We start from the raw sequence: 70,018 nt of genomic DNA on the forward strand, positions 1-70,018 counted from the left end.
TGTTAAACAAAACTGAGGCTGCTGTCCATACTCTTTTTCTGTTTTGGCATTGTTTTTTGTTGCATTTTTTTTTCCCTTTCATCTATCTCATTGACACTTCCTTCACTGAAAGATTGCATGGTGAGTCACAGTTCAGATAAGGTAAAGGCTGGAAATAATCTGATCTGTATCATCTTGACGAGCAGAATGAGATGCTTCCCCCCTTAAGCTTTCTATTGATCTCTCTCAAAAAAACGAATGATCTTCACTGACCATAGTAAAAAAAGGAAATTAGCAGGGCAATAACCACAACTGGCTTTAAAACAGAGTTTAATGAGTTTACAGAAGGGATTGTGAAATCTGGTTGCCTGGAACAGAGGACCCTGTGTTTGACCTGAGACAGGGTTACTGAAGTGGCAATGTTGGCACAGGCCTTGATTAAATTCTGCCCAGGTTTTGCTTGTCCCAGGCATGTGATGTCTCCCACATTCCTCATCGCTCCTCTTGTCTTTTGGGGGATGTCCTTCAGTTGGTTGCAGTTCCTGCAGAGCCTGCGTAGTGCAGCAGAACAAGAGCTAGCACGCTGCTTCTCATGCAGCCATCTTCTGTGGAGTTACCCAGACAATCTCGATAAAAACAAATGGTGTAGCCCTGAGTTGGAAGATTCTTTCCAATCCTCTATCCCAGAGTTCCCTTGAATTTACTGTAAACCTAGACATGAGGATGAAAACGGTGATAAAACACTTACATGCATTTCCAAATCACTGTAAAACTCTGCCTGTCCTCCTCAGTCTAGCTGCTTTTTTCATCTTCTGGTTAGGTAATGTAAGTCTGTTTAGCTCCAAAGGAGGTAGCTGTTGTTTAGGCTTAAATACGATTGTGATTGTGTTAGCTGATTGTGTTTGTCACTGCTGGAACTGCTGGCAGGTAAGGTCAGATCAGATTGCTCTTGCGTCTCACTGGTGGATGGTTTCTCTGAGGGTTAAAAAATGCTGGTGCAGTTTAGTCTTCTGGAGGCTATTTTGTCTTGCTCAAATCCAGTGAAATGGTTTGTTTTATGTTTATGAACCACTTATTGAATTTACTGTTAAACATATAGGAGTAGTCAATCACATGGTTAAAAACGTATAAAATTGTGGTGATGTAAACTCAATGAGAACAGGTGAGCGTTTTTAAAGTCAAAAGCTTTCACTGCTGTGGAAAATAATTTATATTCCAGTCTAGTTCCTGATACATTAATGCTAAATCTCTGAGGAGAGACTGCAAGAAATAACCTGTATCTTGTAAATACAAACTTAGGAGGAAAGGAGAGTATTTACTGTTATATTACTGTAAGAGTTGTTGCTAGGAGTGCATCTGTGCACATTTGTTTTACTTTCCTTCACACCATGCGTGCAGCTTTGGGACCCACCCTTTAGCAGCCCTTCCTTTTAAAGAAATTCAGATAATGTGTGCATCAACAGTTTGAAAAACACAAGGCTCTAGGAATAGCTCTCCTAGGGCTAGAGGTGTGGTTGGAAAATAAAATTCATAAGCAGTGAAGAAAGGATTTTCCTGGGGTGGAGGGCAGAGAAAAAACAGGGAAGAGATCATCTTCAGAGCACCATGTCATCAGTATTCTTCCCCAGTGCCCTAAGGAGAGCCCAGTGCCTCTGAAGGAATCGTGTTTTAACTCTTTGATTGTCCGCTGTTTAACTTAGCTGGCAAAGGAGTTCTCTGGACCATTTATACTGATTTGCAAATAACTTTTCTAGCACTGGGGCCGTTCCAGCAGATAAAAGCAAATGTTGTGCCAGTATTTATATATTACTTTTTTTTTTTTTAAAGCACTTAATTCAGTGAAATGACTTGATATGCCAACACTTAACCCAAGGTACCTGGCCTTGGAAACTCAGCTCCAGAATTAGGGGGCTCTGCTTTCCCATCAATGCATGGAGTTTGTCAGATATCTCAAAATAGGGTCTACGTACCCTAGTACTGTGTAGAGAGAAAAACTGTCTGAAACTTTTCTACCAGTATTTTCATTCATTCAGGATTCACGGCTATAATCTTTCCAAGGTATGTCTTACAGTTGTTTGTTGGAAAGAATGGGCAAAATTATCCTAAAAACCATGGCAGTGCCTACATCTACTGCTACCCACTTTGCCTGCTGGTATGGGTCTACAGCACTTTCCCACAAAGTGAAATATTTGGTGTTTATGTTAGAGGAATCAGGCCAGATCCGTCAGCCCAAGAGAGGTGAGATGGATGCAGCTCCACGCTCCCAGGTCCAACTGAAGCGAGGTTGAGCATGTACTTCCAGTCTAACATGCCAGCTCCTCCTGGGGTTTTGCCATTAGCATTGCACCATCTGCTCCTACCTCCCTGGCTCTCAGGGAACATCACCTTGCCAGCTAGTCCAGCTTGATCGCGACTAATGCTGACACGCTCACTCGCATGCTCGCTCCTGCCGGTACCACTGACGTAAAGGCTTCTGAGCCCTGGTCTGCTCTAGTGGATGGCACTTCTTGGCACTGACTCGGGTCTCTCCAGCCACTGGCACCCAGGCACACGGTACCTGCCGTACCAGCCCAGCTTCTGGCACCCAGACCCTCACTCGCTCCAGCCGCTGGTCCCGTAGACATGTAGGGGCCCCTATGACCTGCAGGTCCCGTTCCAGTTGCTGGCACTTCAGTCAACTCACACCCATCTCTCCAGGCACACAGGCTCTCCAACCCATGGCTTGACTAGAAGTTGGCCCTCAGACCCCCATACACCACATACGCCCAAAATAGAGAGTTCTTCACTCAGGAAAAGAGTTACAAAGGAATTTAATAAGAAGATAGGAATGGGCTGTGCTGAGCAGGTGCAGGGTGTGGCAGACAAGCACATCACCCAGCAAACTGCTCACACACACCTGGCCCTTTCTAACCCCTTATCCCTCTATTTTCCCACATTTGTTCCTTCCCAAATCACCTAGATCTCTCCCTTCCTTTGCCTTTGATTCCTCCCCTAAGCATCCCATAAGAAGTCTTGTGCAATCCTGAAATGCTCTTCCCTTGCATCCCATAATGTGTCCTATATCTGCAGGCTGCAACCCCCCTCAGTCCTGAAGTTGCTATGGTGTTGACTCATCTTGATGGGCTTCATGCCTGCACCCTGGGGCTGAGGCTTTCCTGGAACAGCCCTGGGAGGGGCCTGGACAGGTCTTCCCTTCCTCTGAGTCCTTCCTTGGGGTTCCCATCTGCCATTGTGTCCCTGTGCTCCTCTGAACTTGTGGAGATGGGCCTTTGATGGGCTGAGGGCCTGAGAGGAGCCAGGGCAGGGGTATTACTTGGGCTACACCCATGCTGTTGTCTCGCAGCACTCCTTTGTGGCGTGTAGGCAAGCTTTTATCACATCTCACAGTTCATGTCTTTCTCAGCCTGGTTATCAAGGTTTTAAACCTACAATTTCCCTGGAGAGTGATACAAAGTGGGAGCTTTGCCTTTCCAGTCCAGTAATTATTATTGTTTCGTATGTAATGTATAAACATTTCAGGGATCAGAACCTGCAGGCTTCCCCTTCCCTAGGTGAATGACTTAACTAGTAAGCTCCAGCCATCAGCCTTCTCTTGGTCTCACTCCTTTTGACCTAATGAATCTGGGGTTTCTTTTTGAACAGTGCCATACCTGCAGAAGGAGTGGAGGGTGCCTTGCTTCTCAGCTGTGTGATTAAGGATGTAACTTTGAACACCTAAGAGTCAGGAGGCCTTTTTACAAAAGGTAAGCCATATCCCCTCGCCTTGTCCCCTTGCCTGTCTTTGCAGGGTTTTGCTGAGTGTCAGACCTATTGTGAATGTTCTGGATCAGGCCTCACAGGTGGTATCAGCATCTTTCTTCCAGGTTTGGGGGGGAACTCAAGTGAGAGCTGCTATGCTTGTGACTGTACTTCAGAAATAGTAGTTTGTGCTGGGAGTTGCAGTGTGTGTGGCTTTTGTTTCATCTATCAAAAGCAGAGCAGAGTGGCGCAGCGGAAGCGTGCTGGGCCCATAACCCAGAGGTCGATGGATCGAAACCATCCTCTGCTAATGTGGCATTATTTTCTTTTGAAAATTTGTGGGTTAGGACAAAGACAGTTTAATAGGTAAAACAAAAGCCGCACGCACAAGCAAAGCAAAAGAAGGAATTCACTCACTGCTTCCCGTTGGCAGGCAGGTGCTCAGCCATCCTCACGAGAGCAGGGCTCCATCACACGTAACGGTGACTTGGGAAGACAAATGCCATCGCTCTGAACGTCCCCATATTCATCTTTTTTCCCCCAGCTTTATATGCTGCGCGTGACGTCATATGGTATGGAATATCCCTTTGGTCAGTTGGGGTCAGCTGTCCCAGCTGTGTCCCCTCCCAGCTTCTTGTGCACCCCCAGCCCACTCGCTGGTGGGGCAGGGTGAGAGGCAGAAAAGGCCTTGACTCTGTGCAAGCACTGCTCAGCAATAACTAAAACATCTCTGTATTACCAACACTGTTTCCAGCAAAATCCAAAACACAGCCCCATGCTAGCTACTATGAAGAAAATTAACTCTACCCCAGCCAAAACCAGCACAACCTGTTACAAGATATGTGGCAACCAGCTGTGTGGTACAGCTGTATCCCCTCTATACCATAAATTGCAAGTATCTTTAATACCATGGGTCCAGTGAAACCACCACATTGTTCCAGTATCCTGGACAAATACCGGGACATCCTTAATAGCTGGTAAGACTACATTTTCAGGTGGAAAATGGGGACCTGGCTGCGACAACCCAGACGTATGTAAGCCTTAGCTTGGGTGCTTGTTAGACATCTGTTAGAACTCTCTGGGCATGCAGAGAAGGAAAACTGTGTGTAGTCAACTTTGACAGTACATGCGTGCTTTCAGTCTCAAGTTGCTGCTGAATGGGGGGTTTTTAGATTGCAGTTCTAAATGTTAGGTACCAAAAATTTTCCAAAGTGTTTCGGATCTGGCTCTAAGTAGGATGACCTGGGTAATTACAGACCTGTCAGACTGACAGGGATCCCAGGCAAAAGAATAGAATCACTGATACAGGAGTTGCTTCAATAATAAATTAAAGTTATGTAATTAATGCCAGTCAGCATGGGTTTGCAGAAAATAGATTCTGTCACATTGGTTTGTAATTGCATCCAAAAGATATTAAGTGTGGTTACTAAAGGTAATTCATTCAGACACGTGAGGCGTGTGACTTGACCACACAACACTAAATCAAGGAAATGCAATGATACAGAGACCATCCAGTCCCCAGGTAAAACATTAAGTTAGGATGTCTCAAAATTTAATTTTAAATGAGGAATTGTAATTGCACGTTTTCAGTAAGATCTTAGGTCATTACTTGGCTGCATGCTATTAAATATTTTTGGTACCTTTGAAGGAAACATACAGTCATCACAGATACTTGTAAATGATAAAAACACTGAGGGAATAGTTAATAATGTAGGTGATAGAGTGGGATATCCACCAAAGAGGAGGTCCCCATGTGATGCTGTGTCAAAAGGACTAACAGTGTGATCCCTGGAAGGATAAACAAAGAAATATTAAGCAGGAGTGATGATGCTGTAGTACTTCTGCTTTCATGCTTTTAGCAACTCTGCCTGGGATGCGCTCTGCAGATCTGGTGTTAGCCCAAGAATATAGCAAAATAACAGTCTGTTGAACTTCCAGAGGGAATGTTAAGGGTGCTTTGATCATAGTCTGTCCTTACTTCTATTCAGAAATGCCTTAAGAAGGCCCTTCCATCTAGCTTGGCAGCACTAGAAGGTGAAGTTAGATGAAATTAGGGGCAGGGTGAGGTCCCTTCCAACCCAAAGTATACCGTGATTCTTTTTGTAACAGATATGCTGTAGTTCAAACAGGATGTAGTGTGGCAAAGTAATGTGGCCTATTTTATTAAGAAAGCTGGATTAGACAATCACGAAAGTCCAGTTTGTGAACTCCAGTTCCCTGAAGGTTTTTGTCCTGCCCACAGTTTCTCTACAGCCAAAACTGTAGGGGGTTTAACAACTCATTATCTCCTTGGTTATCTGTAGATACACAAGCAGAGTTTGTCTTATTCCTAGTCAGTGTATTTTTGCATATAGTGACACACAAAAGATTGTGAGCTGGGGTGATTCACTTATGATCCTGTACCTATATAATAACTTCACAAAACCTTACTGCTGATATGCACTTAGTGTTTTACTTAAATGAAAATCTCAGGTTCCCTCTGAAAGTGTAGCAAAGGGCTATGATTTTTGGTGTCTAAAAAAGAACCAGGAGCAGCACAGGAAAGTTATACAGAGGAGCCAATACTATAGAAAGAAGCTGTTCTCTTGGTTTTTTTTCTGATGCTGAATTTATATTACAGAACTCAAGGTTCATTGGAATGAGAAAGTCACATTTCTCCATTAAATATTCTGAACGTTTGTTGATAAAAACATCATGGTTAAGAACAAAAGCAGTTTATATATCCATATCACTCCTGATGTTAATGGGAAGTAAAAGCTCTGTATTATTGTGCTATCAAACGCAGCCAGGCGCTCAGAAAAAACAACATGTAACGAGAGTGCATATATTTCAGCAATGTCTCGGTGTGAAGCTATCAACGATTAATAAGAGATTCCAGTGTAACAAAGCTAACAACAAAAGGTTTTAGTCAGTAGTTATTCTGAAGAGACTCACTAAACACAGGGATTTGATAATGTGTCACCTAATAGCTTCTGTAGTGTGCTGGTCTCGGTGCTAAATCAAGAGAGCAGTGTCTAATGGCTGAATCTAGTATGACATCCCAGAAAGCTGTTGAAATAACTGTTTCTATGGAAATTTCTACAAGGGAAATCCAGGGGGCTGAATAGATGTGCAAAAGTATTCATGAAGTATTTTGATGCAGCATAGAGAGTTTACAGGGATGTGGCTGAGATGGGTCACTCTGAGTGAGGTGCTGGTGTAAATCATTCCACATGCTGGGAACTTAAAAAGCTGACTCAGCTTATCAACAGAGGAAATGACCACAAAAGACTGGTACTGGAGGATGAAAGGAGGGAGGGAGGAATAAAGTAGTTGGCAAGAAGAGAAAAGAGCCAGCAGCTGCTACAGCATGAGTAAAAAGTGAGTTTGTTTCCCAGGTGTTCAGCTGACTTTGTTCACAATCCCATTGCTTAGAGGAGAACTGCCTCAGACAGAGTCACGGTATCACTTATATAGTGATACTATGGGAGTATTGTTGCATGGTATTCTGCCGATTCAGTCTGGGGCTAAATTATGCAGGACAGGCATGCTGAGTTTGGTCATCCGGTAGCGAGGTTGTCAAGTGACTGTGGGAGATGAAGGTTGAAGTCCACCAGTATGTTTTTCAGGGGACAGAGAACCCCTGCTGGGCTGTGGCTTGAAGCGATTGCATAGGAATTTACCCACCGTTTGAAGGTGAATTTGTGCTAACTGCAGTCTTGTGGCTTTCTGCCTCGCAGAACTGGCTAAAAGGAAAGACAACATCCCATCATTAACTATTAAGCCAGCTCAGATGTTGCAATACTCAGATCAAAGGGCTACAGAGATCTGGAACGTCTATTCAGGGCTCGGGCATCCATCATACGTGCATATATACAAAGGACAGCTCACATTAAGTGAAAAAGAACCGTACAGTGAGTTTGATTTCAAAGCAGCTGTAAATCCAAAGTTATGTGCAAAACAATGGTGCTTCCTTGTATTGAAAATCTTTCCTTCCTTTGTTGTGAGTCAAAAGTTTAGCAAGACCAATGTATGCCAAATTTATTTGCAAAAGCTGGAATAGATTAAAAAAATAAAAGCTAGGAGTAGCTAACAATAGTGACGCATAAGGGATTGTACTGCTCCCAGTGTTAAACATATGAGATAATATCAACATCAACATTGTCTCAGGAAACTCTGGATCAGGCTCCTGGCCAATTAAGTTACAGAAAGGCAAGGCACCAGGATTTCTCTTGAAATTTTGAGGGTTATCAGGAAAAATGGTTAAGGGAGAGAGAGAAAAATAGCTTTGTGTTCACCTTTTAGGAGTCTTAATTCAGCTCATTCAACCCTTTGTGGATTATATCCTATAGATACACAACAATGGTGAGGCAGGCCCTGAGCTGATGCAAAGTATTACAGCTCCACCTGAGTTTTCTGGAACTACATGTATTTCTGGAGGCTGAAGTTGTGGCCCTAATGAGAGTTTCTACTCTGCCTTCCACCTGCAAGTAGGCACAAAGGCAGGGAGGGAGGGCTCAGATCGCTGTGTGCTGAAGGAGGACAGCACTGTGTGCTGTTGTGTATGTACGTTATTCAGCGTAACAGGGTCTTAGTTCTGAATAGTGGCTTTCACCTAGTACTGCAAAACAGTTAAATTCATAACGTGCCAGGTCAGAGGAAATCAGGACACTGATTGGGCTGGATGTGTGGGGTTTTTTAAAAGCAGTGTTGAATAAATATAAACTTCTGTATGAAAAGTATTTTTAAATAACATTGAATAGCTCCGAATAAAACACTTAAAACCAGACTGGCTGCCTCGGGATTGCCTCCTTGCTTAATTCCACTTTAACTATATAAACAGAGGGACTACAACTGTTCAAAAACAAGCAAAATGTTTCAACACATCTTTTATCATAGCAAACATGCTGTTTTGCTTTTTCACTCCGAAATTATTGATCTATTTTTATTCACGCTTTTGAAAAAAGCTTCTTTTGCCTGTAGAGGGGTCCAGTCTGAAAGGCAAAAGCGTGAGGAATCTACAGGCAACTGGCAAAAATCTGCCAGAATGCAAAGGGCTCGTACAGTTTTACCGCAGGCACCCCTGTGCACCCCACCTTCAGCAGCGGGACACACCTCGCGCTGCTCCCTCCCAGAGCCCTACTTGGCGTTAGAAAATCAGAACTGTTTATGTTCTTTGGCAGGTTCCAGATGAGAAGAAGTTGAAGACTACTCCCATCTCTCATGTGGATCACTGACATCTGCAGAATCCAAACTTTGGTTACAAAGACCAGCAACGCCCCTGAAAGGAAAACGCCCGAAGATGAATGGCCCGCACAGGGAAGCTGTGCCGTACGCTGTGAATGGTGAGTACCATGTTAGAAGGTGCTTCTCTCTGGTGCGGAGCCACCAAAGCAAACATGCTGCTATTTAGCCAGCTCTAGGCCTGGGAACAATTCCACTGATTTACTTCGATTTCACAGAAAGTTTAGAAGTTTTAAGTATGGTGCGTGTGTATACATGTGGGTCCACTGTGGACCGTTTAATTTCAGAGCAACATCCATCTTTTAAAAAGTGATCTTCTTTAGCTGTATTTCTAGTCAGCTGTCCCCTTCCTCCCCGAAAACTTCTGTCCCCTTCCAATATCACGTTGGCATGAAAACACCCCACACCTCAGCTGTCCATTGCTAACAGCCAGAACGCCTCCTCCTCATCTAAAATTATATCCCCGCTTAATCTAAAATGACAGTAATTAGTCGCAGTGCCCATGCTGGAAGTGGAAGCCCCAGGGAAATTTGGAATGGGGACAGCGTACGTTCATTTCCCCGGGTGTACGCTGGGTTAATTTGGGGGGGATAGGTGATGGGAGCCGACATTCCCGAGCGCCTGCCAGGGCAGTGCCGGGCCGGGGCTGCGCCTCGCTCCGGCCTCGGCGCCTCAACTAGTTGCCGAGAAACGTGCCGGGGTGCCCGTCGGCTGCGAAGAGCTCCGGCAACCCCCCAGCGGCACCTGGCAACCGAAACGCGCCTTTGCCGGAGGGAGGGAGGGAGGGAGGGAAGGAAGCAGTTTCGGGAAACCGCGTGTGTCCCGTTCCACCCCCCACCCCCCGCTCCCGGCGGCGGCGCCCCCCGCCCGAGCCCCGCCCGCCCGGACAGCCGCGGGGGCGGCCTGGCGAGGCGGCCCCCCCAGCCGCCGCGGGAGCCGGCAGCGGGGGAGGAGCGGAGAAGAAGCGGAGAAGAAGCCACACGGCGCGGCCGCTCGCCGCACGCCCGGCCGGCTCTGCGGGGAGGCGGCTGCCGGGGCGGGCTGCGGGCGCGCCGGGCGGGGCCGCCCCCCAGGCCTCTCCCGCCGCCCCCCGGGCCTCTCCCGCCGCCCCCCCGGCATGGTCGCGCCCGCCCGCCCGGGCCAGCGGGAAGATGGATGGGCACGTCCTGGGCTGGATCGTCCTCCTGTGGCTGGCAGGTAGGGCCGCGGCCGGGGGCGCGGGCGGCCCCGACGTGCCCGTGCCGTGCCCGGCGGGCTCTACGTCTTTAGGGCGAAAACGGGAGGTTTGGGGAAATGCCCTGGCAGGCTGCGGGAGGGCAGCTGCGGAAGGAGCCGGCGTGCGGCGGAGTGGGCTGGGATGGGGGGTCTTTTCGGGGGCGTCCCGCGGTGTAGTTTGCGGAGACTTCGCGGCAAGGGCTGGTGCTGTTGGGGACGGGGGGAGGCGGCCGGCGCCTCCCGCCTGCCCAGGGGGGCCGTGGGGGAAGGTTCGAGGGGCCCCCGGCGCTTCTCTCGGCGGGGGGCGGGGGGGGCGCTTGAGCCACCGTTTGCCGCGGGGCGGGGAGAGGAGGTGGTGGCGGGGAAGGTGGGAGCCGGACCGGGGAGGCAGCAGGAGCGCGGGAGGCGGGCCGGGGTGGCCTTGGCCGCGGTGCAGGGGGGGATGGCGACAACCCTCGGCTCCCCCCACCCGCCCACGCCGGACCGGGAACAATTGGAGGAACTTCTTTCCCGGTGCACTGGCCGCACACGCCGTCTAACAGAGGTGTGAGAGGAGGGGGCTGCTCTGCCTCTGCCCCGGCTTCCAGGGGGGCAGGGTCCGGCCTTCCCGGAGGTGGTGCAGCTGTGCCCAGGCCTTTGTGAGCAATGCAGGACGGGGACTGCCTCCCCCAGCGCGGCTCGCCGCCCGGCCGGCTCGCAAAGAGGTCGGGCAAGCCCTCCCTAAGCAAGGGGGAGGGGAGCCGGAGAGGACAGCGGAGAGAGCTCAGCGATGGGGAAAGGGCAGGGGGAACAAGCTGAAAAGGGGCTGGCTCTGAGAGCTGGACAGCGAGGAAAGGAGAGGCTAGGGATTCCAGCGAAATGAGAGCGGCAGGGCAGCCGGGAATCAGGGAGAAAGAGGGAGCCCTGTCAGGTCAGCGGCAGGATCTGCCTCCTCGGAGCCGGTGCAGCACCCAGGCACAGGCAGGAGCAGGAGGCTTTAAGAAAAGCGGCGGCGGGCTGACTTAGCCAGGCAGGCTGGTTACAGGCTGAAAGAAGAAACCGACACACTTGGGTTAAGTGGCATATATTTCCCATCGCCACCAATGTATCCCACAAAAAAGACCTCAGGCTCTTCTCTCTTCCTATTCAGATTTAGGATTCACAAGCAGTAAATTTGGCTTTTAGTCATAACACCTCTCTCCCACCATCCACCCACCCACCCTCCCCTTTCCTTGCTTTTTCACTCTGAGTCATCTTCAACACCGGTGCCTGCCTACTGCTCCCTTCCAGGGTTTCACGGCCTCATCTGGGGCTTCGGCAGCTTCCAGCTCATCCTCCCTCTTTGCTTCTCTCCCTCCTTCCCTCCCTGCCATTTGGCTGCTTCTGAACATATCCCGCTTCACTGAGTTGGTCTGGAGTGCCAGCGCACCCACAACTACCACTCCTTTCCTACTAGCCATAGTAGTATGCTGATAAATAGCATGCAGGGACTGCTAAAGGAGTACAGGGTGTAGATAAACATGACATTACATTCCTCCCTCTTTTTAAAGAGCTTCTTTATCTGGACATGTCTGGCTAGATCAGGACTTTTCCATCAAGCTGAAAAGCTGGGCTGTTGACACCTTTCTCCCTCCATTAAGGGTGGTTCATGATTACTGGCAGCGACCGCAGTTTGGAGCCTGCAAGGTCTGCAGAGAGAGAGGTACCGCCGCAGTAGGAAGACCTTCCAGTCTCCTTTAGTCCTGGCTTTCGAGACAGGACTGCCTGCCGCTGGTGCTGTCGACCGCTGGCAGGCAAAGGCTTCCGGCAGGCAACAGGTTAGCCGTAGCCGTGTGCTGAGAGATGGAGGCAGCCGCTGTCAGCTTGCTCCCCTCCAGCCTCCCGGCCGCTGCCGCCCAGCGATAGAGCAGGCGCTGCTGTCCTTTTCCATGGCTGAGAGAAAGCAAATAAGCAAAGGTGTGTGAGTGAGTGTGAGCGTGTACGTGTGTGCGTGTGCACAGAAAAGGGAGAGAGGCTAGCAAACATGGATTCAAGATTTTCCTCTCCCCAGTGACTGTGCAAAGGAATGAAAGGTCTGCATCAAGGTAAGGAGCCCTAATCCAGCCAGAGTGGTACACTCCACTCTGGGAAAGAGAAGTGGGGGTTGGGAGGTGGAGGGGCCAGGGTAAGAGACAGAGTGCAAGATGGGGAGGAAGCAGGGAGACAAAAGGGAGCAAGAAAGGGAGAGAGGCTCTCACCCCCTTCTCTCCCCTCCTCCCTCCTCGAGGTGGGCTGAGAAATTTCTAATCGGCACTTGCAGTTCCTTTCCTCCAAGCAATAATTCCTCTCTGTCCTTTGTTTGTTTTTAATTTTTGGCTCTTGCATTTATCGTTTGTTTGGTTTTGTGCATTGTGACTTCTTAGTGCAGTTTCAAAAAATCCTGTGTGAGGTACAGTGGATTTGGTTAGGCTTCTCCCTGTCCTGCTCTCCCACGTGCCTAAAGCTAGTGTTTTAATAACAACAGCAAAAGGATGAAGAGCAGGTCATCCTTTATTCCTTCCTGTGAAGTGACATGGGTTAGGTTATGTGTGGGACTCTGTTCTCATGCTAGAGAAAGAAGATACAGTTTGTCAAGTATCCTTAAGCCTCTGTGTAAAGCTGGTTCTTGTAAACTACCAAGAGGAGCTTGATTCTGGAATGAATCCTCTCCTCATGTTTACCATTATTCTTATAAATGATGTAATTCCTAATGCATTTAAAACTAGTGAGAAGGGTTGCACTGGAGACTGAACTCCAGTTTTACCTACAGAACAAGCAGAGCACATTTTTTTCCTGCCTCATGACTCAGGCGGAGCTTGGAAAGATTACAGTTAGAAGACTGTCCACATTGAAATGTGATCTTCTCCCCCTGCTAAGTAATTTCTCACCAGTAATTTAGCACTCAGTACCTGTTTACTCTCCCTGTGCAGAAGAACCACTGCAATGTTATGGTATATACAAAGGCAGGTAGATTTACTACCTCTGCTTTCCCAGCCACAGTTTAGGAGGGCAGGCAGAGGGGGTGTGCTGGAGCACAGTTGTGCTTTGCTGTTTCCTGGCCAACTGAGCAGACTTCTTGGGAAGGCAGGGAAATGTATGGACTGTTTTATCTGCCTTGATTTAAAGTATTCATCTGACTTCTTTTGATTGGCTGTACACAGCATAAGCTTAGTTTAACTGGGAAGAAATCTCACATTCTTCTTACTTTTTATTCCTGTGAGGTCACCTTGAGTGGGACTGGCACCAGTGGAAATCCCAATGCCATCCCAAGGACAGGTGTTATGGCTTCCTGTTACAAGACTTAGAGAGACTCTTCCCTTTTCCTTTGCTGAGAGCAGCCCTGAGGAGAAGGACTTGGGGATATTATTGGATGGAAAACTGACTATGAGCCAGCAATGTGCGCTCACAGCCCAGAAAGCCAACCACATCCTGGGCTGCATCAAGCGAAGTGTGGCCAGCAGGGTGAGGGAGGGGAATTTTCCCTCTCTACTCCTCTCTTATGAGACCCCACCTGCAGTGCTGTGTCCAGCTCTGGGGCCCCCAACACCAGAAGGACATGGACCTGCTCGTGTGAGTCCAGAGGAGGACACAAACATGCTCAGGGGGCTGGAGCACCACCCCTGTGAGGACAGGCTGAGAGAGTTGGGGTTGTTCAGCCTGGAGAAGAGAAGACTTGGGGAGACCTTATAGCGGCCTTTCCAGTACTTAAAGGGGGCTACAGGAAAGGTGGGGAGGGACTCTTGATCAGGGAGTGTAGGGATAGGATGAGGGGTAACAGTTTTAAACTGAAAGAGGGTCGATTTAGATTAGAGATAAGGAAGAAATTCTTTCCTGTGAGGGTGGTGAGACACTGGCACAGGTTGCCCAGAGAAGCTGTGGCTGCCCCTTCCCTGGCAGTGTTCAAGGCCAGGTTGGACGGGGCTTTGAGCAACCTGGTCTAGTGGAAGGTGTCCCTGCCCATGGCAGGGGGGCTGGAACTAGATGGGCTTTAAGGTCCCTTCCAACCCAAACCATTCTATGATTCTATGATGCGTTCTCAGGTTTCTGGTGGTGATCAGTTACTGAGTTCTGGGAATGATTTGTGGGATGCTGCACCAAGGCTATAAACCAGGAGCTATCTGAAAATTGTAACAGCTTTCAGACAGTAATAAGACAGGGTGGATTTGATGTGGTGGCCAAAGCTGAGATAATTCATGTGAAAACATCCAGGGTGACCTTTGTGAATGTGTGAAAGGGGTGGGTCATAAGAGAGTGAGATGAGCAAAGGGAAGCTGGTGAAGAGGGACCAATACCTAGAAAAGCCCATGAAATGTCCTGAGCTCTTGTGAAAGGCACTTATGTAGTCCTTGCTATTTCAGGGCTATGTACTTCCCTAAAGATGTCAGGAGTGTGGAGAGCCTAGGGGACAGCATCACAGAGAACAAGGAAGAGCGAGGAATAGTCCAGTGTCTACTGCAGTCAGTTTGCAGAGTCCGGGCTGTGTCCTACGTGGAGTGGTTTTGTATTGAGGTTCTGTGCTGTGAGTGCTGGGTGTGCAAGGCCATGCTTTTCTCCAACTGCTTTGGTTTTGCCTCTTTCCAGGTTAAGCAGTTAGGGAGCTGAAATTCTCAGTTTTGCTATGGAGCTGTAAAAAGCAGTACCGTCCTTTTTCACCTCAGCTGCAGCTGACTTATTTAGGCACTGGTTTCTTGCTGGCTAAAAAAGTTGACAGTGGCCATGGAGCTAAGAACATAAGTCTGATAGGAACCAGACCAAGACATCCAATTAATTTCCCATAAACCACTCAACACAATCTGATGGTGATGGCTTTTGCTGATAGATTGCATGGATTGGATTTAGTCCAGCATGAGTAAGCAAGAATCTGTACAACACAATCTCAGTGATCCCACTGGCTCTCCATTCACCTGTTTACACATCTGTTTATCATCTCTGGCTTTCCAGTCTTGAAGCCCAGATCTTGCACTTCCTGATTCAGGCTTGATCCGCATTTGAAAGTGTGGATGGTGTGCCTGTATTCAGCAGTAGGGGAAAGAACACTTTTAATTGATGCAGAGTAGCCAAGGCACAAAAAAGAAAGCTATAGCATCCTTTTGCCCAGCAGTTTATTTTGTTTGGGGAAGTGACATAAACTACCCTGGGAGCACCGTCTCTTACCAATGAACACGTGCTTTTCTGCCAAAGCCCCTAGGTATAGTCTGGGAGTAGTTTTCCCAGGGTGCCTGGTTCAAGGCCCCAAGGACTTCCCTTATCCTGTGTGCACAACTGCCACTCCTGTCAATAAAAGTGCATAAAATGGGGGGATATAATTTTTGTAGTTTCATAGCATCAGCTGTACTGCCTCAGGCAAGTGATAGTTTGGACCAAATAATTGCAAAGAAAGAGATGTGATGCATGCACGGCTAGGGAGACCCATGCTGACCTGAAGAATAATGTGTGCTGCCTTCTCTTGGACTCAAATCTTACGTGCTAGAAGGATGCAGTCTGAGACCTGTTACACTGAACTACAGTATTTGGCTTTGCCATTATTTAGAGGGATTAGTGCTTCAGATCAACTTTATTCTAACTAGATGATCTTTAAGCTCCCTTCCAACCCAAACCAAGCTATGATTCTATTCATAAAGGCTAACTTAAGGCTGTGTAGTGAAGCTAAATCTTCTTAGGATTCATCTAGCCTCAGGGAGGCATAGGCTCCTCCAGAGGGCAACTGAAAAGCAAGAGCCTAAGTTATCACCTCTCAATTGCCTTCCCTCCTTACTCATGGAAGGTGCTTATGAAGATCAGGCTCACAAGGCTCAAATGCGCCCTTACAAATATCCCCTCTATAATCACTTCCTGGAATTTTCTTTAATCACCACCAAAATGTATTAGTGATAGCTTGTGTGTAATGTTGATTGCATAGTTTGAATGCATAATTGGAGGATAGTTTAGGAAGAGAGTCAGAGAAAGGAGACAAATACATACTGCTAATGAGAAACAGACAAAGCCCGTACAATTATATTTCTGAAGTGTGATTATTTTTAAGCTATTTCTCTGGGAGCATATATATACACATGCACAGACACACAAAACCATGGATTCTTTTTATTTTCTGAGGGTAAGCGTATCTGGTTTTAAGATGCACTTGATTAATATTTGCGGACCTTTTTTTGCGGATTTAGGAGAACAAGAAAGAAGGAAAGCAAAATTGTCATGCAGTCATGAGACTCCCACGAGCTAGATTTTTCTTGTGAAAGTTCAAACATTGTGAAATTCACAATGAACAGGTTGCTTCTCTGGAGTACAGGAATTACATTTCCATGATGATTTTGAAATAAGGGCTAATCTTGCTCTGTCTGCATTAGTCAAAACACAGAGCACAATTGAGTTTCTTTTTAGTCCTACTTGTATGAAACTAGACAAAGAGCTATCACGGCACTGTCACTAAGCTTGTCATCTTTTTTCACATCTCTCTCTTTTTTTGCTCCTCTATACAATCAGCCCAGAGTTCTGTCCTGTGATATATCTGAGGTTTTTCTTATCTTGGCTAGTCTCTTGAAGATTTTTGAGGTCAGCAGTTTCATCTTGAGGTTGAGGAAGTCCTAAGCAGACGTCTATAATTCACGTGCATGGACATAACTGGTAGGTGTAAAGCCACTATCGGGCAGTTGAACATCCTGTTGGCCTTTTTGATGGATGTTGTTACAGCAGTGACGTACTACATGAATCGATTCCAATCATTTTTTTTGGCAGAGGAAATAACAGGTGTATAATTTCCCAGTTCAGCCATATATAATTATATATAATTTGACTTAAATAGATCTAGAGTTTCCACTGCTCCAGTCTCTCAATCTGAGGCACTGTGTTGCGCTTAAATGCTGTTTCTGGAAAGGATCCGAAAATAATACTTGAAAAGTTAATAAGGAGCTTGGGATAGGATGTAGAAGATGCCAGATAATTTACTGCACATCTCCCAAATGCTTTTGGGTAGAAAAAAAATTCCTGTGTTTTCCCAAAAGCTGCTTTTCTTTTCTTTTCTCGATACAGACATTCACATGGGGGTAGGGTGGGGAAGGTTAGTCAGACGAGAATTTGCTAAAGCTCAGCTAATCATTTATTAAAGCAGTGCCTGGCTTGCCAAACTCATTAATCTCATTAACAGGGAAGGAGGGCTATGGTGCACGGTTAGCTGAAAGCACTGTATTTACTAAGCGGTGTACTTCGTTCACAGGGGAAAGATTTAAATATTCACTGTGTCACTGTTTTATCCCTGAAGCTGAAGTAACGTGATGAGTCACTTGATCAGCTCATGTCACGTGCTGGCTTTGGCCACAGACTGCGTGGGGTCAGCCATAGAGTTCCCAGATACAGGTCTGACCCAGACCCATTCATTTTTCAAGGTGTTCATTATGTCTCTTGCATTCAGGTGCAGCCCAGGGAGCACGTGTCTCTGGAGAGGAGAGAATAAGACAACGTCACCACTTGATTCACCTTGAGAAGCAAGTGGTAACATTCTCTTAGTGCCGCATGGCCCCCACATTTCTGCCCCTCTAGTCCCCAGGAACAGGAGACCTGGCAGTAACGTCCCAGCTGCCACTTCTTGAGTTACCTCTCTGCCTACACCTCGGGAGAGTGGAGGAGCTGCCTTATGCCCCTGCCTCTCCTATGGGAGCATCTTGTTGGGACTTCAGCTGTGTTTTGTGGTACTCTGGAGAACATCCATGCTTCAGTGTCTGGATTTGGGTCCAGGCACTTCTGGCAAAGCTAATGACATCTCCTCTGCAACTTCCACATGGCACAGGTGTTGTATGCATAATATAGCATTGCTGTGCAAATGCCATAGCACCCTTGTGTGCTGCAAGCCTTCACATAGTAGTCCCCAGGGTCAAGTCCTGCCTAGATGTGAAACTCTTTGTTAGTATCAGTGACTGTCTTGCCTCTCTGAAATACGCCTTCCCCTAGGTTCTGTCCATACTGTGTTTTTATCCCCTGTGTGATTTATAGTTTGGACATTGATAACTTGTTGAAATGAATATTCAGCGTTGATCCAGGCTCTTCACTTTCCTTTGGTTCTGTCTCCTGATCATGAGATCTCTGCTTGCTCTTGCTTTGTAAGTCCGCAGCTGTCTCCAACTTGACCTTGTCCCTTCATGCCTGCTGCTGTCATACTGTTGATGCATTTGTTGCTCTCTGTCTGCTTTAAGCTCCAGTGCTTTAGTCTATGCCTTTTTTTTCCCCATCCTAAAGATATCTCCTGTCATTTCACTTTCTTTTGCCAACTTCTATCTCCTTTTCATCTCTAGTTTCTGGAGCGGGTGGTTTATTTTTGCTGACTCCATTTCTTCTCATCTCTATATCATTTCGTAATCTTCTGCAACCTGGTTCCAGCCCTTTGAAATTATTTTGACCTAGGCTGAGACACCTCTTCAGCTTCTTCCAGCTGAACGTGAGCTTTCTGCTTCCATGATTGTCGTCCTGCTTGTCCTTCTGCTTCTGATACTTATCCTGATACTTCATCCTTACTCTGTCTGTTTTCTTCTTTCTTGGCATTTGCCTTTCTGTCCTACTGCTTCCTGACATCAGGAAGCCTTTCTTTGTTCTCAGTCTTTCATTCCTCCCTAAGCTGTCCCTAAGTCCATCAGTCCCTCCTGATGTCGTGTAACCATCCTCTTCTTCTCTGGAATGTTTCCTTGTGTCTTGTTCTCTTCTTCACTGTGTGCTGCTCTGGACCTTGGAGTGTACGGTAACTGGGGTAGGGAACTGCCATCATCAGCACCTCCCATACTGAAACTGGTTCCCTTTTCTCATCCAAACCTCCACTGTCAGGCCCTGTTGCCCCTCAGCTTCAGAGAGTGCCCCTGGTTACAAACTTCCTCTTTCTTAGATGTCCCCCTCCTTGCTCCTGGGCTGTTTCTGTGCCTCCACAGACTGGCACATCCCTGCGTGGGAAAGTGTCAGTGTGTGTTTCCAGTGCTCTCAATCATTGCTGCCTGCAGCACAAGAGGGAGGGAAGCAATGAAGGCCATGCGGGCATGCGTGGGAGGTTTCGGCCATTCCCCTGCGGGTAGATGGAGTACCTCACTCTCCCGAGGGCTCTCTGCTGGCATTGCTCACTGACTCTCATCTTCTCCCTAAGTTACACAAGGATGTGGCAGCAGTCCCGTGCATCTTCTCTGAGGCCTTTATACATCAGCTCCGGGCTGCAGCTCTCCTGTCAGCTGGTAGATAAACATTACGTGTTGAGATCCATCTCCTCCCTGGGAATGTGAAAAACTTGAGTGTTTGGGCCATTTTTCTCTACACCTCCCACATGAAGCAATTTCTTTCAGTGCTACATGCCAGCCCTGGCAGGAGCTGTGTGATTTGGACCCACTCCTTCATGCATCTCTAGAGTTTGGCAGAGCAAGCAGCACTAACTGGGCACTGGTGCACAATGGGCTGGGCCGGGCACTGTGTGCTGCCTGACTTTCAAAGAGGAGGTGTGATGCCACCGAAAGTGGGAGTGGGGTGACTTACTCTGCATTGGGATTGTTATGAACTCAGGATCTGGCCCCTTGGCTGACCTATTGTAGAAGTGGAGTATGGCCATCCCTAAAATAACTCTTCCTTATCTGTGAACCTGCCACAGAAGCCGTGAATTGTCACGCCGCTGTGTTAGGGTCTTCACAGAGTGTAAGGACATTTGAGCCTTCAGCCCCCTCATGCTGTATTTTTCCTTGTGGCTGTAGGCTATGAAAAAAGCAAACTTACTTCTGCTGGCGTCACCCATGCTTACATACATTGAGGAGTATTGCACCCTAGCACCTGAAACAGATGGATGTTTTAATTTTATGTACGTGGGGAGAATGATGCTATGATAAAATGCAGTAGCACTTGAAGCAATGCCAAGGCATATGACACTCATGTTTTTGTCTTTTAGCTGAGGTGGAAGGGTTGCAGGTCACTGTGCCTGAGAAGAAGAAGGTGGCCATGTTGTTTCAGCCTGCTCTGCTTCGCTGCCATTTCTCTACTTCTTCCACCCAACCAGCTGTGGTACAGTGGAGGTTTAAATCTTACTGCCAGGACCGGATGGGAGAAGCTTTGGGTATGGCGACTTCTGGTTTACAAACGATGAGCAAGAGGAACCTGGACTGGGATCCCTACCTGGACTGCGTGGACAGCAGGAGGACAGTCCGTGTCGTGGCCTCCAAACAAGGATCTGCCGTCACTATAGGGGACTTCTATAAGGAAAGAGATGTCAGCATTGTCCACGGTAACTCTCCTACCCCAGTGATGGTTGGTGGGGGTTGGATTGGACCCTTAGCAGTTTGGGATACTGGAGGTTGGCAGTAACTGTTCAGTTAACTCCCTTAGAAAAGGCTGTTGCAAGGGAGCTGTTGTGCGTCAGACATTTACGATTCAACCAACCAACCCTAGACCCAAAGGTCGTTTCCTTTAGCACTTCCCTTCATCCGACTCCATGTAGGTCTCCAACCCTGATATAGAATTCTTTCCCTTTGATGAAGTGGAAGGTCGTTATTCTTGGCTTCTGCATATTATGCTGTATATGGATTTTCCTTAGCAAAGGGGTGCCAGCAAGGTATGAGTTCAGCCTCTGCAGGCTAGGTTTTTCTTCCTTGCAAACTCTGCTGATTTTTTCCCAGTTCCGAAATACCAAAATTATCCTACACTTCATGTTTGCTCAACTCTGGTCTTCACCAGCTTACCCTGTCATAAAGCTAAACCCACACAGCCTTGGGCTGTGTGAAGGGAAGAGATTTCCGTGGGGTGAAGTCAGGTTGGCTGGAGATGGGGGGTGGCAGGGTCCTTAAACTTTTGGTCTGGGAGGCTGCGTGAGAAACCTTGTCCCTCAAAAGTACAAGGCTTCTGCTTGACTTGGGAGACCACTTAGCCAGAAGTGGAGGCTCCTTGGTGTAGAGAGCATGTGATCAGCCTTAGCAAGGGGAGTGTTTTCCTTTGTCTCCGTGTAACCTCTTCAGTGGGTGACTGAAGTGTTGTAGAGGAGACGCTGTCTAAGCCCTTCTTGCATGGCAGAAATACTCTTGGGACCCCAGGCCTTAGGTGATAGGAAGGACAGAGAATGACCTTAGTTAGCCCTTCTGCTCTTGGCATTTGCAGAGTGAGCTGCCTCTACGGCATTACCTGTCTTTCCACTTACAGCCAGAGAGTCCCGAGCTTGTTGTTTTTTCCTGAATGCTGTGATATTCTGGATAAGGTTAACCCCTCCTCTTAGTAAAGAAATGAAATGGATTTGGGACACGGAGACAGACCCAGTGCTTTCAACACGTCACTCTTGCTATAGGTGTCGGAGAGAAAGCCTGACTCTTCTTTTTTGCCTTTCAGATGCGGACCTTCAGATTGGGAAGTTGATGTGGGGAGACAGTGGGCTCTATTACTGCCTTATTATCACACCGGATGATGTGGAGGGCAAGAATGAAGAATCAGTGGAGCTGCTTGTGCTTGGTAAGCCCTTTTGCCAGATTGCTTTTTCAGCAGATAGCTGATGTATCTTTCCTTCTGCTCTCTTGCTCTCTATACATATCTGTGCACCATATTACTATGGGTGTAAGATCTATGTGAAACAGTCTCCTCAGTACCTTCACCATTGCCTTGCACCTTGTGCAGTCATTCACACCTAGGCAAAGTGGGTGGCAAACACTACCAAACCAGAATAGTAATGTTTACACCCACACTGCTCACACGTTACACAGGCGTAAATGACTACAGAAAGTGCAAGGCTGTGGAAAGTCAGAACCCTTGTTTTTAAGGCATAAAACAATAAACTTGCAGCAAAGTGAACACTTGAGACAGAGTTGTAAAAATAGACACCCAGAGGACATGACTTCGCATGCTTTTTGCAGTCTTTTGACGTACCCTTCGCCCCACTCTTCTGACCCGTGAGGATGTCAAGCACTGTGCTTATCTGCTTAAGTGTGTCACTTTGGGAGGTATTTCTGTTGCCTAATTATACTTGTCCAGTTAGAGGTGCAGTTTCACAGTCACCCTCATCAGGTCTAAGCTGGTGCAGCCACTGAAAGGACCTGTCCTCTCTGCAGTATGTATGCTTGGCCCTGTTTCTGTTAAGCTCCCTTGAGCAGTGTGGTGAGCAATATCAGTTTCTTTCCTATTTGCAGGGTTAGCTTTCAGTGATGGCTTTGAAAATCCAGCTCACTGTAAAGGCACCCATCCCAGCTAGGGGAGAAAAGCAGAGTGGAATGAGCCTTTCAGGGACGTTTGTTGACACTGCCTTGAGCCAGCTGTAGTACTTCACCACTAGACTGCCCCAGGAGAGTAAGATGAGTTTTTCCCAACTTACCTTAAGACCTGCTGACACAGGTGTTTGTCTGGTCAGCATGCTTGAGTGGTTCTTGGGTGTACAAGTTCTGTACAGCCTGTGAAGGAAATGTTAAAAAGCTTGGGTCTATATGTATAGGTGATATGTAGAGGTGTACAATAGAACATGTCCCTCAAGTGCCCTTGCTCTCATGGCTAAGATCAGAGTTTAACTGGCATTTATATTTGGAGCTGTTAACCAGATTGAAAGGGTGAGTGACTGTAACAGTGCCATTACCTCCCCTCCCTCCTTCAGATGTCAGCCAAGCAATGGACAAGTGGCGAATGGGTCCCTCCTGAAAACGGTGTCATACCCCTGTCTAAATCCACAGTGTGACTGTGTGTCATACGCTAGGTAATAACAGGCCCACGACTGACCTGTGTTAGTTCAGGTGAGGTTATCTCTGCCCGGTGGCAGTTGTAGCTGTTATGTAGCCTCTCCAGAGGAGCTGTCTGTGGCTGCGTGGTGATGGGCTGCTGAATTTTGTCCCTTCTTCACCTTTCTGTCCAGGATTTGGTGTCTTCCTCTTATGTGTATCTACAACTCTGCTCAGACACCAGTGATGAAACAGCACCATGGTAACAGGAAGAATCTGTTTTGCAGTGTGTACAGAAGACTATTGGGGGGAAAACAAAGAAATTCCCTCCTGAAGCTGACTTGATGATGTCCCTGGCCCGTTCGTTGTGGTTATGTTGGGAGGAGACATGTGGCTTAGGCCGTGTTACCTTGACCGCATCTGCTTTTCTGTTCACTACAGCCTGTGGGTCTGACCTTGCACTTTATGCAGCACTCTGCTAAGTTTGGCAGCAGCATGAAAGCATACTTGTCGTGGGCATACTTTGTTCTGCCTCATGCTGTTTGGCACAGCTTGTGTGTATTTCTTTTCCTGGGTAGTGTGTACGGAGGCAACATTCCAGCTTTCGGAGCAATTCCAGGTTACCTACCCATTTTCCTTCCTTCCCCTTCCCACCTTAGTCTTTTCCTTCTGCCTTTGCTGGTATTTTTTCTTCCTTTTCCTTTACCTCTCCCCATTGATGGCTAAAGGAGGAAGCAGCCAGTGGTGAAAATACCATTTCTTAATATTCTGGTGTCTTCTGGGAAATTTTTTATTCCATCCCACTGCTTGGAGGGAGACAGTGAGTACCGATGTAGGTTGAAGCGATACCACAGTCCTAGGGGACATGTTGTAAAAGGGTTTTGTTTGCTGTTTTGCTGTTTGCTGCTCTTTGGGGGGAACCCAGATTCCCTGTTACACTGGTTGGAGCAGTGGAGGAATAGTGTCTGCGAGAGACACTAAGATTCCCAAAGCATGTTGCTGTTTGCTCCTTGCTGCCAGGGGTCTTTCAAATATAATTTACAATGCTTATTTTGGGGCTGCTGCATGATTTAAGCATAGATTAGAATTTTGAATAGAGCAGAGGTTCTACCCACTCATGTTATCAGTGGGGGAAGACAGAAAAATGAGAATGGAAAAGGAAATAGGAAAATATCCCTTCTAGTGGTTTCATATTAATGCAAAGATGAAAGGTGTGTTTAGGTTTGAGAAAGGTACTTCTGGACAGGGCAGTTTAATATCACATAGAAACCTTGAAAGGTCTGAGAGGCAAAAATGGTAGATACCTGATAGCATCAATAAATTAATGGAAATTTTCTTAGCTAAAAGTGGAGGATCTTGCTCTTCTACAGTGAATTGCACCATTAAAAGTTGGTCAAAAGCTGCTTTATGACAACTTGGAGCAAAATCCAAAACCTGAGCAAATTATCATAGAATCATAGAATGGTTTGGGTTGGAAGGGACTTTAAAGACCACCTAGTTCCAACCCCCCTGCCACGGGCAGGGACACCTTCCACTAGACCAGGTTGCTCAAAGCCCCGTCCAATCTGGCCTTGAACACTGCCAGGGAGGGGGCAGCCACAGCTTCTCTGGGCAACCTGTGCCAGGATTACAGTATTCCTTTTTCCTTAGGGAAACAATCCCAGAGACTTACAGTGAAGTCTAAGTAGCCAGTCAGCCTGGGTCATGATGGGATTGCATGTTGAGTTTTGTCACCTGGACGTGTCATGTTGACACACGAAGCGGCTGGACAACTTTAGGTAGCATCAGAGCATCCCATGTGCTGTCTTCATTTCAGGCCTATTTCAGAAAAGCATATAAGCATTTATTTATATCCATTTGTGCTCAGCAAAGCTGATAGGATTTATAAAGCATACCTGATGTTAAGCATGTGCTTAAGTGCTTTGCTGAAAAGACCATTCAGTAGGTTTTGCTTAGTCAGGGACTTTACCCTCTCTAACGGAATTGCTGCAGGCAAGGTAAGAGGGATAGTAACCTCTGTGCCTCAGAAACACAGGAGGAGATTGGCTGGTAGTGAACCTTCTGTAGAGTAAGGAGAGATTTGTAATCAAAAAGTACTATTACACTTCTATTAAATATTTGTATTTTGGTGGCATTTGGAATCTCCAAAGGGGTCTGGCATGCTGGAAACTGTATGAACTCTGCTTCTGCTGCAGCAGAAGCTTAGGAATTCCACAACAGGAGTCAAGTGATGCTCTCTGCACTCTAGTGTTTTATTAGAAATGTAGAACCCTTTGCTGACATTACAGGTGGGCTAACGAATCCATTTGCAACTTTATAAATTTTTATTTTTTAGAACTAATGTGATTGAATCAAAAAGGCTGAATCATGAATTTAAGAAAGTCTACATTTCTACCTTAGTAGCTAGCAGCTGAATGTCCTGCTTGAAACACAGACAGTGCTATTAATCAAATTGTTATTTGTAGCCCTTGTGCACTGCGTTTTATATGAGCATGTCAGTGGGCTTCAGTAAAGTCATTCATTGCAGCCTTTGTTGAAGGGAACTGCAAGTGTGCCAGTGCAGTGGATGCAGGGTGCCTGCAGTAACCTTGGAATCAGAAGTACTGGGCAGTGTCAGCGGATCCCCCATCCTAGCTTCATGTGACCCAGCTCCCATCAGGAAGCAGTCTAGCTTAATTGGAGGGGATTGCACGTAACCCAGTAAGCCTTTCCAAGAGCCAGAATTTACTAATTGGGGCAGGGTGCTGTGAAAGCAGCTATACTGCTCCCTTCCCAAGCTGGTACAGCTCTAGAGCAATGGCTGTAGGTATAGCTAGGCACAGCTGGCTACCCTGAAACATGTAGGTCTGTGCAAGCTCGGCAATGTTTGCATTACAAGATTTTACATAGCTTAGACATGCTTCACAGAACAGTGGCTTCAATTCCCAAGGATGTGTCAAGTTCCTGGAAAAAGCAGGAAAGTGATCCACTAATCCAAGTTGTTGGTTTGGTACTTTGGTTAGTGATCTGGGTGCTTTGCTAGACAGCTATCACCTGCTTTTTTTTCCCATCCAGTTCAGCAGCTAATACTACGTAAATTATATATTAAGGAAATATTATTTTATAATTAATCTTTTAGAAGCTTCAGCTTCAACCTTGTTATGCTTTAAATAACAACAATTAGCACTTGAGGTTTTTGTTAGTTTCTGAAGTCAGCTAGCACTTAATGTTGGTAAACTGACACCTTTGGTAGTTTGTATTACTAGCCAGTATCGATATAGGCTAAACCCAAAATTTATCAAGTCTAACACCCATAGGTAGGAAAGAACCTAGATACATATACACACAGCATATTGCACATTAATTAATGTACAGACATGCGTTGGGTTTCAGAGAAGATAAATCTCTACTTGGATCTGTGTATATGGCGTGCAATGCTAATAAGACAGTTCTTACTCAGCAAAGTGACTCAACAGCTGGTATAAATATAGCCAGGTTTGGAGTCTCTTGTGTGCCAGGAGAGACTGTATTATAAAAGTTGATATGGTTTCGGAGACGGAAAAGTTCTTGGCAGAATTTTCCCTTGCAAGATGATGGTTTTAGGACTTTGCTCTGTTTTGCTGAAAAACTGCCAGTAGCATCCGAGGCAGTACTTGGTCACAGCAGTTGGCAGAGATGTCAGTGCTATTGGCCATGTGTTGGGGATGAGAGGGCCAGATCTCAGCCGGGGAGGTGTCTGTAAGCAACTTCACGGTGAGGGCTCTCCGACCTTGAGCTGCGCCTTCGTGACCAAAGGCGGGTAGTGCCAGCAGGTGAAGGAAGTGACTGGCACTCGAGCCCTCCTCTTAAAAATCCAGGGAAGGCATTGATGCCAGGAAGGCTGCTGGCGTCCTTTCACCCCCAGAGTGCTTGTCCTGTCCTCGCTAGGCACTGCTGCTCTGCCCTGGACCACTGTGCTGCTGCCTTTGTAATCTGCGTCCAATCCCCCTCGTCCTAGCCCAGCCTACTCCTAGTTATTTATTTCACACCATTTAGAAGTGCTACTTGTTGCCAAGGTTTTTTACCCCTCTTTTCCTCCTTATTTGCCAGCGACAGCCACACGCTGCTCACAAAGGAGACTGGTGTGATTAAAAGACCTCCGTTACTAAGGTAGCCATGGCAACAGCCTCCTTGGAGGTCTTTGTTGCCTGCTAAAACTTTGATCTCCAAGAAGGGCTGCTGCTGTTTCTCCCTCCAGTTGAAGAGAAGGATGGGAAGAAAGAATAAAGTTTACTCCGAGCAGAGGGAGCATGGAGGAACTCACTGGAGAGCCATGCTCTCCCAATAAATCTCACAGCAGCTTCCTTGGAAAAGTATCTGATTTACAAGGGCCACACTTCCACTCCCGTGCTTTCCAGCCTCCCCTCAGGGCAGTGTCCCATGCCAGAGGCCTCTTGCTGTGGCACAGCTTGGCAAATTTTTCTGCCACTGAGGAAGAAATAGTTTCCTCTGTAGCTGCTGCCTCCCATGATCCCACTGCTGCGGGTAGTGCTGCGGAGGCAGCCCTCAACAGGGAAACCAATTCAACAGTTATCTCCATATTTACCCAATATTTATCACATTTATGCAATTGCCAGTATTTACCATGTTCCCGTATTTACCCAATTGCCATGTTCCTGACTGCACCTGCGCCTGCTTTATTCATGTCATCATTTCTTTTCAGCTGCACCACTTACCCTAATTATTTTTGTGTCTCTTCTCTGCAGACTGTCTGCTAATTGTCTGCTTGACTCCAGGTCCTCCCAGATCTGCTGCTTTTTGCTCTCTCGCTCTGTCACCCGCCTACCTCCTGTGTATTAACTCCTGTCCTCGCTCATCTCTTCTGTATCTCTGCACCTTCCGGAGCCGCTCTGCACCCCCTCAGCTTTTCCTCTCCCATTCCTCCTCCTGCACTCTGCCAGTGCAGACTGGGGGCTCGCAGGCTTCGAGGCTGGCTGGGGCCTGGGCCCTGTGGGGTGCCCGGCGAGAGGCCGCTGCGGGTGGGTAAAGCCCCGCAGCCACACGGTGGGAATAGAGACGGGAGTGTGTCCCAGATCCGTGCTGGAACGAGGACAAGTTCCTAGCTTCAACAGAGCCGCCTGGAACAACCCCGGTAAATGCGGCCATCGTCTCTTCCCTCTTTCCCCTGGGGTGTCTTGCTGGGTGAGAGCTTGCACAGAGGACAGGTAGCCCTGGCGGGTGGGGGCACAGAGCTGCGACTTGGCAGCCGTGCCCAGCAGCCGTGTCTTGGAGTGCCTGCCGTCCTCTTTCTCAGGCAGGCAGAGCCGCCATGCAGAGGTGATGTGGCCACATGGTCTCTTGGCAGGATGTTTTACAAAATTGTTTTCTCCCCACCGATTGCTATCTAGCCCCAGCCCTCCACCTTAAGGTTTCCTTAAAAACCGAGAGAAGTGAGGTGAGCTTAATGCCCATGGCAGGAGCAGCCTGGGCATAGAGAGCTGGGAGGGCACCAGCCGTGGGTGCTGTGGCTGCCTCCTGGCTGGCGTTTCAGCCGTGGGTCCAAAAGGCAGCCTGGCTCACTGAAACCCTGCCCTCTGCCACAGCTTCGGGCACTGCGTGACACCCCGGGCCCCCTCCGCCGGGTACCACCTGGCTTTGGGGTGTGCCCAGGCCCGGGCCAGGCTTGCACAGGCCAGGCAGGCGAGAGTCAGCGGCGGCCCTCGCTTCCCCTGAGCCGTCCTGTCCCTGCACCCCGCGGCTGGCGGGCGGGCTGGCGGGAGCTTGTGCTCCACTTGTTGCTGGCAGCCGGAGGAGAGTCGCCTTCAATGAGGGGCAGTGGCGGGAGCCTCCCGTTGCCGTGGCAACCGTGAGGCAGCCGTGGCGGCGGGCAGCCCCCTCCTGTTGGCTTCTCCCGCAGGGGGAAGAGCAGGGTGTGGAGAAGAGTTATCAGTGAATTAATTCGGCCCAGGACAGGGAGGGGGGAGAGCTGGGGTGCGCTGAAAGCTGCGGGGGGCACAGCAGTCCAGAGGCGGGCTTTGTGCTTGCTGGCTGTCAGCTGGGCTAGTCAAGGCGGCAGAGTTCAGGCTGAGCTGGGGTCGGGTTCGCTGCTGCCTCGGTCCTCCCGGGCTTTGTGCATTCCCCACTGGTGGCTCTGGGGCCCCCGGGGCTCGCTGGCAGGGCAGGGGAAGCAAATTCCCCAAGCAGATACTCAACAGAGCCGTGAGGCTGCACAAGCAGGGAAATACTTGACTGCTCGTAGGTAGCTCAGAGGAACTGTTTCAGCTGTCTTTGTAACAAGTTACCAAGTTCTCAAGCAGTTATTTCTGAGGGATGCTTCTTCCTCCTTGGACATGTGGTGCCTCCTGATGCCATAAGACCCAGCACTAGCAGGGATCAGGGCTCTGTGAGTAGGTTCAAAATAAAGCAGGTGCCTATTTGGACTCAAGAGATGGAGCTTCTGCTCTTTATAGGAGTCACTCCCTTACCTCTGGTACCACAAATCCCAGCCCTAGATTAGCTCTGTACCTCCAGCTGTTTGTCCATTGGTGTCTGCTCTCAGACTAGGGCTCCACGTGAGCTTGTGCAGAGATGATAACACGAGAGGCAAGCTGCATGCCTGTGTCTGCCCGTATATTCTGCGTGCATGTGGTTCAACGTGTACATTGTTCACATACACATGCAGAGACCTATGGAAGAATTGCATATTTTTTTGTGCATGCTGGGAAAATAAGGAATATATTTAATATGCACGTGGAATGTAATGTAAATCTAGCATACTGTGACAGAAAGCATACATTTGTTGCATGTATTTGGAGCCCACTTGTGGCACCGAAGACTTAAGCCACACATACGTTGTATCTCGTGTACCTGTATCTTGTGAGCAGAAAGCGTATGTGAGCACTTTCCCATAACAAGCTAGCTGTGAGCAGTTTGGACACTTGATCCTTTCAGAAAATGGACTGCTAAGAATGTCATGAAACTCTTTGTATATGTAGATAAAAATGTTGCAGTAGACTGATGGCAAGAGTCCCCCTTCAAAGTAGTAAATTATCTGAAGGATCAGCGTTGTATCTTTTGCTAAGGCTTCAGGAGCACCTCATCACGATGGCGTTACTGTGAGTACTAGACAGCTTTGATGAGTTGCAACTGGTTGCAAAGCACTGCCTGCATTCAGAGTATGTTTATTGTGGCTCCAGCAGGCATCCTTGTGGATTTTTGATCTCTACAGAACCTCTGCTGAAGCACTGAGAAAAAACGCACAGTGGGAGTTTCATTATAACACTCTTCAAGGACAGACTAGAGGCCAAGGAACTTGGGATCCAGTTCGTCATTGTGCCTGAGTGCTGCTTAGTGCAGGACCTCAAGGGCATGTGGGGAGGTTAAAGGTAGCTTTCTACCCCTTTTGCACTGGCTTACCCGTAGCTGCTTATGTTATATTCACAATGTATGTCTCTCTTCAGAGTGCAGCTCTCCTACCTTGTGCATGTCTTTAAAACACCTAGCATGATCCTGGTGCTACATGAAAGAGTATGCAGCACAGCTGCACATAGGGCAGTTCTGCAATGCACAGGTGTGTGTAAATTATAGCTGAACACTGTGCAGGATGTTTGCTGTGTGTTAGAAATATCCCAGACATTCAGTGCCAAAACAAATAGGTACCAAGCTGCCTTTGGGCTTGGATTTTGTTTGTATTCAGTTATAAATTAGAAGTTGACTTGCTTTTTTTTTTTTAATTTTGCAAAGTGATTCCACAGATTTCTACACGAATCCTTCCCTGGTTGGTTTGCTTCGCTTGAGAGATGGCCTTATATCACACAACCTCACCAAGTTGCTCGTGCATCTTGAAATAAGTAGCACGTACTCACAGTCATGCTTCAAGACTCCTTTCCTGGGGCTGTCTTTGCAATTGCAGAGCCCCACACGGAGAGCATCACCCACGGGTGTTGGATGCATGTGCCTGACTTGTCAAGGGCCTTGGGTTAAAGATGTTTTGCATCCATCCAAACTACATCAGTACATTTTTAAAGTAAACTAAATCCTTCTGTTTGAGGGCTGTTGTGCATTTCCAGGAGCTTTCTGCATGTGTAGAACATAACTCCAGAAAGATGTTACCGTGTAACCACGCTAAGGGGACCTCCCTCTTCTTGTCATTTTGTGCCTAGATCGGAGAAGCTCTGTTCCAGATTCTTTCCCCCCAGCTCTGCTGATAAAGATAAAATGCAAGGACACAGAAATGGCAGAAGTGCAGAGGCAGACACCAGACATCGAGCAGGATGACATCTATGGTTGATAGGAATTCACTTAACAGTGCAAGTGGGCTGATGAGGAAGGGGACTGGAGCCTAAAGCAGGGGCTGGGGAGTGTGTTTTTCTTGCAGTAACCTCTCTCCTTGTTCTCCTCCTTCTGTCTTTTCTAGGCAGGACAGGGCTGCTTGCTGATCTCTTGCCCAGTTTTGCTGTGGAGATTATGCCAGGTATTCAGTCATTTCACCTTTCAATCACCCAGTCCTCTGTCATCTTGTCTGTTTATCCTTCTGCAGCATCTCTGTGGTGTACGTTTCACTCGTATGTGTGTTTTATCTGGGTATAAAAAGAGAAAAGCCTATCGCTTACTGGAGAAGTGTGTTGGGTTGAGATCTGAGAGCGCTGATGCTGGGGCTTGGGGGAGGAATGGCCATGCTGGGAGCCAACGTACAGAGATGATTGATGCCATGCCAGAATCCGTGTGAGGGCAGAAATGCCAGCGCTGTTCAGGGGAGGTTTTATGTCAAGCTCTCTGTTCTCCCCCTGCTAGCACAAAGGTAACACTGCTCCAGCCTGCGAGAACTCGGCAGCCTCGTGTGCCCCTATGGCTTTGTACGTCAGCTGCTCTTGTGCAGCAGGAACTTCCTCTGCCCAGACCCTGTCCTGCGGGTACCATTATAGCCATCACCACAGATGGTAGTACAGGAGGTGCTAGAAACAGAGCACTGGTTAGCAACCCATCAGTGGCACAGCCTCTCTTGTGCTGCGTGGCCAGGGTGTTATCTAGGTAACACCAGGTGGTTGGACCAGACATGAGAGCTCTGTGCCCATGATAAATCCCTTGCTATAGCCAAACTAATGAGAGCCACCAGTTCTGGCACTCCTTGCAGAGGAAACAGAGACTGTGCAACAGATTGTCCTTGAAAGGGAAAAGCTGTGAGAACATTTAGCCCTTGAGTCATCTGATCATCCCCTGACGGTGCCCAAGCAGTGTTTCTTTCACACGTTTGTGCAAAAATGCAACTCCACATAAATGTGTGAAGTTATTTTCAAGTCTGTCCCAGAGATGCAAACGGAGAGAAGACAGACACTCCCCCGCTTCCAGTGTAACCCAGAGCTCCAAGGAAGTTCAGCATGGCAGGAGAGGGATTGGTCTTTTCAGCATAGACAGAGGTTGATTCTCTGTTGCCTAACACTTCTTTTTCCCCACTATTTACAATTTTATTGACTGGGTATAAAGTTCTTGTGTGTTGGCTAGGTAGCTTTCTGGTACCCCCACTGCATGGGTATAAGCAACAAGAAAGTGTAAAAGGCAGCGGCAAACCCCATTACAGCTGTTAGCATTGGCTGTTACCTGAATAAAAAAAAGCAGGTGCTTCTGCAAGAACAGAACAGTAGCTTCCAGGCAGTGAGGGGACACAGCATTTCAGCTTGGTAGTCATTTGAATCTCAGGGTTACACACTTCTATCTGGAACTGGTTGAATCCCAGTTTTGTGCATAAAGGAGAAGCTAGCGGGCTCTTTTGCTGTTTTCTTAACCTCATCAGAGAAGCAAATGGTCTAACTTCCCATGAAGTAAAATTCTTCCTGATTCATAGGTCCCTGTGAGTGGGACACTGATTTCAAACATCCTCTCCCAGTGCTGAGTGAGTATCTTGCAACGTGCAATGGACATACTAACCTGACCTCCTTTTGTACTCCTAGAACGTTTTCAGAGAGACCACAGATACACTTAAAATGGACTTGCTGTTTGGTTTTTTCCTCTACCAGGCTTTTATCCTTTATGGAGTAGTTGTGAACTGTTCACTAATAGCTCTGGAGATCTGACACCTGAGCTTCATTGCATAGCTGTGGCTGGGCACTTCTGTCATGCGATACTATTTCACCGCCTTCTCTGTGTCAGTCAGTGATGGTCATAGAGAGCAAGATGAGAACATGACAAAAGAAAAAGCCCCTGAGCTGTTGCCCTGCTTGGATTGGCATAGATTAGGAAGGACGGGAAAGGATAGTCTGGCTCGCTATGCTGCTTGCTATCCTGAGAGAAGGCTGGGTTTGGCCTTTCTCTCTCCCACTGGATCGCTTTTTTTGATGTGCTTTTTAATAGACTAATGCAGCAAGCTTCACCTCTCCTGCTGCAAGGCAGGCTTTTGAGTCCCTCCATTCCCTCAAATCCCTGCTTTGCTTCAGCTTCAACCTGAATTCATCTTTTCTTGTACAGAGATGACCAGAGCTGTGTAACATCAGTAACTTCAGATGAAGTTATATGGAGACCTTGTATGATGGCATTAATATTTCCTTAACGCTCCTAGAAATTCCTCCTCTATTGGGCATAAGATTACATTTGCCATTTTTGTGACTGTATTGCTTAAGTGGTCACAGATGTCCTAGGACGGAATAGTATACTGGATCATTTCTCTTGGTTTTCGGTTCTTTTCAACTAATGAAGTCCTGTTCAAAACAGAAGTTGTTTTTAATCTTTGAACATGTGACCTTGAAAGTATTGCTGCATACCTTGAAATTCAGTATATTGCTGCATTTCATGTTTCTTATTGTAGGCCCAAGGACAACTGGCCCTTTCTGTAACATATCCCAGTCTTCATCTTTAGTAACAATGCTTCCCTGCCTCTTACCCTCAGGATACATTAACACATTCCTATTTTCTGTGACAAGGTCATTCATGAAAATATTAAACAAGATAGCTTGTAGAACTGGCACTTGAGGAACTGTATCAGTAATCTCCTCTCAGCTCTTACTTTTTCATTCATGAATGCTTCCCTCCAGACATTTCCTTATTCATTAGCTGAATTTTTCTCAGCATATAGTAACTTCACAAAAAAAAATAAATTACTCCACAAGGACCAAAATTATCTGCAAATTTAAATGAAATTCATCTGTTTCAGCCAAAAAAGAAATAAAATGTTCAAAAAATATAAAACATTTCACTTGACACTTCTGAAATGAAGTGTTTTGATTTGTAAATGCCAGATCTTTCACTGACATTTCTTAAAGGAAATTTTAAGTTCTAGATTAAAAATGGCATTTAAAAAAGAGAATTGTTTGTAAAAGACTTAAGGAAAACTGCAACAAAGCGAAGAATTTCTTTTGTACAAATAGAATGATGTGGATGAATCAAAAATGACACTTCTTAGTTTTGCATTGTATTAAGAACTAGAAAAAACTTCTGTTTTGATTGTTCAGAGTGGAATGTTTTTCCTTGACTTTTCATCTTAGCAATGCAGGTGAGAGGTGCATTAGTTTTCCAGTGTGATTCTGTACTCACATTGCAATCCTTGTATCAATACTTCTTGATCTTAAATAATAATGTACCAGGAGACCCCTTAGTGATCACTGGATTTCTGTTTGGAAACAGTGGTCTACTGCTTTTTTTCATTGCTTTCTTACTGTCTTTCTAAGGTGGTTGAATAACCGCCTGGGTACACCTGGAGTCTCCTCACCTGCAGTCTGACTTCTAGATAGGTTGGAGCATCTCTCTGATGTAAAACCAACTTCAAGTCTCCTATACATTCAGAATCTTGATATTTCATAGAATCATAGAATGGTTTGGGCTGGAAGGGACCTTAAAGATCCTCTAGTTCCAACCCCCCTGCCATGGGCAGGGACACCTTCCACTAGACCAGGTTGCTCAAAGCCCCGTCCAACCTGGCCTTGAACACTGCCAGGGAGGGGGCAGCCACAGCTTCTCTGGGCAACCTGTGCCAGTGTCTCACCACCCTCATGGGAAAGAATTCTTACTTTAGTCTAATCTAAATCTAGCTTCTTTTAGTTTAAAACCGTTACCCCTCATCCTATCCCTACACTCCCTGATCAAGAGTCCCTCCCCATCTTTCCTGTAGCCCCCTTTAGGTACTGGAAGGCCGCTATAAGGTCTCCCCAGAGCCTTCTCCAGGCTGAACAACCCCAACTCTCTCAGCCTGTCCTCACAGGGGAGGTGCTCCAGCCCCCTGATCATCTTTGTGGCCTCCTCTGGACTCACACGAGCAGGTCCATGTCCTTCTGGTGTTGGGGGCCCCAGAGCTGGACACAGCACTGCAGGTGGGGTCTCACAAGAGAGGATTAGAGAGGGGAAATTCCCCTCCGTTGACCTGCTGGCCACACTTCTCTTGATGCAGCCCAGGATGTGGTTGCCTTTCTGGGCTGTGAGCACATATTGCTGGCTCATAGTCAGTTTTCCATCCACCAACACCCCCAAGTCCTTCTCCTCAGGGCTGCTCTCAATCCACTCATTGCCCAGCCTGTATTGTGCTTGGGATTGCCTCGACCCATGTGCAGGTCCGGATGTGTTCACTGACCATTTCCTTAATCCAGGGAATCCCCATGTGGCAGTAGGTGTGGCCCTGTGCACACAATCCCCTGTAGTTTGCAAGGTGGCCAGATGCAGAACTGGGACCTGCCCCTGCAGGGTGGGCTGGGCACCTGCATCCACCACAGCTGCTGCCACTGCAGATTTCCCAGCAGCAAAGTTTGAGAAACTTTTTCTCACTCCCTTTCCCATTCAAACCCCATCCTGGTTTTTGTGGAGCAGCTCTTCTGTGCTTTCACTTGTAGGGTGTTTTCAGCCACTCCCTTTCAGGGCCCGGCAGACATCATGTGAGGCTTCAGTGGGATTAAAAAAAAAAGTGGTTGTTAGGTTCCCTGGCTGGCCTGCAGCGCCTGAATAGGATGTTCGTTCAGCACATTCAAAAGAATAATTGCATGCGTGGGCCTAGTTGCGAAGGGGCAGGCCTGGCTCATTTACTGGGCTATTTTTAGCGTGCTTTTCACCATCGTTTGTCCCATTAAAACTAGAATGTGGGTAGGGAACAAACACACAAGCAGGGCTTGAACATGGCCAGGAAGAATGAGTCTTTGATGAGATCCAAATGCTAATGGAGCGTGTCCTGCAGGATTCGTACAGGTCTGGTGTGGGGTGAAGGGTTTCTGTGCTGGGGGACCAGAGCTCCCACCTCTGTGCAGCTTGCCTGTTGGCCAGCCAGAGACATTGCAAGAAGGGACCGTGTTTCTGCAGCTCCATTTCTCACTGTCATGTGCCATTTCTGCTTCAACACAGAGGGGGACGTAGTACTAGACCCGCAGGAAGTCCACTTCTGTTATTCACCTATCTGTTTTGCCCCTGTGCTCTCTCCTGGGAGGATGTTGCTGGTGTTCCCTTCCACAGTGATTGCAGTCCTGTAAGTATCTCCCTTTCTCCCCTTATTTTCCAGAGTGGGTCTTTGTGGGCCTGGTGATCCTGGGGGCGTTCCTGTTCTTCCTCCTGGTTGGGATCTGCTGGTGCCAGTGCTGCCCACACAGCTGCTGCTGTTACGTCCGCTGCCCCTGCTGTCCTGAGTCCTGCTGCTGTCCCCGGGCGCGTGAGTGACCCTGTCCAAGCCTGGTGCAAATCTTCTCACACACTTCTGCTCCCTGGCAGAACAGGAGGAGAATCTGCTCATATTGCTTCCTTTGCCCTGAGCACTTTGCTTGACTAAGAACTAGTTCTTAGGGGGTGAAGCATCTGACCTATTGCTCAATGGTTGAGCGCTCAAAGTTAATTACAAATGTAATTCCGCGAACCCTCCCTGCCTTGGCAGCTGTGCCTGCTCCTCAAAGTGTCATGCTCCCCTTCCAGAGTTGTTGTTGTGTCAGTGAATGTTGTGGGTCAGAGCTAAGAGCATCCTGGGAGGTTTGTTCCTGGCAATGCAAAGCAGCTGCCCTCTACAACAGTGCAAAATCATCGCAGCCCAGCAAGGTTCCTGGTCAGGCTCAGGCAGACTGTCAACTTTGATGAGCCTCATCCCTGCTACTTGAGTCATCCGTTGTTTTTAAAGCCAAACTGCCACTAAATCACAGCAGTGGAAATGCCGGCTGTAACATGCTGAATGTCCTTCGGTTGCTGGGCATCTTGCAGTGCTCTTCTGACCCGCCATGTGCACTTCTCACTTCTCAGATTCCCCTCAGTGCCCTTTGATGCTTAGAGAAATTCAGATTGGTCCTTGTCCTTTCATTTGTCCAGTTGTCTCCTGTGTGTTGTCACCAGTGTTGGTGATGTGCAGGTTTCGGCCACGTGCCGTGTGGGTCCGTGGGAGGCTGGTGTGATGCTGACTGCTGTTCTTCTTCTTTTCCAGTGTATGTAGCCGGCAAGGCAGCAAAAGCTGGCTACCCTCCCGCAGTCTCTACCATGCCCGGTCCGTACTACATACCCAGTGTTCCTGTAGCTGGTGTCCCCTCTCCTGCGGTGCTGATGGATAAGTCGCACCCCCCTCCCTTAGCCCCAAGTGACTCCAGCGGAGGAAGCCAAAATGGTAATTTGCAGTGCCAGGCACAACCTTCAGTCCTTTTACTGGGAGCAGGGCTGGGAAAGGGAGGAATGATTGTCACTGATAGAGTGGTATGAACAGAAGAAGCCCAGAGAAAACTGCATTTTAATCCTGGCTCTGACAATGACATTTGCATCCCTTAGGGCCACAGGGTCCAACTTTTCTAGTGCCATCAGCACAGTGTCAGTTTGTGGGTGCCTAATTAGGTCAACAGGGAATGGGAGGCCAAGTTCATGCCCAGGACCCCTCTCATTACTGCTGCAAACGTTTACTTGCGGAGGACGGAAGGATGAAGATGATTTCAGAGAAGCAGAGGCGGTGGCCATTTTCCCCTTAGAGCTGACGCCTTGCAAGCTGCTCTCTCTTGGTAAACTGTTCTTCCTACCCTCTGTAGGGCACTGCTTGCCCTCTGGCAGCAGTTTTTTGCTGCAGCATGTTTTACTGTCCCCATGGCATTTTGGGCACAGGGACATTCTCCCTCAGTGTTGCTGCCCAAGAGCATTTGGGGCTGGGCCCCCTCCCCCCTATCTTACAGAAGTCAGTAGGTCACTTTTTTATGTTCAGCCTTTGCATTTGTGAAATGGGAGTGATAAAAGGCTTCTAACTAGAAAGGACTTGTGGATCAATGTCAGACATAGAGTATCAGGAAGATGACTCTATCTTGGTGAGGGTCACTTCTCCTGCTGCAAAGGAAGCTGCCATCAAGGAAAAAGAGGGCAGCTATTTAGCCACATGCTAGCATTTCAGGATCAGAGTGGCTGTCTGAATTCAAACACGCTGCAGCAGAAGTGACTCTCGCCAACGTAGAGTCACCATACTGACACAGTATGGTTGCCATTGATCCAGCCACATGTCTGATTTCAAAGCACCACGCTAATTATCAATTGTTAAATTTGTTCATGACAGTGTGTTGATAAGACACTTCCAAAACGACAAGATCAAGTAGCATAAGCAAGTAATTAAGCTTTTGGAATGACACTACACGTCCTTCCGCTGCCCCAGTCAGTATATTAACCTTTCTGGAATTACAAAAATTATTTTCCTTCAACAATCATACCTTTTTTTCCCCACTGAAATCAAAACAGAGCTCTGCAATGGAGCATTTTGAAATAGGAAATAAATCAATCACTGATCCGAAGCAGAATGTATCCAATTCAAAAACCTTTGTCAGAAAATGATGAATGACAGCCCAGTGCTTAGGTTTTTTTCTCCTGTGAAAAATGTTAGTGCATGCAGAGTGTGGTGTTGGCCACGGGAACTCCAGGGATTTTTTAAGAGTCAGATCACAACCCCAGTCTTGTCTTTGCTGTACGTTACTAGCAGAGCACAAATGCAGAATGAAGAACTGTGGATGTGTTTGGTAACCAAATGGAACGGCTCTTAGCATCCCATGTTCATTACGCAGAAAGATGCATCTATTATATGATCCAAATCAGCTGGTGGGACTTAATCCCTCAACTCAGGACTTGACAGGAAATACTATGTATGGCAAATAAAACCATTATTACAGAGTTTTAACTGCTGTGGCAAGAGAATAGAGGTTCTTAAGCTTTTCTTATTTTTAATTAATTTTTTTTGCAATATTACGGACAGACCCTTAGATCATGCACCTGTTGTTCAAGGTGTTCCTTGAACTGTGGAGCTGAGGAAGGGTGATACCATGCACCCTGTTCCGTTTCTCTTAAGGTCCTCCACAATGCCAGAATATCCCCTAATTACAGGCTGTAGAAGAGAAAACATTATGTGGCTGTTCCAAGCTACTTATTTGCTGGTAGGCCAGACAGCAAGCTAAACAAAACAGGTAATGCTTATTATAAAGTGCTTTTCTCAGAAGGAGCACTAATTATGGTCTCTGTGTCCTCCACGCAGCCGTTGTAGTAGGTCTGATCTGAAACTTGGTATCTTTGAGACTTCAACTTTTCTGTCAAGTTTATTTTAACAAATGGGATCAGAAGCACTGGGGGACAGAGACTGGAGGATTCTGTAGTCCTGGCTGCCGGGCTAAAAAGGATAGCCTTTGCCCTAGATAGTTTCTGTGCTCATAAATGACCCCTGTGAGGTGATCTAGTGAGCAAACTCGGGCATGATATTTAGAAAATTTGTCTAGGGTTACATAAAAGCCATGTGACAGTGAAGCCTAGGAACTGCATCCTAAACTTAGAGCTGAATAGGGGAAAAAACCACAAACTTTCAGCTCTTTTATTTAGAAGTGTTGGCAACACAGAAGTTAGGATGTATACTCTGTCTATTTTAAATGCAGTGGTTACCTGGAGACTCTTGCATAGGTTCTTTAAACCATGCACACAGGGAAGCTTTTGATCTGAGAGCTGGACTCCAGACCTTTAATATGGAAAGTGTATAAGGATGAGACATCATTTACTTCCTAACCACACTTGTCTGAAAAAACAGTAGTGCTGTCCTTTCTGGGGAGCAGAAACAGCTTACGGTTTTGGCTGACTTGGTTCCACCCACAGAAGATTAAAAAAAGTGTCTAGTTAAATGCAAATTAAACATTAGAAATTTATGAACTGTTCAGGAGAAGAAAAAATGGTCTAACGGGGAAGAATGTTCCACTCCCTTTGACTTCAGTGTATGGTTCTGGACAAGTGGTTAATGTCTCTGTATCTTTATTCCCTTATAATTAAGATGGGTCTAAAAATATTCAGACCTTATTAAAGGGTTATGGCAATTTACAGATGAAGAAGGGTGTGAGGAGGAAGCAATAATATCTGTGGTTCTCACATGAAGGAATAATAAAGAGATGTAGTAAGTTGAACATTCAGTATCATTGCAAGAAGTATTTAATAAATAAATGTAGAGACAAAATATGCTTCATCTCTAATGGAAAATAGTTCTTATGAGCTGTTCACTGTCATCTTTGCAGATTTAAATCCAAAGTTAATTTCTAATGCTTACAGAATTAACCAAGAAATTCATTTGCCTTTTGATACACAGCTGCAATAGCAAGTCGAGCATGAAGCTAGCATGAAGCCTAGCTAATTCTCCATCAGTTCCAGGAGCTATAGATGTTGCCCAAATAGATATTTGGCACAGCCTCAGCGTGAGTAGTGGCTCTGGGAAGACTGGGGAGACTCTGGGGAGTCTGGAAGCTGCCTGTTCAAGTTCCCCAAAGGTTATTAGTAGGTCAGAGTCATTTCCAGCTGATAGGTTGCTGGTCTGTGTATAAATGAGGTGGCGGCTTAGCTGAGCTCCTAGTAGACACATTAGAAGAAAGAATAGCGAGAGGCCTCTTTCCTGGCAAGGTATCAGACAGAGGTCAGCCACGATGGTGAGGTGAAGTGGAGAACTTGCCTTGCTGTTGCTTGCGCAGTGCAGCAGGAGTCATCGCTTCTGAGGCCAGTCAGTCCAGCCCCCCTCACAGCAGCAACCTCCCTTCAAGAGACATGATGGCCTTCCACTCGGGAAGGCAGAGGCAGGGCTCCTTGTGTTCCGTAAATCACTGTGCACTTGCCGTCATTGTGCACACATTTGTGGGGATAATAAAACACAGCGAAAGTCCAGACTGCTGTCAGCTAAACTATCTGGAGACACATTGAAAGCAGGATCCTGATAGACCTATACTATGTTTTAGCATCTAATACCTTTCCCAAGTACAGATACACACAGTAGTACTTCAGGATGTAGTTACTTACCTTACATGTGCACAGTCAAAACCCACAGTAAAGCCCTTACGTCCTGAAGCAATTTGCAGGATTATTACAGGAATCATTCTACCCATTTCTATGGCACAGCCATTTCTGAAGCAGAGCATGGTTATTTAATAGTGCACAGACACATGCATAGCACTCTAGGACAGAAGGTGCCTAAGAATACCTCTGCCAAGTCCTTGTTCAGCCCACGCAGTGCATATACTATACAACGTACTACCAAACCCATATGTCAGTAGCTTGATGTGTATCGGGCTGTGGGATAAAACAGAACAGGTTGGCTCAAAACCACCGTCCAAGTATTTAAATCGTGCCACAAGAGGAGCACTCATGCCACACTGCAGTATTCATACAAGGGAACATACTAACCCCTTGCAAGGCAGACAAGTTCCATTTTGTAGCGTTACGTGAATTGTCCTCATGACAGTTCTCTAATGAGGCTGAATTTGCGGGTTGTGGTCCTCTTTTGTACTTAGACCTGTGTTTCTGTCAGTCTCGAAATAGCCTCAGACTGAGACCTTTCTTAAATAATCTGCTATAAAAGTCATATTTTCCTCAAAGTCCTGATAGGTGGAGTTCTCTGCTTGCTGCCTATAGACCTGCCTTGAGGAAGTCAGGCTGCTTGTAGGGTTAGGAGATAAAGTGTGCATGGAGCCAGCCTGCCAGAGTTAGAGCTGCTCTGGCTCCAGGCATGTAGGGCCTGTTTCTCTACACATGGGAATATGGAAAAGCCAAAAAAGCTGTCCATACTTCCCCTGCAAATGAAATAATCCAGGAGTCAAACACTTAATGTATGTGTAAGACGTACCTTTTCTGTAAAACAGAGCGTGTAAAGAACACCCGAGCAGGCCGTTTCGCAGTTACCCAGTGACCTGATTGGCCCCATCATTGGATTTGGTATAAATCTCAAAGCAGTGTGATGTGCTTTGTGGGACTTCCTGTGTTTCCTTCTGTATTCTCTGGAGCTTCTCCTACCACATGCTCTTCAACCTGTGTGAGCAGAATTCATAGGGATGGGAGGGTGGAGTGGTCCTGCAGAGTGACAGCTCCCAAATGCTCAGCCACCTGCTTCCCCTGCAGATGGGGAGCTTATGGCCCCGCCTGCATAGAGGAAGCCTGATCTTCTGGGACTGCTTCTCTCATACCATGACAAATCCTTTCTGTAGTGCTGAGGAAGGGGAAACGAGTGCTACTTTTCTCTCTGCCATCCTTTGTGGGAGGTGGAATCACTCTGTGGTGATGACACCACTTGATGTATTTGGTTGTACAGATTGGGCATTTCCAAACCATTTTTGCTGTTACTGCAAACTTTATAAATGACGCAGCTGCTCACAACTTCACATCCCACATTATAGACAAATTTCTTCTGAAGCAAGGACTGACTCACTCTGTTTTGGAAGATGCAGCCTACCTGCCTGCAGATGTGACCTCAACTATAAGCAATATTGTCACAAAGTCTCCTTGAACTTAAATGTGTTTTCTTCTCTCCCTAGCAGTGCGCAAAGGGTACAGGATCCAGACTGACAAGGAGAGGGACTCCATGAAGGTGCTGTACTATGTGGAGAAAGAACTGGCTCAGTTTGACCCAGCTAGGAGGATGCGAGAACGATGTGAGAAACAAACATGGTTTGATTTTTTTTTTTTTCACTGACCTGAAAAAGACTGTAAATTCATAGTTAAAAGTTCACTGGCTTCGCCTTAAGAGCCAGCCTCTAGGATATGATGTCCAGGATATGGTACTTGGGGGCACATAAAGTCTAGATTTTAGGCATTTCAGGTATGTTCTGATTTTGAGGATCTGCTGCTTATCTAATAATCCCTAATTAGAACCAAGAAGGTGAGGGATACTCAGATGATCATGAAAATTGTCCACTTGGATAATTAAACACTTGGATCATCGGCATCTGAAAAGCCAAGTCCATACTCATGCCTTCTACAGCCCTTGGTGTGATAATAGCTGGGATATTGTCATCACAATTCCTGTATGTCTTTACAGTGTGGTGCCTGTAAATTTCCAGCATGGCAAAATAGGAGAGGGATGATTTTATTGAAAGTGTGTTTTGTGGGCTGCAATGATCACAGTGTGGTTTGAAGGATGCAGAAAGGTAGTTTAGAGTGACTGTTGCCCTGCAGAAGGAGCAGGGACTACAAGAAAGACTCAAGAAGCCATCAGATTTTGTGGCACTGGTCAACATAAGATCAGAGGTGGTACACGCATCAGTATAGAATCATAGTATCGTAGAATCATTTAGGTTGGAAAAGACCTTTAAGATCATCAAGTCCAACTGTTAACCTAACACTGCCAATTCCACCCCTAAACCCCTAAGCACCACATCTACATGCCTTTTAAAGACCTCCAGGGCTGGTGACTCAGCCACTTCCTTGTGCAGCCTGTTCCAATGCTTGATAACCCTTACCGTGAAGAAATCTTCCCTAATATCCAATCTAAAACTTCTGGCGCAACTTGAGGCCATTCCCTCTCATCCTATCACTTGTTATTTGGGAGAAAGAGACCGACACCCACCTTGCTACAACCTCCTTTCACGTAGTTGTAGAGAGCAATAAGGTCTCCCCTCAGCCTTCTCTTCTCCAGACTAAACAACCCCAGTTCCCTCAGCTGCTCCTCGTAAGACCTGTGATCCAGACCCTTCACCAGCTTCTGACGGCTTGGCAGTCGGGCAACTGCAGGTGAAGGGGAGGAGGGTGGTAAATAGGGACATGATGCAAACTCAGAACTGAGCTTGTGTGGAACTCCTCACTGTCTTCCCATAGCCTCTTGCAAGCTTGATTTTCCTAAATAAAGGCTGAGACTGCACTTAATGGATGTCAGAATACAAACCCAAGCGAGGATCTTTCCACGTTGGGAGGCAGAGGTGCAGCGTCAGGACAACGTGTGTGTATGAGGAGGGCCTGCAGTGCTGCTCTTTGTCCTCCAGCTGTTCTGTGCAGAGCAGCAGGCTGAGGGCTCGGTTCCTCCGGGCAGCACCCGGCCTGCGCAGCGCTAAGCCACGTTAGGCACTGGTAGAGGCTCATTTAAAACAGACGCGTGAGATCCTGCAAATCAATGAAGGTAAAAGCTTTAGGGAATGACACTACATCAAAGCTCTGTACAGATTAGGCATAACTAACAAATTATATATACTTCTAAAACAGTCATTGCTGAGCACACTGTCTTCCCCACCCACAAGATTTACTATAAAAAGACCTCTCCAGATTGGTATGTTAGGCCTCCAGATGTCAATGTGCTTGACAGGGTAGAGACTGACGGTGATTCAGACAGTCTCTTACTTTTTTCTTAATCTTTTTTTTGAGGGGGTTGGTTTTGTTTTAGCTGGGCAAGTCAGGCCAAATCCAGAGCCAGCCTGTCTCACACCAGGAAGGGAGGAGGTGGCACAACTGCTGTGGTGATCTTCCACCAAGCTCAATGCCCACCTCACGAGGGTGGAGAGCTCACATGTGTTACTGAAGCAGGGCTGAGGGGCGATTTCTGCACAAAGGCTGAACTCCATTATCTGGAACACGGGCATCTGATGCCGTTTGCAATACCCTTAGAATATCCCAGCTACCAGTTCAGAAGACCTGTAGGTCTAACAGCAGCTCTGCATCCAAACTGAGCCCCAGTAGTCTTGGGCAGGATCGATCAAGGGTTTGGAGAAGGGCCTTGGATTGCATTTTTTTTTTTTTCTAATAGAGGGCAGTGCAGCTTCTTTCTGAAAAGGCTGCAGCTGGGCTCAGCACAGCCTTCCTGTCTTCCCTTCTCACACATGCTATCAGGCGATGCTTATCGTATTTGTCTTGTGCAACCTGCCCTGCAGATAACAACACCATCTCTGAACTCAGCTCTTTGCATGAAGAGGACATGAACTTCCGGCAGCCGTACCGCCAGGCACGAAGGAAACCTCTGCCTCCTGCGGAGGACCTGGATGGTGATCCTGAATACTGGGCAGGAGTGATTGGCGGGGGCAGCACGTCAAGATCACAGGCTGTCTCTGATTACAGAGATGAGCGGGACAGTTTCCGGCACAGGTGAGGGGCGCTGTGTCGGGAGGCAGCTGTATCTGGCAAAGTGGTAAAGAAAAGGGAAGGGACAGATGGACTGGTAGCTCTTCTCCATTTCCTGCTGCTCTGGTTCTGCTTAGCAGGACAGAGAGGTTAGAGAAAAACATGAAATCTGGAGATGTTATTAGCTCAGGTTGGAATGAATCTGATTCCCACAAGCCTGCCCCAGCTGGGCAAAGCTAGGTACCAGCCCTGTTCCAGGTGGGATGTAAAACTGAGATCAGTAGGAAGCCAAGCCACCCTTCTCCAAGTGCTCTCCTGAGATTTGTACCTGATCTCTCCAGCACTTCCCAGTCCTGGTTGATTAGGGTTGATTAGCATTTGATTAGGAGTCGCACCCTGGTGCTTTGGTGCAGCGAGACCTGTACTCCAGGCCTAAAGGACTGGCACTCTGGTGCCTAGAAGAGAGATACTGCGGCTTTCCCTCACATACCAGCAGCCCAGTCTCCTGAAGGCAGTGGCAGGGATTTCCTTCCCTCAGTACTGGGCTGTTGTGCCAGCTCTCTGTCTTTAAACCTGCTTCAGAATTGCCCTGCTGTGAGCTTCTGTAGCCAGGCTCTTGGGTTTTCCCAGCAAGAAAAGCACCTCCAGGCTCTGGGGCCAAGGAGAAGCAAGTCCAGCCCTGCATACTGGAGGACGAGGGAGGTGCACGCTGGGGTTAATTAATAATACTCTGTGGTAATGTTAGACATGTAGAGGCCAAGCTATCCACACTAAGCTGTGAGAAGCAGATATTTCGAGGATGTGATACATCTCTTCTTACAGAAGATGATGAAAACAGATGAGTCATGCCCCAGGAGTGCCTGTTTCCCTCCACTGTCTGTGAAGGCAGCCGAGGGGATGAGTACAGGTGAATCCTGCCCTCTAACACTACCTCTTCCCTCCTCCAGCCAGCAGAGATCCAAGTCTGAGATGCTGTCCCGTAAGAGTTTCTCTGTGGGAGTGCCGGCTGTCTCTATGGACGAGCTGGCAGCCTTTGCAGAGTCCTACAGCCAGCGGACCCGGCGGGCCGACAGCCAGGAAACTCGGCGTTTCGAGCGGTCAGAGTCGCATGGCGGCCGCAGCGGCGGGCTGCCCCACCAGGACAGCTCCATGGAGGAGTACTACACCAAGCGTAGCAGAGGGAACCGAGAGCCGCTGACGGACTCGGATCGGGGCTGGTCGTACAGCCCACCCCGGAGACGAGCCCATGAGGAGAAGCACCTGCCCAGGCTGGTGAGCCGGACGCCCGGAGGGAGCCAGAAATACGATCACTCCTACCTCAGCAGCGTCTTGGAGAGGAAATCCCGGAGCTACGATGAGAGTAGTGACCCTTGTGAAACCCCGTCAAAGCTGAGCTCGCAGCCCAGCCAGAGAGGAGGGGGAACATACTATGCCTGGTCACCACCCTCTACCTACAAAGCCGAGAAGTCGCAGCAGCAGCCGCAGCAGCCGCCACCACCGCCTCAGCAGGAGGAAGGGGAGGACACCCTGCCCCCCTACAGCGAGAGGGAGCTGAGCCGAGGCCCTTCGTACAGGGCCAGGGAGCAGGCCTACCTCAACGCCTCTGACAAGAAGAGGAAAAAGGACCCCAAGAAAACAGTGAGGCCATGTCTGGTGCTCCTGATCCAAATAGGCTGAGTGGGGAGCCACCAGGCAGGGGTTACAAACCAGAGTTTACGGGCAAGGGGGCTCTCCAGGAGGGTAGAGCCTGGAGTCCGAGTGTGGGGAACCCCAGATCAGAGGAGTCACTGTGGGTGTAGGAGGTCAGAAAAGGAAACAGCTCCTACACAGGACTTCATGATGGGGGGAGAGCCAGATGGGCCTGGGACTGGGGAGGTGAGGGATGTTTTTGGCATCTGTGACCTGGTGATCCAAGGAAGTGGGAGTTTACGTAGGGTTTAGGAGGATCCTGGTAGGGAAGGGAACTTACCCAGGCTTACAGAAATCACAGCGCATTGCTTTGGCCTTGATCTTTCTGAAGTCAGGGTTGAGAGGCTCTGTTCTGGGCTGGGACAGGGCTGGTAGCAAGGTATGGTGTAAGAGACCTCCTCTTTCTGAAAGGGGTGGGATGGCAGACTGCTATGGGCACGTGCCCACGGGCATGTGTAGGGGCCATGGATGCCAAAGGCATTCCTCACACTGGGTACCAGCAAGTGCAGAACATCCTGCCACAGTCCGGGCTTGTGAGGACTGATGAGTTCATGGCTGCTGGGGAAGAGGAGCTGGCTGAAGTCGGCTCCGTGAGAGAGACTGTCACTAGAGCAGCTTGGCTGTTAGGTCTGAGCTTAAGTGACATGTGTGAGAGAGGAAAGGGGTGTGAGTAGACAAAGCTGTTGCTGTTCGGTTATGTCTCTGTCAAAGCTATGTCCATCTGTCTGTTCCGTGGGTGCTTTCCTGTTGACCTTAATCTTCTCTCTTTCTTCTCAGAACGATTTTCCAACGAGGATGTCCCTTGTGGTTTGAAGTTGTTGTGGACATGCCATGTTGATGGGCTGGATACCATGAGGTGACTTGCAGTCAAAAAGATACAGAGCAACAAGCAAGACAAGCCTCTGTGAACCTTCGCAGCCATCAGCCATGGACTCTGTTTCCGTTGTTTGTTTCATTGGGGGAGCAGAGGCTTTTGTAAGAGACAGACTCCCGTGAACAGCACTCAATCTCAAGAGGCTCTGGGAGGCTGCCAGGAAAACGAGGCCAGGGCTGCCTTTGGCACCCTGTTTTCCAGTGCCGTCCATTCTGTGCTGGAAGGCAGCCACGTCCCTACTGTCCCTGCAGCCCTGGACTACATGTGAGGCTGCCTTTGTGCCTCTTGCCCTGTCTCATGTGCAGAGAGAGGCTTGTGTGCATTCCTCCTGCTCTCTCTGTCTCCTCAGTTTTCTGTTTGGATCAAAATTGTCTCCATGCTTATAGTTTGAGCCTTTTCTGTATCATCCCTATGCTGGGAGGAGGCCTTGTTCTTATAGCTGCTGTCTGCCTCCAGCTGATCGGGCCCTAAATCGTGAAAGAAAATCTACATCCTTTAAGACACTATAGAAGAGGACTGATGAGGTGTTACTTTGGCAAGGGCTGAACAGAGAGAAAGAGACAATTATGGGCTGGTTTTTCTATATATTTAGTTCTGTTCATTGTGTGATGAGAGTTACAGGTGAGATTGATGTATTGTTTTGAAAGTGGATCAAAGTAGCTTCTATCGTGATGAGAGCATGATGTGTTTTTCCCCCATCCCCAACTGTGATTTGTTTTGATACAGTTGCATTTCCTTGCAGCTGAGCTTATGACCATGTAGAGCTTCACGTAGGAATATCTACTCTGCCATCTCATAAGCAGTGCTCTAGCCTTGCTGGCGCTCTGCTCCCAGCACCACCAGCCATCTCTGCATAGTGAGTGACCTTTTTGTTTCAAAGAAGCAAAAAGGGGAAAGTCTTAGAGAGCAGCTGCAGATCTTCATTCTGTGGTACTGGTGTTAATCCTTCCTGGTCATTGTTCCCAGACACTGGAGAGAGCCCTAACAGCAGTGAGAAAAGAATGAACACCGTGGATGGACACCTTTTACACTTACAACCATTTTATTCACCTCAGTTGTGACATGGTTTTAGTGGCTGTTGTCTCAGGAACAGCTGAATTTAGAAGTGAGTGCTTCACACCATTTGGAAGCCTGACATTCTGGTTTTCATAGGGTATAATGCAGTCATTTCTTTAGTTTTTAGCTGTGATAATCATAATGTGAAGGAAGATGATGGGAACATTTTAAGGTCCAGTGTCTTGATCCTTATTATGTCTAGAAACAACTTAGTGCCCTCTTGTGTTATGGACACTGTCAGCCTCTGAAGTGCCGTCTCTGTTGTTACTCTGGAAATGCGGGGAGCTGTCTAGCCTCAGGTGCTCACTCTGGCAATACTGTTCTGAACACGAGATTTATTAACATCAGTGCGGTTCTCCATAAAGATGATAGATCCATTTTTGTATTACTCTTTGCCAGATCAGTTCACCAGGAATGGTCAGGGGAGAGGATGAATAATCTCCATAGATGCCATGACAGTGCAGTTTTCATGCTAGAAGGGGAATTGTTGAAGGGATGGCTTGCTTCTGCTCCCATGCTCCTCCAGCGATGACTGTAGTTTTGGAAATGCCAGTCCTGGGTCTTCTTGGTCAGAGAAGGATTAGCCTGTAGGGGCATACAATCACAGAATGAGAGTGGTTTGGGCTGGAAGGGACCTTAAGGATCACCTAGTTCCAACCCCCCTGCCACAGGTAGGGACACCTTCCACTAGACCAGGTTGCTTAAAGCCCCGTCCAACCTGGCCTTGAACACTGCCAGGGAGGGGGCAGCCACAGCTTCTCTGGGCAACCTGTGCCAGTGTCTCACCACCCTCATCAGAAAAAATTTCTTTCTTGTATCTAATTTAAATTTTTCCTCTTTTAGTTTAAAACCATTACCCCTGGTAAAAAGTCTCTCTCCATCTTTCCTATAAGCCCCCCTCTAAGTATTGGAAAGGCCGCAGTAAGGTCTCCCAGGAGCCTTCTCTTCTCCAGACTGAACAACCCCAGCTCTCTCAGCCTTTCCTCACAGGGGAGGTGTTTCATCCCCCAACCTGTACTGATACTGGGGATTGCCCCAATCCAGGTGCAGGACCTTGCACTTGGCCTTGTTGAACCTCCTGAGGTTCACATGGGCCTGCTCCTCAAGCCTGTCAGGGTCCCTCTGGATGGCATCCCTGCCCTCCAGCAAATCAACGGCACCACTCAGCTTGGTGGTGCCCACAACCTTGCTGAGGGTGCACTCAGTCCCACTGCCTGTGCCATTAATGAACATATTGAACAGTACCAGTCTTGATACAGACCCTCGAGGGACATCACTTTTACTCGTCTCCATTTGGACCCTGAGCCACTGACTGCAACTCTTTGGATGCAGCCATCCAGCCGATTCCTTATCCATCGAATAGCCCAGCCGTCAAACCCGTATCTCCCCAACTTAGTGACAAGGGTGTTGTGTGCGACTGTGTCAAAGGCCTTGCAGAAGTCAAGGCAGATGACATCAGTTGCTTTTCCCCTTCTCCACCAACACAGTCACTCCATTGCAGAAGGCCTCTAGATAGGCACGCTTTGCCCTTTGTGGAGCCCTGCTGGCTGTCTCTGATCGCCCCCCTGACATCCATGTGCCTTGACAGAGCTTCCAGAAGGATCTGTTCCATCATCTTGCTGGGCACGGAGGTGAGGCTGACTGGTCAGTAGTTCCTAGGGGTGTCCTTTTTACACTTTTAAAAAATGGATGTGATGTTTCCCTTTTATCAGTCACTGGGGGCCCAACTGCCTGACCACTGCGACTCTTCAAACAGGGAGAGTGGCTTAGCAACTACTTTGCCAGCTACATGCCAACTACATGCACTTGTATTATGGCTGGAGAGACTAAATTTTAAGTATTTTCATCTTTTCTCATCTTTAATGTATCTTCCTAGGAAAACTGCAGCACAGTTAACAAGAGGTAGGCAAGTGGTTGCCATCTGAGGTCTCCATGGCCTTGAGAAGGCTACAGAGCTACACTACATGCTATTTGAAATTAAACATTTCATCCCTGACATATGATGATACTAGCAGCAAGAAATGTTGATGTTTTGTTAGTCTGAAAACCTTGGGGGCCCCGATGCCATGAATTTCAAGCCTGCTGTCTTTTCCATGAGACATCCAGCAGACCCAGGAAACATTTTACGTGGAAATTTGAAAGTGCATCTGCAACAATGACTATGTCAGAAAGGGGCTAAACCAGTGATTTAACAGTCTCTGAATACCTGTATCTTTTAAATCATACCAAAAGCCAGAGCATCACAATCTCCTTATTTCAGTTATGTCTGTCCCTTATCTCAGTCACTGTAGTTTATTTGATCAAGCCCTCAGGAATGAGTTGTGTGTATAAAAAATACAAGCGTTCCCCTCATTTATTTGAATCCGTTTTGTTTGCTCGATGCTGGTACTTTGGGGCATTTGTACACTATGTGTAAGAAGTTGCCATTTATGTATCTATTTAGCTTATAAATAAGTAGTTGCAAGCTGTTTCTCTTTAAGAAAACTATTTCAATTGTAAAGCTATTTTAATTGTAGAAACAACTGTTCATAAGAACTGACCAACATTTCTTTTGAATCCAAGTACCTGGAAGAGTATTGAAGATTTTATGACTTGAGTTTTACCAGATGATAAAAATTTCACCCTCAAAAAAAGAGCAGGGCTCAATTCCCTGAAGTCAGATCTGGGCAGCACCTATCAGTTGGCTCCACCTTGCTCTAAAATTTTAGCTTTCATATCTCCCTGTAAAAATCTGAAGGAATTTTCAGTTACTGGTAGTGTCTGTCCTCAGGCCATCTTAATTCTTCCCATTAGAAATGTGTCTGCAACAACTCCAAAAGGACCAAATCAAAAAGTGGGGGGTGCTGTAGAGCCAGGCTTCCATCTCTATAGCTACACAACCCTAACGACCCCTCCCTCTTGCAGCAGAGGAGGGCAGGGGGCCAGAGGCTGACGGAGAGGCTGAGAGGAGCCTCTTGTTTCAGAAAAGGAGTAATGGTTTGTGTCTGCACCATCTTTCAGAACACCTGCAGAATGCTGGCACTGGAAAATAACAAGCCTGGGTATCACAGGGTCTCAAATTACAAATTTTCCAGTGATAAATTTTTATCACTGGCATAAAATTAAAAACCTTTTCATACAGGATATGGATGTCTGGGTCATGTCAAGGACATGGATGATTTTGTGGCCTTAAAATGAAGCATCACAACAGTGACTTGTGAAGAAGACAACTGAAATGATGAGTGAATCCTGTGGAAAAAAAAACCCCACCCTTAGAGCAACAGCAGGATGAAGCATCAGCGGTAAATTTGGCTGTTGGCTTTGCTGTCAAAAATGTGATCTGGGCTACTGAAAAAAGTTTTGACATAATGGAATGGGAAAATAAATACGAGTGGTAATGACTTCTCAACAACCCCATGAGTCCTTTAAAGTACATTGTAAAAATTCTGCTGGGTGGCTTCAGTGTGAATATCCTCAGACCACTCCATTTCCACTGAAATGGAAAATCAACAAAACTAGCACTATGAATACTTAAAAATTTTGAGAAGCTCCAACATATATCACCTGAGAGAGCCAGCCAGCCAGCCAGAATTACTCCGGTCTTTGTGCTGGCGTGTAACACAGGGCACCGGCACTGTAAGCATCCCATCAGCAGCCTGGCCCAGGCCCACCTCGCCTTCCCTGCAGCCCACATTGGCAGCTGTGTGTGCCAGGTTTCCCCGGGGGGTCCCAGCTCCTGCTCTGGGCCCCGCCGTAGCTCACCAAATTGTGGATTTCATTCTGGCTTGTGCCTCTGGGGACCTGCTGCCCATGGATCAGCAGTTATGCTGCCTTTCTGACCTTTTCCAACAAGCCCCCTCTAGGTGGGCAATATCAGAGAAGACAAAGGGTTTCGCAATCCCCAGAGACGTTTACATGCTAATCCTCTCCAGAGTTACCTAAAACTGGCCAGAGAAGTTTGTGGGAGAGAGTAGCAAAGCAAGTATTGGGCATTGTAAAATGGAACTGGCCTTTTGCAGGGAGGAGAGAAGGGGCGTTCTCGCAGCATTTTTTCCAGGGAGTCTCAGGAGAGAACCACCCATGGATGCCACCACTGGGCTGTGACCAGCTTCCCCTGATAACAGCGTGATCTGACATTGCACAAAGAGCTTTGCTTGGTCAAGTTGCCAGCCTGCTCCGACAGTTCCAGGTTGTCTTGAGCAAAGTAACTGCTAACTCTCCATATACTCGAAGAGGACCAGGTCTCTTTTGAACCAAGGTCCCTTCCAAAGCTGCTTCTCTGAAGAGTTGCAGGACAACCCCTGGGCTGTACAAACACAGATCCCTGAGAAGGAGCAACTGCAAAACATTTTAGAAGTCAAACCTTGCCACAAACTGCAACAGGTACATAAACACCTCAGTGTTTATCCTGCCTGGGCTATTCTGAAAATAATTTTAATGATCGTTTTGCTGAGAAACTGCTTAGAGCCATCTTCCTTTTTCTCCAGGGAACAGGGAGCTTTCACACAAAGATGTGGGTGAGGACCCACATGATTTCTATGTCACTAAGTATGGGGTTTGGAACATGTGGAAACAGAAGCTAAAGGGGCTTTAGCTCATTTCTTGACTGGCTTCAGGAGCAGAGACCTTTGGCGTAAGCCAGGTGCTGCAGGTCTGACCCTGTGACTCTGGAAATCTGTGGTACAGCATCTCCATCAGGCTATACTGGCCACAGGGGCTTGCTACAACAGCTGTAACAGTGAAACCACCCTCGTTGCCACTTGGGGCTCCTAAAGCCCCTTTCCTGTTGCCTTGAAGATCAGAAAAGAGATCCATTATGTAATGTGGCGGGACGGCTATCATTTTGATATGATCTTAAAAATGCCAGCTGGATTACCAGCATTAGTAACAGAAAAATCTTAAGAATAAAGTTAGCTAATTCTAAAGGAATGAATCTGCCATGATTCCCATCTGAATTCTCTTATGACCTTTATAATTGCTTTTCTGACATTCATCCCCGCCTGCACGGGGCCCTTTGCCAGGAAAGACCTTCCCCTCCTCTCCCTTTCTGCCTGTCATTCTTTGTCATGCTTGACCCCTCTGCTTTCCTTGGCTATTCCCAGTTAACCTTCAGCGTTGCACCTTGGGGTTCCAGTCAATTTAGATGTAGAGTGAGTGACACTTTGTAAAAAGATATTTTTACCCCCTACAAAAGCAAAAATTACAGAATACACAAAACAAAACCCCAAGCCCTCCAGATACTCTCTCGAGCCCAAGCAGGGACGTTACTGGAAACGTTTTAAAAATTAAAGCTGAACATAATTTCAAAAGGCACAAGTATTGTTTTCAACCCCAGGGCAGCTACAGTCAGAGCTCTGAAGTGCAAACAACAGAAGCAAATGCATTCAGTTTTCATTGTCCTTGGTGAGAGCAGGGGCAGAGAGAAGCAGCATTTCATGACTCAGAGAAAGCAAATGGAATTCCAAGATGCTATTAGTTGCATTTGCGTTTAAAAGTATGAAGTAAAAGTTGACAGGCTGATTTTAAAAGCAAAATTCAGTTCAAGGAAATGGCAGGGTTTCAATCTCTAATGCCTGGTGGTGGCTGTCTACCACACCTGCTCACTTTATAGAGAAAAATATATTTTTTTCTGCAAAGCCTCTACTAGTGCTCTGAGAACAAGATGCCCTCTGTGCCCCAAGCACCAAAATGAACTTAGAGGTGAAAGGAGCCTCTTGTGCATCCCTGCCTCAGGCAGACAGTCTGCAGAGCACCAGCGCTGTCCCTGTCGTGCATCCTAACAGACTCATCGTTAGTTCGTTTGTACAAACTACACAGTCCGGACACTCTGGGCTGGGAGCCAGGCGCCTGCTGTTGCTGACTTTTCAGGGGCTCTGTTGAAAGCCCCTGCCCAGTGGTATAGTCCTCTTGCTGTTTACCAATGAGATGGTTTTTTTTTTTTTTCCTGCTGCTGTTCTTGCCTACAACAGCCATTTCCCACCCATTATGCAGCGAGTGAGTGGCTTTCCTTGCTGTACTTGGCTGTTCTTACTGTACTTCGATTGTCCTTCTCTCCTGCAATGAACTTATTTTCAACGTGTGTGTGGGGGGGTGGGGGTGAAGAAGGCCATAACAATACTCTGAATAATGAAAATACAACACTTTTACAGCTTTTTGGCACACATCCTCATCCCCCGTTACCAAGCATTATACATTTGCCATGCTTGCAGTTTCAAAGTTGTTGCTTTTGAGTTGTCACCATGGAGAATAAAAGCAGGAAAAGCTACTGCCAATCTGCCTTTTTATTATCCTGCAGGCAAACAATTTGCCCACTTTTTGCTAAGAAATTAGCAGTTTACAGTAGTGCTTTTCAACCCTTTTTTGATTAATGGACAATAAACCAAACATTTTCCAGTGGAGCAGCAGACCCCTGTCATAAATTTCATAGCTAGCTCACAGGATAACCCATACGAGCACATTCTGCTCAGCATCCTTTCATACAAGAAATCCCTGGAAGTACCCCATGGAGCCACATTACTTCACAGAAAGGATAAACTCTTGCATGTTTTGCACACCTAAAAACTTTTCCCCTGTGGATTTTATTGGGAAACTATCTTTTTCCCACAAACATGTTCTTTCCTTTTGGCAGTTTGACCCCTTTGTCCTTATGTCTGCAGTACTCTGGTTGGATGTTTTCCATCTCTCATAAACAAGCACCTTCATTCAGATCCTGTCTCCATGTTATAAATAGTGGATGTGGACTCTCAGACCGTTTGCAGATGTAATCTGAACAGCATTTATATGGTTAGGTCTGTATCTGCTAGGCGTTATCAGCGGTCAGGTGCAGGAGAGGTGCACGAAGCTCCCAGCTCTGCTCTGTATCGCCCTGTGTAAGGTGCGTCATCCCTTGGCTCTTCAGTTCCCTCCCTGTGGAAGGGGAAGCAACCCGGGGCCACCTGTTTCCTAGGGCAATGCTGGTCAAGCCCCAGCGAACTCAGTCCCTCTCTCTGGACTCCTCTCCCAAACACCGGGCTGCATCACAACTCCACTTGAATTTTCTGGCTCTGCACTAACACCCCAGCTGTATAATACCTTTGGCAAACACGGATCCAGGCGCAAGCGTTACAACAATCCTCACATTCATACCCTAGTAAGTCAAACAGCCGTGGCCGCTGGGCCAAAACCACCCCGTAAGCAAGCTCTCTCCTCAGAGACCCACCAGGCCCCTCAGCTTGGTGCACAGCACTGAGAGCAATGAGGGGAAGCCCCCCAAGGAACCCGAAACAATACCCCCCCCCCCCACTCCCTTCTGCGCTGGGGAGAGGGGTGGAGGGAGTCGGTTCAGCTCCCACCTGGCCCAGAGGACCCGCAGACTCAGTCGTGCCGCCCCCTTCGATTTTAATCGTCCCCTCGCCGGCCACAGGTGGGGGGTGGCCTGTGGGGAGGGCGCCCCGCACGGTAAGGGTGGGGTGGGATTCGCAGGGCCGGGGAAAGGCTCATCGGACAGAGTCTGTAGCATTAAAGATCTCTAAGCTTAACGCTTGCTTCTGAAAATTGTCATTAATCGTTTTTACTTTTTCCCCCCATGTGTGAAGATGCTGTTTCTTTGGTCCTCTTTATTCCTCCTCTTTCCCTTAACGACCCTCCCCACAGCGAAGACCCGCAAGAAGAAGGAAAGGTGCCCCTACCTTGAAGACCAGTGGGGGTGAGGAAGACAGACAACAGAAATACTGAGAGGTCACCCAGCTCCGTGGGAAGTTGCTTCTGGCTGGGGAAATGCTTATGTGAGCAAGGTAGAAGCCAGAGGTGCCCCTGCAGCTCCCACAGTAACTTCTGGTTACCCCAGTTGGCTCTTCTGTATCCAGACCCAGTTGGTCCAGAGCTCTTGGCTGTAGATACAGGTTTGTGATTCAGGGCCACTTCCCAATTAGAGAAATGGACCTGAAAAAAATTGCCTGAAGTGGCACAGGACTACTTGCTATAGGAGGTGTAGTGCTTTCAGTTAGTCCTCACTGTGGGATAGAAATCCTTTCTGGTTATACCTCAAGCTCGTTTCAATCAGCCCCTCTAGAGCAGGTGTTGGTGATTTTCATGCCCCAGTTATCACATCTCTTTAGGCAACAGATTAGTCATCACACTTGTCTCTGAATAGGTACTCCAGGGGAGTGAGAGTTTGAGCTCCAACTGGATGTATTTGACACTCAAGAGCCTGCTAAATGATTAATTTATTTAGTCTCTTAAAGTTCCCTGCTTCCTGGCAAAGCCAGAGTGTGTGTTTCTACAGGCCTCAGTCCTGCTTACCTTGGAGTTGCAAGTTTTGGCAAGGACTTTTAACATCCAGTAAGGTGGAGATCAGGTAAGACTGTAACATAAAAACCTAAAAGCTTTACCTCTTACAGATACACTGCCATGTCCTACCAAAGGACATCTGCATCTGTTTCTCATCACTAAATTTATATCAATCACAGAAAAGACACTTGTGGTCCATGCAGATGGACCTCTGCCAGGAGGATGTAGCGGTAAGTATGGGTTAAAGCAGGTCAGGCAAAGGAGAACTGCCCAGGGGCTGCTGGTGCTGTGGGACTGTGCCCTGTTGGGGAGGGCATAGCCCAGCATGGCTTGCTGCTGCTGGCTGTAGGCCCCCCTTGGGGAGCAGCTCTGCTGCTGACAGCATCCCCCCCAAGGGCATGGGGAACCTCCTTCATCTTCAGATCAGTAAGATTCTGCAAGAGGGGTGATGTTACGAAGATGAAGACTGCCTCAGCTACATAAGTTCTTCCTGGATTTCTCTTTCAAGTTTTTGGCAATCTTAGACTTCAAAGGGTAGGCCTGCACGGTTAAAGTTTGAGGAACACCTGCCTAAAATGCAAGTCCTACAAATCTTTATGCGTGGACTTGGCTACTATACTAAGTGTGTGCAGAAAGGATGTGTGGGCCTGGTACCTGCAGGAACATTTTTCTTTAGAACTTGGAGCCCCAGCACCTTGAGCTGAAACTATCAGCATAGTCAAGCACTCAGGATTTCTGAGCAAGTAAAACTACTCAACAGAACCACAGTCTGCACGCATCCCAGTGCAGCCAATTTACAGAGACTGCATAGTGCTCCTGTGGCAGCCAGAATGACTGATGCAACCTGGAACCTGCATCTTTGCTGAGCTGAGCTGCCAAGACCAAGAGGAGAGCACAGGGTCCCACGCACAAATAGGCCTTCACCTGACCACCAGAGTGACAGAACTCGTGTGGGTAGCAGACTTGGAGCCTGAGATATGTTTTAAGTAGTAACGGAGGAGTGAAATGTGGTTTCTTTGTTTGGGTTTTTTTTAAATAGAAATATATATTTATATATAGTAATTTTCATCTTCACTTCTGAGAAGAGAGATCTGAGGCTGCCTTCTGTTCAGGCCAGTATGGTGCCTGAGTGGAAAATTTCACTCCCCAGTTTCAGTAAGATGCAACTTAGGCTGGTTCTTGTGAATAGTTGTAAAAGGAGAGTTAGTGCAGCAGAGCTCTGTAATCAAGAGGTCTCCATGGGCAGCCTGTCATCCTGATGAGAGACACTTCTTAATTAAGCAAAGATGCCGCACTGTAGCTGGAACAATTCCTAAGTGTCCCAACTTCCCTCATCATAGCAATGAGTCTGGAGTTACAGAGCTCCCAACAACAAGGGGTTTTAGAGGATTTCAAATGAATTTTAAAAGTTCAACACTCGAGCATGTGCAGCATGCAGAGAACACATTTCAAAATGTGTTTGAAGAGCAGTAACACAGTTTTGCATGACTGCAAAGATCTTTGAAAGGAAGAGTGTGGGTAGCATCTCAGGTATTGCTGGGGAGACCCGAGATCCATGCACTTCTGTGAAAAGCTCAACTTTACTTGCACGCAAATCGATTAAGAAGCAGCCCTTGCAGCTAAGCTTAACTGATTTCCTGTTTGAGCACCTCAATTACACTGATTTGATGATTAAACTTGTTCTGATTAATGGGAAAACCAGAAAGAATCCATGGTCAAAATACTAGATGAACTGTTTAAGCTAATGAGGGAGGACACTGGTGTTTGTGAAGCAGCTGGTAGTGAGAGCCTGGAGGAGAAGAGGGAAACAGCTGCCTGCAGATAAGCACTGAATTCAAGCACAGGAGCAAAGTGAAGGGGAACATGCTGGTGTGCTTCAACACGTCAAGTGGCAACGCGGACATGCTGCATGAATATCGATCATCTCACTCAGCTGATTAGTACCCTGGGGTTATGTCTACACCAGTGTGTAACAGCCCCAGGGTGAGCCTGGGTGCTCAGTCCCTGATCATCTGCTCTGCAAAACGTACTAGATATTCTATTCTGGAGTAAAATTGTTTGCAACAGTCCACATTCAGTACTCTCATTGCTCCTGAAGAACCACCAGTTGACAAGGCTGACCTCCAGGGTACCCTGCAAGAGCTACATGTCTAGGAGACGAGGGCACAGGTGCACCAAAACCAACACGTGGGCTCGGCCATGTTTAGTTAGGTGGCAACCTGGCATTTTTGGAACATGAAAGCCAGATCTCTGAGAAATCATGCAGCAGAGTTACAGGCAAGACCTCACAGCACTTTTGGTTGCCTTTCCTGGAAGGAGGCTGGTCCTAAAATGGCCCACTGCACATTCTTCCTGTACCTATATGCTTGACTAAGACAGAATATGAAAGGTGTAGGACAGAAAATGTCCTCAGATGTTGTTTCTTAGCTCTCCCCCTGCCCTCAGGTAAGGGAACCATATATTAATTGTATGCTGTGGGCTTTGAACTAGGGAGTTTGTAATGACTGAACAGAGAGAGCATGAAGTGCCCCAGCTTGTCATGGCAAAAGTGAACAGAGCGACAGCACCGGGGCGTGTGCTGCCTAGAAGCAGGATCGGTGTGAAGACTCACTGGGTGCAGATCGTGCCCGTCGGCAGGTTCTCCATGTGTCCAGTTTGAAAAATAAACAGAAGCAGCGTTAGAGCAAGAGAGTGCCAAGGAGTTGACCTGGGCTAAGACTACTTGGCTTCTCTGCCCCGGCACCTTTTACTGTGTAGATGTAACCATTCCGTTCCTTGCCTTGCTTTGCTCCTTCCACAAACGTACATGATAGGCTGGTAATTCCAACTCCGGGGCCAGAGACATGTCAGCCAGTTTAAGGGGGAGAACTACCATTCAGAATAAATACATATTTTGGTAGCAGTATGTGCAGCAAGGGCACCACAGAAATGAAGAGTAGTTGCCATGGTATTGTGGCAATGGGGGTCTTCCCGATGGGGTTGGGGGAATGCAGAAACAATAAAGGCAATGTGCCAGGCTTTTCCAGGTCTAGTCCTCCCTGGAAACAGAAGAAAAAAAGGGAGAAAAGTAACAAACATCTTAAATGATGTGTTTCTTGGGAGCTAACAGCAATACTGGCCAGGTTATTTATTGCCTTTTTTTGGCCTGTGTTCTCCTCTGACACCAGGCCTCTCGGCGGTATGGACCCTGCTGCCTGTGAGGCTCAGTCTAGACCGGACTAATGCAGTTTAAAACAAACTCTCTGAAGTCTGTCATTTAAAAAATGTGGATCCTCCTATGGATCTGACTTAGGGCACAGCCATGTGAACAGTTACTCAGCACAGCTGTATTAATTCAGGCTCTAGGGGACAAGGTGGGAGTAGAGCGAGACCAAATGACTTAAACCTGATCTACAGCCAATGGAGCATGAAGCCGTGCCCTCTGTGATAGCAGTTGGTAGCTAAGGGAGGGATGGATGTATCTGCATTACTCAGCCAGTAATTCCAGTCACATTCCTTCTGTTCACAGCTTGTTCCCTCAGGATCCTGTCCTCTTCAAGCTGGGTGTTCTCTCTGCCCTTAGTGATATCCCCCATTTGGGAGCTCACCTCCCTGGGAGAGCTCATTGTTCGCATTAGGCCTATATGCGGTGCTGAAAATAAAAAATTCTACAGCACAACAGGTTTGATCACTTCAATTTCCTGCCTAAAGCACACTGTGATTTCTTCCCCTGTTTGGCTCCGTGGGTGGAACAGGCATTTCAGTATACGCTGCCATGTTCATTACAGGGAGTTCTTCCGCGCAAGAGATATTAACATCTTTGTTATTACTGCCAGTTCTCTCCTCCCCCGTACCAAGCAGTCCCCTGAGCTAGAATTCCTTTTAAGGACAGACTCCCAGTAGTAGTATTCTCCTCCACAAAGTGAAGAAGCTCTCTTCAGAGGTCAGTTCCTTCTGCTTTCTCAGAATCCTGCCTCCCCCATATTCCTTGGAAAGTCATTATTAAAGATGTCAAAACCACTTGCAAAAATATCACAGAAATTTGAGAAATCGGTGTCATAATACCCTCTTTGTAATCACGAACAACTCAAAACCACAGCATTTCAGTTAAAAAGTTTTATCCAAGAAAAAATGTTTAACATTTAATATAAAATCAAAGTCTGACATAGCTTATTTTTCAAATGTCATCCTTTTTCTGTTCATCAACTGACAATTAGAAGATCACAATTAAAAAAGTAATCCTAAATACTTTTAAAAGCCTTATAAAAACATTCATAAAGTGCCACCCACAAAAGCACCTAAACAAGAATCTGAGAGAAATACCTATTAGGATGTTAATTTACTTAATTCCTGCTGAGGACTAAGCTGTCAGACAGCAGCGTCATTTGTGGAACTGTCAACTTCCCAACCACAACCCAGCAAAAATACCATTCCACAGACATGGCCTCCGCAGAGCATCAGCTGGGCCCACAACATGTGGGGTTTTAAAATAAATAGATGCTAACACCACCTAAACCCAAGAATACCGGCAAGTGGGAGATGTCGATTCTAAGGGGAGCGATCATCCCAGGCTGTGGCCTTACCGTGAGGGAAATCCCAGACAGCTTGTAAGGAAAACAGGTACAGATTTTAGCTGGTTTTTACCGGGATAAAAATCACTCCCTGCTAGAAGTAACAGAAAAAGGCACTGATCCTTGGAACGTATCTTAAGTCCTCCTCTCTGGCTTTGAACGTACCATACTGTATAAGCACCTTTCTATTCCCCATCCCCAAAAGACAGGCTCAGGACACCGCAGTGAACACGCACTAGTTTGTTCGGCAGCGGCCTCCCTCTTTGCTCGAGTGTCTGGGCAGCGCTCACAAACAGATTTACCCGGAATAAAAGGGGACAGGCTCCGAGGGCTCCCTCCCCCCAAATTCACGCCCTGTCTGAGGTGTCCAGGAAGCAGCTGTGTGTCTTCCCAACACCAGAGAGCTGCCTACAGTGCAGACGGCCGCCTCCTCTCCACCAGCTACTCCGTATGGTGCTTCTGGTGGCGCACCAGCTGGGGCTGGAACCGAAAGCTTTCCCCACACTGGGTGCAGCGGTACGGCTGCTCCCCGGTGTGGATGCGGGTATGTTTGATGAGGTTGGAGTTGCCGCTGAAGCCCCGGCCGCACTGGCTGCATTTGTAAGGCTTCTCGCCGGTGTGGGTACGAGCGTGGTTAATGAGGTCAGAGCTCTGCCCAAAACGTTTGCCACACTGCCCACAGGCGTAAGGCCGGATGCCGTCGTGGGCTCGCTGGTGCTGAAGGAGGTGGGAGTGTTGGCTGAAGCTCTTCCCACAGGCTGGGCACTTGTAGGGCCGCTCGCCCGTGTGCATACGCTGGTGTTTGATGCAGGTGGAGCTGTCGCTGAAGATCTTCCCGCACTCGCTGCACACGTAGGGTTTGAGCCCGGTGTGGATGCGCTGGTGCTTGAGGAGGTTGGAGCTCTGGCTGAAGCTCTTCCCACACTCGGCACAGGTGTAGGGTTTCTGGCCCGTGTGGACCCGCCGGTGCTGGATGAGATGGGAGCTCTGGCTGAAGCCCTTGCCGCACTCCCCGCACAGGAACGGGCGCTCCCCAGTGTGCATTCGCTGGTGCTGGATGAGGTGGATGCTCCGACTGAAGCCCTTGCCACACTCAGAGCAGATGGTGGGCCGCTCTGCGCGAGGGGCTCGCCGTGAGGCTGCTGCCACCCTTCTCACCCGTCTTTTCACCAGGCTGATATCAGAGCAAGGCAGGTTTGCCTCCTCTTCCTCCTCACAGCCACCTTGCTGAGCCTCTGAGGAATCGCGCCGGCTTCCACGGCTGTCCCCCAGCTGTTCCTCTCCTCCTCTGGAGCTCGCTGCCAACACGTCCTGCAGATCTGCGCTTGTGAGGTGGTCTGGAAGGGGACTTAGCTCACCACCTGAAAAAAAAGTATGGCTCTAACTGTGATTCTTGCTGGGAAGTGGCACAGCAGAGAATGGGCAAGCTGTTGCCCCAGGGAGCTTGGTCTGCACTGTGTAGGAGAAGCAGTAAAGGGAAGACTGGGAGCAAATGGAAACCTAACTGCAGGAGAGGCTGTATGGCCTCATCATGCAACCCAGAGCAGACGTGCCACGAACAGCAGAGCCAAGGGCAATGCTACAGGTGTCTCCTTGCCTCCAAATATTCACATTTTGCCTTCTTAATATTCTGTCTTCTTATACATACTCTTAACAGCAGGCTGACAAGGGCAGGCGGTCTCCCTGCCCTGAGGGGGAAAGAGCAGGTCTTGATATGAGCTGCATGAAATAAAGTGGCTTAAATAACACTGAGGCAGCTCAAAGAGCATTTTGCTTGCTTTGTGTTTATAAGCTTATCTAACTTATTCCTCACCCATGTGTGTCTCCTCCAAGGCCTCATGATCTTGTTCTTCTTGGTCCATTCGGGCAGTCACGTCAGGTTCAGCAATCAGGAATCCTTCTTAAAAAGCAAACAAAAGTCATCTTAGTTGAATATTCATCAAGAGCTCGTCATATGTCTTAACATTTACTACCCCTGCTGAATATGGGGAACGAGCAGAGTTGCATAAAAGAATGGAGTGAACTGAACAACAAACATGGACATCCTGTGCACTGCTGAGGTACCTGGTGTCAGATACTTTCGTTAAAGGAGATTCCAGGTTGCCCCTCTTCTGATAAGCGAGATACATTAGGACATACAGCAGACATGCTGGACCCAGAACTGATTGACAGCAATCACACTTTGTGTAAACAAAGAACAAAACCCAGCCATACTTACATTCCTCTAATAATAACAGCCAAAAGACTAATTACTCTCCTAAGATTATTTTAAATGGAAAATGACTCTTTAGTCACCAGACCCTGATTTTCTCACTTGCTACCTCATCTCTTCTTTCTCCTCCAAGACTCTCGGGCTGAGGCAGCAAAACCCAACAAAACAGGCAGTTTCATGTCTTGTCTACTCTAGCTGGATTCTGTTGAGCTCCAACTGCCGTGAACGCAACTGTTGGGCAGGGTGCTCTTACAAATGCTATCAGCTCCAAAGAAAGAATTTTTCCTTCAGTGTTTACTATTTTAAGGCCAAAACCAGCCAAACAGTAAGCAACAGCAGTTAGCACTGAGAGGGCAGGCATCTGCAGGAAAATGCAGAAGAACAGAGAAAATACAATGGTAAGAAAAATCCCACTTTATTTTAAAAAGTAGTAATCAAAGATGGCAGGGAAAGGATACCATGTGGATGAATCTAGGGCCAGAGACTGACGTGCATCACAGCTAAAGCTGAGATCACTTATAGGAATATTTTTAAAGCAATTAAGGCATTAATTCCCCGCCCCCCCCCCCCCCCCCCTTTAATCTTTATAGTTAGCTACTACTAGTTTGCAGCACTTCAAAAATATATTCCCTGAACTGTGCTTCAAGCTACCAATCTCTCTGGACAACTACTCAAGCTCCAGACAGAACTGACTGACTGGACAGGTGGGCACTGGGGCAAACCAACACTGCAAACTGATGGGTGCCTGGTCCTGGACCACTTCATCCATCACCAACAGCTATTTAACGACAGGTAACAGGTAATAAGGGATTAGATAGTGTCAGAATCAAGGAGACAACTCAGATGAAGGGAACAGTTTTGGACATCGGATGCCAGTGATTACAAAGCCACCAGTCTTGAAGTCTTTTATTCTATGTGGCAAAGCTGGACAGAAAGAAAGGGAGCAAGCAAAAGAGAAAGACTGCAATCTTGAGCTGCAGAACCGTGAAGAAAAAAATAATCAGATAAGTAAAAAAGAAGCCTTAAAAGTTAATAGTCTGAGTCCCTACTTTAAATATTTGCTGAATGCTGAAGTGGACCACCCCTGCAGGTGGATCATTTCTGGCAGTTCCAAGCCGATATACAAAGGCAGGTTGCTTTCTGCAACCCTGCAGCTCTCAGGACTTTGCCACTACCGAGAATTCCTGCTGCAACGGTTTGGTTTGGTGGACCAAGCTATTGACATGCTGCAATATGTACCAGATGGCCCACCCCCAGGCTAGAGCAGGAGGAGTCAAAGCCCGCTCCACACATAGACCTTTCCCCCAGGCAGCTCACTGCGAACAGCAGGGTTGCTCTCTGAAAGCTGTCAACAAACAGGAACTTTGGAGGAGCAAATCCCTCAGCATTTCAGAGGTGGCACCAGCATCTGACAAATGTCCAACAATCACCAACCAGGGAAACATCTAAGCAAGCAGACAAAGCAGAAGGAAGAGTTCCCTTCTGGCCCTGAAAAAGTATCCTAGCTCGGGTCACCACTGACGCACTGCTGCTACGCTCAGATTCGCTACGGCAGTGCAGCAGAAAGCGGATAACCTTCATACAATTAACAGGCTAGTCTGGAGTAAGAGAGTTTCTTCCATTCCCCCGATCACACTCTGTGAAAGGAAAGAACAAACCTCATCAACAGAGGGGACATTCCTGCAGGGATTTCATCTGTTACCAGCAGAAGCATATCCTTGGGCATATCAGGTTATTGCTTGAATGTGGAAACCGAAACAGGAAGAACGTCTGTGTATGTGGAGGTGTGGGGTTACCGTAGGCAACACCCACAGCTTTACTAAACCAAGATAGGAAGGATAGCTAATGTGGACCTCCAGCAGGGGCTCTGCAAACATGCCACACTCTTCCTGGGGCCTTGGCTTTAAGACTGCGAGAGCATACATAGATTTTGTAGCTGAATCCTACAAGTTCTGTTCTTTACCTTGGCTACTTATTTTCTCTTCCGACCACTCAGCTCTGTATTCCTCCCATGGCTGTACCGAGCTGTGGAGGTTACGGGACTCATCCTAGTGCAGAGCTCCATGCTTTTGGCTTCTCACGCTCCTGAAGCGCTGTCAGGGGCGAAGCGCTCTCCGCACGATCATGCCAGGCATGGCAGCACAAACCTGCAAGTCAGAAGGCGGCGTTCAAATCTTCCTCTCCCCAATTGTTATCTGGGATAGATAATGCTTGCAGTAAAATCGAAAGGTGAAGGCATTTTTACCACAGAAAGCAGTTAATTATGCAGCTGCACACACTTCTCTTGGGTGTGAGGAGCGTCCCCTTCTCTGTACCCCCAGACCTGTGACGAACCACAGCGCTGGTCAGTGGCTGCCCTCCTGCTCAGCCCGGGGTGCTGGGGGGGGCGTGGGGAGACAGTCTCAGGGGGTACCCCGGGGAGCGCTGCCAGTGCACCCGAGGCCAGGCAGAGGGGTGTGCAGGAGGGAGCAAAATCACGGTGTTGTTTTGGGGAACAGGGATTTTCCACAGGGCAAGGGTGTAAAGCTGCCCGTCTGCAGCAGCGATCACAGGCAGCGGGTGGGAACTGGGGAGAGGTCCGCGGTGCTCTGCGGCCGGGGAAAGGGCTGGAAGGGGGCACAGGCAGGCAGGGGCGGCCACTGCAGCAGAGCGGGGTCTGTAGAAGGGGCACGCTGCCCCCCCCCGCCTCCTCCGAGCTGCGTTTCTCCTCCTCCAGGTAGCTCCTTCCTCCTCAGGGCCGACAGACAAAGGCTTAAAGCCCCTCTCCCGGGGCGGCTGCCTCCCCGAGAGCCGGCGCGGACCCGCGGGGGCTCCCCCGGCCCTGCCCCGTCCCCGGGCCGGGGGTGGGGGGGGTGCGGGAGGGAGGGAAGGAGGAAGGGAAGGAGGAAGGGAGGGAGGCCCGGCCCCGCCGTGCAGCGCCGCGCCTACCTGCAGGGCGCCCGCTCCCGCCCGCCGCCGGCAGCCGCTTCCTGCTCCGCGGGCAAAGGGCGCTTCCTGGGCGGGGCGGGAGGCGCGGGCCCGGCCCTGAGGGGAGGCGGGGGGGGGGGGGGCACCCCGCGGCCTCGGGCACCCCCCCGGACCCCCGCCTCGCTCTCTGCGGTGCTTACGGGGAGAGCGGCGCCGCCCCGGCCTGCCCGGGACCGGCACTCGGGGTGGGTTACCCGCCGCCGTCCCCGCTCCGGAGCGGTGGAGGCAGCAGCGTTCAGCAGGTTGCTGCCCGCGGGCAGGGCGCAGCGCAGGGTTTCGGAACAGCGGTGTTTTACGCAGGTTATTGTACTCGCTGAAGTGCTTTCCCTTGGCGCAGCCTGGTGCTTTGACACCCAAGTGCCAGGCTTAACTTGGGGGTGGAAGGGAAGCGGCTGAAGTGGGTGCGGAGAGCTTGTCTGTGGTGGAAAACTGGAGCCACAACAGCGCACCGCACCCCTGCCAGGCCGCCATGCCATGCAAGGTGGGAGAGGAGAGGGAAGTCGCGTTGTTCTGGAATTACTGCCTCATTTGGAGTTTCCCCAGGGGAAAGAAACGCACACGTAGTTTTACAACACGGTGCCTGCTCTCCTTAATTTCTCCATGCAACTCATACCTCGAGGGATGAAGGTAGATGACTACACATGTTTTCATGAAATGTAGGAAACCTGAGAGCTTAGGTGTGTAAGTGAGTTCTTCCCTCACATCAGAGTAGTTCTGCCCACACAGTAGGTGACATAGGGGTTAAGTTCAACCTCTGGAGTTCTGAACTCAGGCCTGGAGACCAGCAACTGCTGGTGCTGGAGAGCTGTTGCCTTGGGGTGCCCCAGCCAGTCCCCTCCCCAGGCAATTCCCGGCATGGCCCTGCACTTAGAGCGGTCCCCAACAGTGCTGTGCTCACCAGTATAAACCAGGCCATTCCACTGTGGTGCACGCACTGCGGCACAGGCCTCCAGCACTGTCCCAGCTGGCTGCTTTCTGGTGCGGCGTTGGGGTGTTCGTTCCCGTGGCCTCGCACGGTCAGAAGTCTGATCCCGGGGGGCTGCACCTCAAACCAGACAGGGACCGGCCATCTGTGAGACCACAGCTTTTCCTGCCGTGGTGACCTATATGTCTGACATCTTGCGGTGGTGACATTAGGGTTTCCTTGCCACCTTACCAGGGGACCGGGAGTGGGTTTGAACACGGAGGAAGCCACCCTGTGGCCACCGGCACAGGCAGGAGACAGCAGATGTGCTTCACGCGGCCGTAAGAAACGAGCAGCTTTTTCCCTTGGCCCCTATATCCCAACTGATAAATACACTGTCTTTCCAGGTGGTGGTTTTTTCAAGCCACGGCTTGCTCCAAGGTGATAATATAGAAAATTACGCAGCCTTTCTAGGAGCTAAACCACCCAAATACGTAGTATGTGCTTAGCAGTAGTACAAACAGGCTAGCCATGAGGTAAGGACCCAGGTGAGGGCACAGAAAGGAGTGGTTTTCCAGGAAACCTGGAAATCTTTCCTACTAACAAAGTGAAAAATACTCTCAAAGCCTCCTGAATCCCTTTCCACTTCAAGCTATTATTAGCAGGGCACAAGTGATTTGAATTAGTGAGAAACCTTAGTGACTGTGCCCTGAACTGTACGGGAATTGTGGTAAGAGAGAAATGAACATGTTCATGTTGTCATGCTGAGGCTTTGTTTGTTAAGGTTTAAGCATCAATTTGCATTAAAGACTTTTTCTGTTGGAGAAGTGATGACTGATATGGGCTCATTAGACTCACAGTCTGTAATTTCACTGTCTGTGGACAGATGGAGAAATGGTCGTCAACAAAATAAGATAGGAATACTGAAATAGAATGAAAAGGAAAACATAGCCCCATCAATTTACAAAACAGTATGAATGACAGGCACATTGCTGTATCCTTGTCATGCTTGTAGCATATAGCACATTTGCTGAGAAGTGTGGAGGGTTGAAGATCAATATGTTCACAATCAAAGTACAAATGCATGCAAAAGAATGAAAGAGGAAAGCAATCCTGGTTGCTGGATCTTTGTCCCTGGAGGTTTTTGAAATGTGGCTAGACAAAGCCATGGTTGACCTGATCTGATGCTGCTGATAATTCTGCTTTGAGCAGGAGGTTGGACTCCAGAGGTCTCTTCCAATCAACATTTCTGTGATTCTGTGACCAAGATGTGGGCAATTACGGGTTACCATACAGGTAGTGTCCTGCAGGCAATTCAGTAATTGAAAGTTGGTAATTTGGGAGAAATCTTCAGAAAAGGGTTTGGCTGTCTTAAAAATGCGTAGAGCAATGAAGTGCACAAAATGGGTAATGTGACCATATTTCAAGGAAAAGGGAAAGAAGCAAAGTGTCTCCAGGTTGATATAAATGGTAAGCTAGCATTTACTAGATCATTATTAAAACACAACTGTCTGAATCTAGACAGATGCTATTGAAAATGTTCTTGCATTTCAAAATAGCTGTATTAGTTCAGAAACACCACCATGTCAAGACTTGGCTCCTTTTTTTACTACTTCGGAGCAATCTCAGTGTTTGATGATTGAACTTCAGTTGGCTAGAGATTTGGAAGTCCCTGGTTTTTTTTCTTTTGACAAAGCCAATGTATCGGTTTTAAAAGGTTCTATGCTTTTAGTGTTGAATGTATGTTGTCTTTAAAAAGCCCACAATGTTTAAGTAGTTGAAATGACCAAACCCTCGTGTCTAATGAAGAGCTTGTTGGAGAAAAGCAATGAAAAAGCCCTGGTGAGAATGACAGTAGATAAGGACAAGTACTACATACGGGAGTAACTGTTTTTCCCTTTTGCAGTAAGCTCTAGCTAACCTTCAGCTTTACTGTCCTCTTGGTATTGTAGTGCCAAAGGAGTGCCATACCTACCCAACAGCCTTTACAGTAATTCATTTACACTCAGCAAAACTGCCACCTGAATAGAAGGAGGTTTACTAAAGACATTTGAAGGATTGTGGCTGCCCACTGAAGATTGTTTCTTAAACTTATGTATTGATCAACCGTTTTCACCTGCACTGAAAGAGCTTTTGGTGCAGAGTGAGACATGAATCACTCATATGTAGAGCACTGACACTCTGCACAGCTGCTAAAAGAGAAATAAACAACGAGAGCAGTTTGCTGTCTTACTCTTCTTCAAGCCCATTTGACAGGAAACTATTCCAAGTGTTTCAGCTCCATCAACACATGCAGTTTTCCACAGCCTAGAGAGATTGCTTGTTAACACTGCAAAAAGTTAAGTGCAGTGTTTCCAAGAAGATAATGACAGCCTTTGGTATGGATGTGAAGTATTAAAGCTTTTTTTTTTTCCCCCAAATGATTTCTGATATGGGAATTACAGAATCACAGAGTGGTTGAGGTTGAAAGGCAGCCCTGGAGATCTTCTAGTCCAACCCCCTTGCTCAAGCAGGGTCAGCCAGAGCAGACAGCCCAGGACCATGTCTAGTCGGGTT

At 47.8% G+C, this 70,018-nt stretch overlaps 2 protein-coding genes and 1 non-coding gene across 10 annotated transcripts; 2 read left to right on the forward strand and 1 right to left on the reverse strand.

Annotated features, from left to right (window-relative positions):
* The first annotated feature begins 3,955 nt into the window (after positions 1-3,955).
* TRNAM-CAU (transfer RNA methionine (anticodon CAU)) lies at positions 3,956-4,027 on the forward strand. The gene has a single exon. It is a non-coding gene; the product is annotated as a tRNA-Met (tRNA).
* Positions 4,028-8,940: 4,913 nt separating this feature from the next.
* On the forward strand, positions 8,941-51,964 carry ILDR2 (immunoglobulin like domain containing receptor 2). 7 transcript variants are annotated; one of them, XM_074812803.1, is made up of 10 exons: positions 8,941-9,041; positions 20,048-20,380; positions 21,472-21,591; positions 31,153-31,209; positions 36,202-36,348; positions 37,102-37,278; positions 42,455-42,571; positions 44,777-44,987; positions 45,911-46,601; positions 47,430-51,964. In XM_074812803.1, exons 1-10 carry the CDS (start codon positions 8,999-9,001, stop codon positions 47,463-47,465), a joined length of 1,932 nt encoding a protein of 643 aa, XP_074668904.1. In that variant the 5' UTR covers positions 8,941-8,998; the 3' UTR covers positions 47,466-51,964. The 7 variants fall into 7 exon arrangements, with proteins under 7 accessions (XP_074668904.1, XP_074668963.1, XP_074668911.1 ...); XM_074812862.1 differs by lacking the exon at positions 8,941-9,041 and adding an exon at positions 9,885-10,137; XM_074812810.1 differs by lacking the exon at positions 8,941-9,041 and adding an exon at positions 9,954-10,137 and having other exon boundaries at positions 42,458-42,571.
* An 8,945-nt stretch (positions 51,965-60,909) lies between these two features.
* On the reverse strand, positions 60,910-66,557 carry LOC141918407 (uncharacterized). Of its 2 annotated transcripts, XM_074812884.1 has the most exons (5): positions 66,520-66,551; positions 65,837-65,914; positions 65,555-65,738; positions 63,193-63,279; positions 60,910-62,740 (listed from the first exon to the last, which is right to left on the reverse strand). In XM_074812884.1, exons 4-5 carry the CDS (start codon positions 63,239-63,241, stop codon positions 61,821-61,823), a joined length of 969 nt encoding a protein of 322 aa, XP_074668985.1. In that variant the 5' UTR covers positions 63,242-63,279; positions 65,555-65,738; positions 65,837-65,914; positions 66,520-66,551; the 3' UTR covers positions 60,910-61,820. The 2 variants fall into 2 exon arrangements, with proteins under 2 accessions (XP_074668985.1, XP_074668975.1); XM_074812874.1 differs by lacking the exon at positions 65,837-65,914 and having other exon boundaries at positions 66,520-66,557.
* Between the last annotated feature and the right edge of the window lie 3,461 nt (positions 66,558-70,018).

Source organism: Strix aluco, chromosome 2 (genome assembly GCF_031877795.1).
Source record: "Strix aluco isolate bStrAlu1 chromosome 2, bStrAlu1.hap1, whole genome shotgun sequence".
Classification (NCBI taxonomy): Eukaryota; Metazoa; Chordata; class Aves; order Strigiformes; family Strigidae; genus Strix; species Strix aluco.

What these genes read in the sequence shown, in the direction of transcription:
- LOC141918407 (XM_074812874.1), bottom strand. Translation starts at nt 63,241, where the DNA reads ATGGACCAAGAAGAACAAGATCATGAGGCCTTGGAGGAGACACACATG. An exon ending in CTTGGAGGAGACACACATGG is followed by an intron (nt 62,741 to 63,192) that starts GTGAGGAATAAG and finishes CTTTTTTTTCAG; the next exon opens with GTGGTGAGCTAAGTCCCCTT.
- ILDR2 (XM_074812862.1), top strand. Translation starts at nt 10,092, where the DNA reads ATGGATGGGCACGTCCTGGGCTGGATCGTCCTCCTGTGGCTGGCAG. An exon ending in AGTGGAGCTGCTTGTGCTTG is followed by an intron (nt 21,592 to 31,152) that starts GTAAGCCCTTTT and finishes TGTCTTTTCTAG; the next exon opens with GCAGGACAGGGCTGCTTGCT. An exon ending in TGCTGTGGAGATTATGCCAG is followed by an intron (nt 31,210 to 36,201) that starts GTATTCAGTCAT and finishes CTTATTTTCCAG; the next exon opens with AGTGGGTCTTTGTGGGCCTG.